At 38.3% G+C, this 57,425-nt stretch overlaps 2 protein-coding genes and 1 long non-coding RNA gene across 4 annotated transcripts; 2 read left to right on the forward strand and 1 right to left on the reverse strand.

Moving 5' to 3' along the window:
- The first annotated feature begins 4,791 nt into the window (after positions 1-4,791).
- Positions 4,792-8,518, forward strand: LOC131942054 (uncharacterized). The gene is made up of 4 exons (XR_009386702.1): positions 4,792-4,951; positions 5,127-5,263; positions 6,672-6,760; positions 7,765-8,518. It is a non-coding gene; the product is annotated as an uncharacterized LOC131942054 (long non-coding RNA).
- Positions 8,519-19,792: 11,274 nt separating this feature from the next.
- LOC131942059 (kinase D-interacting substrate of 220 kDa B) lies at positions 19,793-47,808 on the reverse strand. 2 transcript variants are annotated; one of them, XM_059301746.1, is made up of 27 exons: positions 47,752-47,808; positions 46,025-46,066; positions 36,831-37,036; positions 36,404-36,502; positions 36,186-36,284; positions 35,768-35,866; positions 35,285-35,383; positions 34,829-34,927; positions 34,391-34,489; positions 33,941-34,039; positions 33,465-33,563; positions 33,278-33,376; positions 32,189-32,287; positions 31,482-31,659; positions 30,738-30,899; positions 29,523-29,702; positions 29,004-29,172; positions 28,444-28,592; positions 27,733-28,040; positions 27,221-27,325; positions 26,756-26,852; positions 26,297-26,475; positions 25,440-25,665; positions 24,211-24,373; positions 23,762-23,949; positions 23,034-23,383; positions 19,793-22,640 (listed from the first exon to the last, which is right to left on the reverse strand). In XM_059301746.1, exons 3-27 carry the CDS (start codon positions 36,939-36,941, stop codon positions 20,817-20,819), a joined length of 5,379 nt encoding a protein of 1,792 aa, XP_059157729.1. In that variant the 5' UTR covers positions 36,942-37,036; positions 46,025-46,066; positions 47,752-47,808; the 3' UTR covers positions 19,793-20,816. The 2 variants fall into 2 exon arrangements, with proteins under 2 accessions (XP_059157729.1, XP_059157730.1); XM_059301747.1 differs by lacking the exons at positions 46,025-46,066; positions 47,752-47,808 and adding an exon at positions 37,564-37,646.
- Positions 47,809-48,817: 1,009 nt separating this feature from the next.
- LOC131942058 (proteolipid protein DM beta-like) lies at positions 48,818-53,795 on the forward strand. The gene is made up of 7 exons (XM_059301745.1): positions 48,818-48,957; positions 50,720-50,879; positions 51,040-51,199; positions 51,958-52,129; positions 52,629-52,699; positions 52,813-52,878; positions 53,213-53,795. Exons 1-7 carry the CDS (start codon positions 48,954-48,956, stop codon positions 53,363-53,365), a joined length of 786 nt encoding a protein of 261 aa, XP_059157728.1. The 5' UTR covers positions 48,818-48,953; the 3' UTR covers positions 53,366-53,795.
- The last annotated feature ends 3,630 nt before the right edge of the window (positions 53,796-57,425 follow it).

A 57,425-nucleotide genomic window follows, 5' to 3' on the forward strand; every position in this document is an offset into this window, starting at 1 on the left:
AACCCTTCCCAATCTACACCCCACCTAACCCCCACAATCTACAACCCCACCTAAACTCCACAATCTACACCCCACCTAACCCTTCCCACAATCTACACCCCACCTAACCCTTATCACAATCTACACCCCACCTAACCCCACAATCTACACCCCACCTAAACCCACAATCTACAACCCCACCTAACACTTCCCACAATCTACACCCCACCTAACCCTCCCCACAATCTACACCCCACCTAACCCCACAATCTACACCCCACCTAAACCCACAATCTACACCCCACCTAACCCACAATCTACACCGCTACCTAACCTTCCCACAATCTACACCCACCTAACCCTTCCACAATCTACAACCCCACCTAACACTTCCCACAATCTACACCCCACCTAACCCCCCCACAATTTACACCCTACCATAACCCTTCCCACAATCTACACCCTACCTAACCCTTTCCACAATCTACACCCACCTAACCCTTCCCACAATCTACACCCCACCTAACCCTTCCCACAATCTACACCCCACCTAACCACACAATCTACACCCCACCTAACCCTTCCCACAATCTACACCCCACCTAAACCTTCCACAATCTATCACCCACCTAACCCTTCCACAATCTACACCCCACCTAACCCCACAATCTACACCCCACCTAAAACCCACAATCTACACACCACCTAACCCTTCCCACAATCTACACCCAACCTAACCCTTATCACAATCTACACCCCACCTAACCCCACAATCTACACCCCACCTAAACCCTCAATCTACACCCCACCTAACACTTCCCACAATCTACACCCCACCTAACCCTCCCCACAATCTACACCCCACCTAACCCCACAATCTACACACCCACCTAAACCCACAATCTACACCCCACCTAACCCCACAATCTACACCGCACCTAACCCTTCCCACAATCTACACCCCACCTAACCCTTCCCACAATCTACACCCCACCTAACCATTCCCACAATCTACACCCCACCTAACCCTCCCCACATTTACACCCTACCTAACCCTTCCCACAATCTACACCCTACCTAACCCTTTCCACAATCTACACCCCACCTAACCCTTCCCACAATCTACACCCCACCTAACCCTTCCCACAATCTACACCCCACCTAACCACACAATCTACAACCCCACCTAACCCTTCCCACAATCTACACCCCACCTAACCCTTCCCACAATCTACACCCCACCTAACCCTTCCCACAATCTACACCCCCAACCTAATTCCACAATCTACACCCCACCTAAACCCCACAATCTACACCCCACCTAACCCTTCCCACAATCTACACCCCACCTAACCCTTATCACAATCTACACCCCACCTAACCCCACAATCTACACCCCACCTAAACCCACAATCTACACCCCACCTAACACTTCCCACAATCTACACCCCACCCTAACCCTCCCCACAATCTACACCCCACCTAACCCCACAATCTACACCCCACCTAAACCCACAATCTACACTCCACCTAACCCCACAATCTACACCGCACCTAAACCCTTCCCACAATCTACACCCCACCTAACCCTTCCCACAATCTACACCCCACCTAACCCTTCCCACAATCTACACCCCACCTAACCCTTCCCACAATCTACACCCCACCTAACACTTCCCCACAATCTACACCCCACCTAACCCTTCCCACAATCTACACCCCACCTAACCCTTCCCACAATCTACACCCCACCTAACCCTTCCACAATCTACACCCCACCTAACCCTTCCCTCAATCTACACCCCACCTAACACTTCCCACAATCTACACCCCACCTAACCCTTCCCACAATCTACACCCCCACCTAACCTTTCCCCACAATCTACACCCCACCTAACCCTTCCCACAATCTACACCCCACCTAACCCTTCCCACAATCTACACCCCACCTAACCCTTCCCACAATCTACACCCCACCTAACCCTTTCCCACAATCTACACCCCACCTAACCCTTCCCACAATCTACACCCCACCTAACACTTCCCACAATCTACAACCCCACCTAACCCCACAATCTACACCCCACCTAAACCCACAATCTACACCCCACCTAACCCTTCCCACCAATCTACACCCCACCTAACCCTTCCCCACAATCTACACCCCACCTAACCCCACAATCTACACCCCACCTAAACCCACAATCTACACCCACCTAACCCTTCCCACAATCTACACCCCACCTACCCTTACCCACAATCTACACCCCACCTAACCCCCACAATCTACACCCCACCTAAACCCACAATCCACACCCCACCTAACCCTCCCACAATCTACACCCCACCTAACCCTCCCACAATCAACACCCCACCAAACCCCACAATCACAACCCCACCTAAACCCACAACCAACACCCCACCAAACCCCACAATCTACACCCACCTAACCCTTCCCACAATCTACACCCCACCTAACCCTTCCCACAACAACACCCCACCAACCCCTTCCCACAATCCAACACCCCACCACAACCCTCCCACAACAACACCCCACCAACCCTACCACAACTACACCCCACCAACCCACAACAATCTACACCCCACCTAACCCATCCCACAACAACACCCCACCAACCCACCCCACAATCAACCACCCCAACCTAACCACCCACAACCTACACCCCACCAAACACTCCACACAAACCCCACCAACCACCCCACAACAACACCCCACCAACCCAACCCAACAACAACACCCCACCAACCCAACCCACAACCAACACCCCACCTAACCCAACCCACAATCACACCCCACCTAACCCAACCCACAAACACAACCCCACCTAACCACCCCAACTACACCCCAACCTAACCCCCCACAATCACAACCCCACCAACAACCCACACCAACACCCCACCAAACCCCACCAATCTACACCCCACCCAACACCCCACAACCCACAACCCCACCCAACCCACCCCAACCACACCCCCAAACCCACCCCACACAACACCCCAACCCAACCCCCAACAACAACCCCACCAACCAACCACACCCCACCAACCCAACAACACAACCCACAACCAACAACCCAACCCCACCACACCCCACCCAACCCTCCCAACAACCTCACAACCAACCCACCCCACAACACCCAACCCCCACAACCACAACCCCACCAACCCCCCAACCAACCCAACCAACCCCACAACAACCACACCCCAACCCAACCCACCACAACCCACCCCACAACCCACCAAACCAACCCCACCAACCAACACAATCACACCCCACCAACCCTCCCACAACACACACCCCACCCAACCCACAAACACACCCCACCAACCCTCCCACAACACACCCCACCAAACCCATATCACAATCTACACCCCACCTAACCCTCCTACAATCACACCCCAACTAACCCTCCACAACCACAACACCCCACCCTAACCACACAATTACACCCCACCAAACCCTCCCACAACTACACCCCCACCAAACCCTCCCACAATCTACACCCCACCTACACTCCCACAAACTACACCCCACCTAACCCCACAACTACAACCCCACCTAAACCCACAATCAACACCCCCAACCAAACCCCACAAACAACACCACACCTAACCCTCCCACAATCTACACCCACCAAACCCTCCCACAATCACACCCCACCTAACCCTTATCCCACAATCTACAACCCCACCTAACCCTTCCCACAACTACACCCCCAACCCTAACCACTCACACACACCCCAACCTCACAACACCCACCTAACCCCACACTCCCACCAAACCTCACACCCCCACCTAAACCCTTATCACAATCTACACCCCACATTCCCACAATCTACACCCCACCTAACACTTCCCACAATCTACACCTCACCTAACCCTTCCCACAATCTACACCTCACCTAACACTTCCCACAATCTACACCCCACCTAACCCTCCCCACAATCTACACCCCACCTAACCCCACAATCTACACCGCACCTAACCCTTCCCACAATCTACACCCCACCTAACCCTTCCCATAATCTATACCCCACCTAAACCCACAATCTACACCGCACCTAACCCTTCCCACAATCTACACCCCACCTAACCCTTCCCACAATCTACACCCCACCTAACCCTTCCCACAATCTACACCCCACCTAACCCTTCCCACAATCTACACCCCACCTAACCCTTCCCACAATCTACACCCCACCTAACCCTTCCCACAATCTACACCCCACCTAACCCTTCCCACAATCTACACCCCACCTAACCCCACAATCTACACCCCACCTAAACCCACAATCTACACCCCACCTAACCCTTCCCACAATCTACACCCCACCTAACCCTTCCCACAATCTACACCCCACCTAACCCCACAATCTACACCCCACCTAACCCCACAATCTACATCCCACCTAAACCCACAATCTACACCCCACCTAACCCTTCCCACAATCTACACCCCCACCTAACCCTTCCCACAATCTACACCCCACCTAACCCTTCCCACAATCTACACCCCACCTAACCCTTCCCACAATCTACACCCCACCTAACCCTTCCCACAATCTACACCCCACCTAAACCCACAATCTACACCCCACCTAACCACACAATCTACACCCCACCTAACCCCACAATTTTCACCCCACCTAACCCTTCCCACAATCTACACCCCACCTAACCCTTCCCACAATCTACACCCCACCTAACCCTTCCCACAATATACACCCCAGCCCACTCTCCGACCTCTATGTCCCTCGTATTGATGGCCAATGACGTCATTTTCAGCCAACGCTCCAGAACCGTCATGGCTGACCCAATATTTAACGGAGGTCTGCGAGGTCTTGGAGAGACCGTCGGTTGCTATCGCCGTCTTCATCATTGGGGTCGTCTTGATTGTTGTCGGCAGCAGAGAGGTCAAGTGGACCCTTGAACTTTTGGAAAGATTCGGGGTGAGTACAATGTGGTGATAGAAATTTTACACACACAAACACACACACTACACACACACACATGAATAGAAATAAAATGTGACCACGAGCTATATTTCGGAATTAGATGTTAAAAAAAATTGTTATCTGAAACAGCAAAAGGAGGTGGGGTTAGTTAAATTTTGTTTTCTTTCAGCTGGCCGAGAAGCCTCAAGACACCATGGTTGTTGGTAACTTCATGGCGGTGTTCGTGTTTTTCTTCATCTGGATCGATATTATTGTGCTCCTCTATCTCAAGCGCTTGTTTTTCGCGATAGGAGGCTATCTTGGCAGGTAATGGTCAGTGGGTTGGTAGTGGGTTGGTAGTGGGTTGGTTAATTGGTTGGCCGGTGGGTTGGTCAGTGGGCTGGTCAGTGGGATGGTAGTGGGTTGGTTAATTGGTTGGTCGGTGGGTTGGTAGTGGGTTTTTCAGTGGGCTATTCGATGGGTTGACCCATCGGTTGGTCAGTGGGTTGGTCATTCTGTTGGTCATTGGGTTGGTCAGTTGGCTGGTCAATGGGCTGGCTCGCCGAAAGGTAAGTGGGTTAGTTGATGGGTTGACCCGTCGGTTGGCTAGTGGGTTGGCCCGGGGGTTATTCGTTCGGTTGGTCAGTGAGTTGGTCAGTGCGAGGGTCAGTGTGTTGGGGTGGAAAGTGGGGAGGTTAGTGCGTTGGTTAGTGTATAGGTGAGTAGGTTGGTCAGTGAGTTGGTCAGTGCGAGGGTCAGTGTGTTGGGGTGGAAAGTGGGGAGGTTAGTGCGTTGGTTAGTGTATAGGTGAGTAGGTTGGTCAGTGAGTTGGTCAGTGCGAGGGTCAGTGTGTTGGGGTGGAAAGTGGGGAGGTTAGTGCGTTGGTTAGTGTATAGGTGAGTAGGTTGGTCAGTGGGTTGGTTAGTGTGTTGGTGAGTGGGTTGGTCAGTGGGTTGGTGGGTGGGTTGGTCAGTGGGTTGGTTAGTGGGTTGGTTAGTGTATAGGTGAGTGGGTTGGTCAGTGGGTTGGTTAGTGTGTTGGTGGGTGGGTTGGTCAGTGGGTTGGTTAGTGGGTTGGTGGGTGGGTTGGTCAGTGTGTTGGTGGGTGGGTTGGTCAGTGGGTTGGTCAGTGGGTTGGTTAGTGGGTTGGTGGGTGGGTTGGTCAGTGTGTTGGTGGGTGGGTTGGTCAGTGGGTTGGTTAGTGTGTTGGATCTGGTTTGGTCAGTGTGTTGGTGGGTGGGTTACACTGGGTTGGTCATGGACAGTGAAGTTTGAAACGGGCTGTACTTACTGCCCAGCAAAGTTTTCACCTGACCAACCAGTGCAACCCCAGCACGTGCAGCTGAAGTCTCAGATAAACAAAGAGATAACATCAAAACCCCACGACAAATTATCACACACTTAATATCTTAAATCCGTATATTCTCTTTGCCAATTTAGAAGGAACAGCCTCGTGATTTATTGATGTATTGTATTTTAAATGCATTTTTTCTTAGCTCTGGTAATAGTTTATTTTATTTTACGATAACTGGATAGCAAATTTTTAATTTGATTACGATAACTGGACAACAACGGTTCAGTTTGTTTACGATAACTGAACAGGAACTGTTTGTTTATGATAACTGGACGATAACTGGACAGCAACTGTTTGTTTACGATAACTAAACAGCAACTGTTTAATGTGTTTGCGATAACTAGACAGCAACTGTTTGTTTACGATAACTTCATGATCTCAGGTATTACGCCAAAGCTCAACATGCCTTGTTCTCGGCCCACCAGAGCGACCAGCAAGAAGATGATGATGACAAGAAAAAGAAGAAGCGAGGTAAGAGATTACGTCAAACAAAATTTTATTTGTCCAAAACAGAAACTATTGGCGCAGCTAGGCATTTTTTGTAGCTAGTGACACATAAACGGAGCGTAGCTGTAACCAAAAGATTACATCTAACCCTAACCTTAAAAGAAAAAAGAATTATATTTTCTGTAATGGACTAAAGATTAAATTACTTAAGTAAAATTATGCTTAAACCAGAGGGAGTGCTAGTATTAGAGGAGGCGCCACAAGCTGATCAGAAAAACGTAAGCCTTCAATATAAAAAATATTTTGAATAAGGACACCATTATTATTTTATACATTCGGTTAATCTCAGCATACTCAATATCAAACGAAGTTTTCGATGTACCAATAATTCCTGAGTTAGAGGCTTCATTTGGTTGCTGCAATTAAAAATGATTCCACCAACTGTTTCTTCATTGGATGTTCCGACCCACGGAATGGATACAAATATCCATGGTCGAACTATCCACGGGCAAAAAGTTTTCTTTGTGCTAAAACTTCGCCAGACATGGTGTGGTCTGTCTATTTAAAACATATCAGACAATTTAGCTGATATCTCTAGGTACTTGTGATCAGTGATTTTTCCGGGAATTTTAATCATAATTGGCAGATCTTCAAACACTCGTTAAAACTAAGAATTTGAAGTAATTTGAACACAGAGTATACTCGAATTGTCAATTATGTCAGAAATATGGACACTGAACGCAAGTAGCCGCAGAGGCGTAGCGACCCCTCCCGGTGCCCGGGGACAAACTTTCAATTTGGCGCCCCCCCCCTCCCCACCCCCCATATATTTTTATGTTTATAATTCAAAACTGCAGCTAAAATGAGTTTTTAATGGGGGTTTTTTTTCGGCGTCCGGGGACGTGTAACCCCCCCCCCCCCCCCCCCCCCCCCTCCCCCCTTCGCTACGTCTCTGAGCAGCCGAAATAATAGACATAGAATTTGCAAACAAAAGGTCAAACTATTTTATTCTTTGTACCAACTTCCAGCTTGAACTGATAGAAAACGAGAGATGTACATCACTAGAAGATTTGGTTTCAGATGGGTCAAAGGTCATTAGGAAAACAACTTCAACGGTCAGCTTTGGTTTGGTGCTTTTACTTTTACTAAAAACTGGCCACAATTTGATATTTAGACGACTAAATTGTATGTAACTAAGATTTTCATTCTCTGGCCACATTTTAAAAAAATCTGTTGACAATTAATTTCTAGGTAACTAAAACCCCCATCCCAGATTTTGGAAAAGTTAGGATATGCAATAGTGACTGTACGGGCAGTAGCTATAGGTTCTTGTTTGAATGTGTTATTTACACGTACGAAGTGCGCCTGTGCATGATTGGTCGACCGTGGTTGATTAATAATTTTTTTAACAACTAATTCATTACATGATGTCGTTGCTTCGAGTGGACGATTTGGCAAAGATTTAAATTTAAATATAATTCACAACAGCATTTTAAAAATTTAAGTAACTTTTTTTTAACAATATAGAATTATATATTTCTACATTTTTTGTAAACACATTTAAAGAGCATATGCTGATATGTTTTGTATAATGGCTGGAAATGTATACATTTTGTTTGAGATAGCTAAGAACAACTATATATACATATGTATATATATATTCGTTGAGTGTAAGTAAAATAATTCATGCATGTGTAATGTCGTTTGACTGTGAGTGATAAGCCATCCATCTGTATTTATCATTTATTAATAAAAGCTTGCTAGTAAAGAGCCAAAAAAGTCAATTTAATGAGTTTGTTTGCTTGAATGGGTGTATAAAACCTAACAATAAGATTAGTCATGAGTTTGTTTGCTTGGAAGGGTGTATAAAGCTAAAACCTAACAAAAAGATGAGTCGTAATTTTGCTAGCCTGTACGGGTGTATAAAACCTAACAAAATTTTTTGTTTGCTTTAGTCGCTGCATCAAATCTACACATTCACCCTACTGCATTTTTCTGATAGCTTAAACTGAACCTGTGCTATAGAAGCCAAATGTGGCTGCGGTGTGTGTGTGTGTGTGTGTGTGTGTGTGTGTGTGTGTGTGTGTGTGTATGTGTGTGTGTGTGACACATCCAGCTGAATCAAAGCAAATGAAACCGACTAAATAATGTATGCAGCAACATATAATTTGTTCATTAACATTTGCTACCAGAGCCTTGGACCCCATCCATAACCATCTACGTGGTTCTAAGTCAAATCCTATTGACTACTGTTTCTCAAGACCATAGTTAGGCTAGAGTAAAAACCCATCGACAATTCCTAGACCATAGTTAGGCTAGAGTAAAAACCCATCGACCATAGTTAAGCTAGAGTAAAAACCCATCGACCATAGTTAGGCTAGAGTAAAAACCCATCGACCACCCCTAGACCATAGTTAGGCTAGAGTAAAAACTCATGAACCACCCCTAGACCATAGTTAGGCTAGAGTAAAAACCCATCGACCATAGTTAGGCTAGAGTAAAAACCCATCGACCATAGTTAAGCTAGAGTAAAAACCCATCGACCATAGTTAGGCTAGAGTAAAAACCCATCGACCACCCCTAGACCATAGTTAGGCTAGAGTAAAAACTCATGAACCACCCCTAGACCATAGTTAGGCTAGAGTAAAAACCCATCGACCATAGTTAGGCTAGAGTAAAACCCATCGACCATAGTTAAGCTAGAGTAAAAACTCATGAACCACCCCTAGACCATAGTTAAGCTAGAGTAAAAACCCATCGACCATTCCTAGACCATAGTTAGGCTAAAGTAAAAGCCCATCGACCACCTTTAGACCGTTGCACAAGTGGAAACATCCCCCCCAAGTACTTGCTCATTTGACCCCCGCAAAAGCCACATTTGACACCCTCACCCCCCCCCCCACCTCACAAAGGTCACTGTGTTAAAGGTCGTGTTAACAATTACCACAAGTATTTAGCTGCCAGTGTTGTTAGCTCTCATTAGCTCCACAACTGTGTTGGTTCTCGGTTCTGTTGGTTCCAGTCTAAGCTGGTCTGTGGGTACCACCGTGTTGGTTCTCGGTTCTGTTGGTTCCAGTCTAAGCTGGTCTGTGGGTACCACTGTGTTGGTTCTCGGTTCTGTTGGTTCCAGTCTAAGCTGGTCTGTGGGTACCACCGTGTTGGTTCTCGGTTCTGTTGGTTCCAGTCTAAGCTGGTCTGTGGGTACCACCGTGTTGGTTCTCGGCTCTGTTGGTTCCAGTCTAAGCTGGTCTGTGGGTACCACTGTGTTGGTCTCGGTTCTGTTTGTTCCAGTCTAAGCTGGTCTGTGGGTACCACTGTGTAGGTTCTAGTTTCTGTTGGTTCCAGTCTAAGCTGGTCTGTGGGTACCACTGTGTTGGTTCTAGTTTCTGTTGGTTCCAGTCTAAGCTGGTCTGTGGGTACCACCGTGTTGGTCTCGGTTCTGTTGGTTCCAGTCTAAGCTGGTCTGTGGATACCACCGTGTTGGTTCTCGGTTCTGTTGGTTCCAGTCTAAGCTGGTCTGTGGGTACCACTGTGTTGGTTCTCGGTTCTGTTGGTTCCAGTCTAAGCTGGTCTGTGGGTACCACTGTGTTGGTTCTAGTTTCTGTTGGTTCCAGTCTAAGCTGGTCTGTTGGTACCACTGTGTTGGTTCTAGTTTCTGTTGGTTCCAGTCTAAGCTGGTCTGTGAGTACTTCAGCTACCGGGGGTTTCTGACCAAACAAGAGTACAGCTAGGATAGGCTGGGTCTGGGGTTGCTACAAACTGACCCCTGGGTCTGGGGTTGATACAAACTGACCCCTGGGTCTGGGGTTGATACAAACTGACCCCTGGGTCTGGGGTTGCTACAAACTGACCCCTGGGTCTGGGGTTGCTACAAACTGACCCCTGGGTCTGGGGTTGCTACAAACTGACCCCTGGGTCTGGGGTTGCTACAAACTGACCCCTGGGTCTGGGGTTGCTACAAACTGACCCCAGGGTCTGGGGTTGCTACAAACTGACCCCTGGGTCTGGGGTTGCTACAAACTGACCCCTGGGTCTGGGGTTGCTACAAACTGACCCCTGGGTCTGGGGTTGCTACAAACTGACCCCAGGGTCTGGGGTTGCTACAAACTGACCCCTGGGTCTGGGGTTGCTACAAACTGACCCCTGGGTCTGGGGTTGCTACAAACTGACCCCTGGGTCTGGGGTTGATACAAACTGAGCCCAGTATTTGACGACACAGCTTAAGGGTCATCCACGCAACTTTGGCGATTTCTACCTCAGTCGTCATAAAAAGTCAACCCACCAATTTAAAATGACATCACACTCCCCCGTGATCAGTGTCAACAGGTATTCCTTTTGTGGTATGGGCTGCTAACTACAGCTGTCGTGAGTTCCTGGCCCACCCCCACCCCGTCAAATAGCCATGATTCTTAAGTAAATAAATTTCTGTTATACTTCCTTTTCTTATATTATTCGAAATATACACTACGTCACATTTCTTACACCCCCCCCCTACTACGCGTAGCACATTGTCAGAGCTGTATCCCTACCCCAGGCGTGTACCATGATTTTGGACGCCCCCTAAACGCCCCCCCCCCCTCCCACCCACGTTAACAAATGTGAGTCTGAAGATACAAAACGATGCAAGTAAATCCAGCCATCCATGACCAGATAGAAGTGCAACCACGGGGCACCAAACTATTGATCACGTGATCAATAGGCTGGCTCACCATGGGCAACCTGAACACGAATGTCAACAATGGTGTGGTCACCTGTTCACAGGTACAGGGAGTTGTGATAGTCTCATCACATTCACAGGTGTCAGGTTTGTTTTGGTGGTGACACAGGTGTCAGGTTTGTTTTGGTGATGACACGTGGGTTAGGTTTATCTAACTGGTGACACGTAAGTAAGGTTTATCAAAGTGGTGACACGTAAGTCAGGTTTATCTAACTGGTGACACATAAGTCAGGCTAATCTAAGTTGTGACATAGGTGACATGTTTTTTTAACTGGTGACACATGTGTCAGGTTTGTCTAAGTGGTGGCACGTAAGTCAGGTTTGTCTAAGTGGTGACATAGGTGATAGGTTTGTCTAACGGTGACACGGGTATCAGGTTTGTTTGGTGGTAACACACGTGCCAGTTTATTTGCTGGTGACACGGGTGCTATGTTTGTGTAAGTGGTGACACACGGATGCAATGCGAATAAGTGGTGACACGGGTGCTATGTTTGTGTAAGTGGTGACACGGGTGCTATGTTTGTGTAAGTGGTGAAACACGAGGGCTATGTTTGTGTATGTGGTGACACACGGGTGGTATGTTTGTGTAAGTGGTGACACACGGATGCAATGTGAATAAGTGGTGACACTGGTGCTATGTTTGTGTAAGTGGTGACACACGGATGCAATGTGAATAAGTGGTGACACTGGTGCTATGTTTGTGTAAGTGGTGACACTGGTGCTATGTTTGTGTAAGTGGTGACACACGGATGCAATGTGAATAAGTGGTGACACGGGTGCTATGTTTGTGTAAGTGGTGACACGGGTGTCTGGCTTATTTCCTGGTGACTGACATATGGTGGCAGGCTTAAATTAACAGCCACACTTGTGTCTGGTGTATTTCCTAGTGAGACACACGTAGTTAATTCTCATCTGAAACAGGTGCACCAAGCCCATTGATGGGCGTTACATCCTAGTGAGTACTTCCCTACATTCTACTCACGCTGTGCGGGGTAAATTGTCACGTGACTGCTTTTAATGATGAGGTTTTAGATAATTGATTTTTTTGTTGTTTAGATGAATGGGCTCTGGCCCTCGGGTAAAGCCCCTAAAACGGTTGTCAGCTGGGGGTTAGCTGACAAGTTAGAGCGAGGCGACACGTTTGGCTTGATCTCGTGTTCACAGTCATGCTTCATGCTAATGATAACACAGGGGCCGCTTGCGTGTCAATGTAAACAACAGGGCCGCTGGTGTGTCAAGGTAAACAACAGGGCCAGACGTGTGTCAATGTAAACAACAGGGGCCGCTAGTGTGTCAATGTAAACAGGGTCGCTAGTGTGTCAATGTAAACAACAGGGCCGCTGGTGTGTCAATGTAAACAACAGGGGCCGCTAGTGTGTCAATGTAAACAACAGGGCCGCTAGTGTGTCAATGTAAACAACAGAAGCCTCTAGTGTGTCAATGTAAACAACAGGGCCGCTGGTGTTTCAATGTAAACAACCAACCGGCCCGCTAGTTTTTCAATGTAAACAACTGGGCCGCTAGTGTCGCAATGTAAACAACCAACCGGCCCGCTAGTGTGTCAATGTAAACAACTGGGCCGCTAGTGTCGCAATGTAAACAACCAACCGGCCCGCTAGTGTGTCAATGTAAACAACAGGGCCGCTAGTGTCAAGGTAAACAACAGGGCTGCTAGTGTGTCAATGTGAACAACAGGGGCGCTAGTGTCAATGTAAACAACAGGGGCGCTAGTGTGTCAAGGTAAACAACAGGGCCGCTAGTGTGTCAATGTAAACAACAGGGCCGCTAGTGTGTCAAGACAAACGTAACACTGACCGCTAGTGTGTCAAGACAAACGTAACACTGACCGCTAGTGTGTCAATGTAAACAACCGGGCCGCTAGTGTGTCAATGTAAACAACTGGGCCGCTAGTGTCGCAATGTAAACAACCAACCGGCCCGCTAGTGTGTCAATGTAAACAACAGGGCCGCTAGTGTCAAGGTAAACAACAGGGCTGCTAGTGTGTCAATGTGAACAACAGGGGCGCTAGTGTCAATGTAAACAACAGGGGCGCTAGTGTGTCAATTTAAACAACAGGGGCGCTAGTGTGTCAATGTAAACAACAGGGCCGCTAGTGTGTCAATGTAAACAACAGGGCCGCTAGTGTGTCAATGTAAACAACAGGGCCGCTAGTGTGTCAAGACAAACGTAACACTGACCGCTAGTGTGTCAAGACAAACGTAACACTGACCGCTAGTGTGTCAAGACAAACGTACACTGACCGCTAGTGTGTCAATGTAAACAACCGGGCCGCTAGTGTGTCAAGACAAACGTAACACTGATCGCTCATGTAACAAATTAAATCGTGGGTCAAGGTGAGGTAATTAGTTTGAATGAAAGTGAAATTGTATAATACAGCGATAAATTCTTGCAGTTAAACCCGGTAGCACTAAATAAACATCAGACAAAGAAAATATAAAAACAGAAGAAACGCGGTTACAGGCAACTGGGATCATGAATTTGGGAGTGTAAAATGTGAAATGTTTGTAAAGAATCAACATAATATACGGGATAAAATGAGGTTAGTGAAATAAAAACTAAACGAAATTAGAACAAAAAAATAAATAAAGATTCAATAATGAGGTGAAATGTGAAGGAAAATATGAGATAAAATTTGAGATGAAATATGAGATATGTACTCACCCACTCAGTGGATCTGGTGTGTGTGTGTGTGAGCTCCGTTTAATCCTCACATCAAAGCCTCACACCGAACGAAAGAAAACAACCCACCAACACAACCGTTGAGCTGGCGGATAAGTCAACACAGCAGTTAGCGCTGACACCTAACCCTAACCTAAGCCCGTGTCCTGCTGTCAACGATTACCTACCCTGGGTGAGCGGTTGTGTAGGCTAATTATGCTGTACCCCATCCCCCCACATGAGGTATGATGGGGAGGGAGGGAGGGGGTGAGCGGTGGTGTAGACTAATTATGCTGTGCACCCCCCCCCCCCATCACATGATGTATGGTGGGGAGGGAGGGAGGGGTTGCAGTAAGATTAGTATTGTTTTATGGTGTTATCAGCTGTGTCGTATGGCTTACGGCAGGGGTTCTCAAACTTTAGTTCGGTGGGTCTGTTATTCACCTACCACGAGATGGCGGCTTAATTTTTGATATGCGGTGAGGTAGAAAATTGAAACACTAAAAATTTCAGTTGGTTTAAATAAAACGTTGACATGATGGCCTCAAACTAAAAATTTCAGTTGGTAAAATAAAACGTTGACATGATGTCCATTGGCCTCAAACTAAAAATGTCAGTTGGTAAAATGAAACATTGACAGGGCGGACTAAAATTAGAAATGTCAGTTGGTAACATGAAACATTGACAGGGCGGACTAAAATTAGAAATGTCAGTTGGTAAAATGAAACAGGTGTTCGTATCAATGTTGTATTGATGTTTTTGTTGTACTCATTGCTGCACCAGAATGCACATGTCACGACTGTTGCAGCACAATGGTTTGTTTTATTTCAACCGTCCCGCCCACACATGAATTATTTAAAACTAGCACACGATTGTGTAACCATGAGACCAGGCCTGACTCGACATTTTGCTGGTGTGAGCAAAATAGTCTGATAACGGTAGTATTGGATGGAAGAATAACTAAATATTCAGATGGGAAAAAGATGGGTCCCAAATATTTTGATGGCCAAAATTGACCCTTTATATAGAATGCATGACGTAAGAAAAGAACAGTTTAAAATATTTGGGGCTGTAATATTGATGTACTATTTAAACAATTAGAAACGAGCTTATAGTTTTAACACGGGTGAGTATGTGGGAGGGGGGGGGGGGGGGGGAATGAAAGAAAAGGCCCGTTACTTTTGAGTCTTATTCACACAACAAACTGCTAACAGGAAATAAATCACTCGACACAAGAGATTCCGAATTTTTTATTGACTGAATGAACTGACAAACAGCACACTCACAAAAATCTGGCACAAGTTAGTGACCAAATATCTGCTGCTACCAGCCTGAACCTGCCATTTGACTAGTGACCAACTATTAACACTTTAAGTACCCAGTGTAACACTGAGAAGTATTAACACTTTAAGTACCCAGTGTAACACTGAGAAGTATTAACACTTTAAGTACCCAGTGTAACACTGAGAAGTATTAACACTTTAAGTACCCAGTGTAACACTGAGAAGTATTAACACTTTAAGTACCCAGTGTAACACTGAGAACTATTAACACTTTAAGTACCCAGTGTAACACTGAGAACTATTAACACTTTAAGTACCCAGTGGAACACTGAGAACTGTTAACACTTTAAGTACCCAGTGTAACACTGAGAACTATTAACACTTTAAGTACCCAGTGTAAGACTGAGAACTAGTAACACTTTAAGTACCCAGTGTAACACCGAAAGTAAAACCTACATGATAATTGCATTAAATAAATGTGAACTCTACACCAAAGGCAACTATAAATAGTGATTTAAAATGTGGAAGAAAAAAAAAGACTTTTCAAATAATGTTTCATGAGTTTTTCTATTTTGTGATACAGAATCTAAAGATTTAGACAACCTGTAGGCTACTAGAGGTCAATGATTTACACCAGAAACAAACTATTTTTTAATGCAAACAAAAGCATAAAAGCTTTTCTATAGTGTGTAGTGTGTTCAGGATGAAACAGTCTACTGTTGCCAGTTAGGACAGGCTTTTGTTCTCTGAATCAATACAAATTATACAGCAATAAAAGGGTTAATATGCCATTAAGGTTATTTCATCCAGCTGTGGCAGACTTCAAACTTTAGAACACAGGACACAATCTACTGAAGTCTTCCACAGGACTTCATCAATCTTACTGCTGTGGTAGACTTCAAACTTTAGAACACAGGACACAATCTACTAAAGTCTTCCACAAGACTTCATCTATCTTACTGCTGTGCTTACTGGCATGAAATACTCAAACATTTTGACAACATTACTATTAGAGAAATACATTGACTGTCTCTTGTTTTCTAGTATGTCAACAATGATGAAATCAATTTATGAAATGATGAAAGATCTAGAAGATGAAAACTATTTGGTATGTTACCAATAATAAAAACAATGTATTTCAAAATGACTGTAGATACAAAGGACTAATTTTTCTATATCAGAAAAAAAAACATTGCCATTTAGCCCTATAGTATTTTTAAATACTACACAAATCATTGTATATTTTAAGACATAAGAAATATGCTACACAATATTTTTGTTTACATCTTTAAGGCTGTAGGTATTTTTTGTTAACATAGTAGGAAGGCTGTAGATATAAATAGAAAACTTGTATCACTTCTAGTATTGGTGGGAAGTCTTCAGAAAACTTGTTGGTAACCAATGGCAACGTTTAGAGGCTTGACAAAAAATGGTAAAGGGTCATGCTAGGAAGGGGGTATACAGGAAGGTGTAGTCAAATAGTGCAGCTGTCTTTAGCTATACAGCCACCAACACCACTAGGAAGGTGTAGTTAAATAATGCAGCTGTCTTTAGCTATACAGCCACCAACACCACTAGGAAGGTGTAGTTAAATAGTGCAGCTGTCTTTAGCTATACAGCCACCAACACCACTAGGAAGGTGTAGTTAAATAATGCAGCTGTCTTTAGCTATACAGCCACCAACACCACTAGGAAGGTGTAGTTAAATAATGCAGCTGTCTTTAGCTATACAGCCACCAACACCGCTAGGAAGGTGTAGTTAAATAGTGCAGCTGTCTTTAGCTATACAGCCACCAACACCGCTAGGAAGGTGTAGTTAAATAGTGCAGCTGTCTTTAACTATACCACAGTCAAATAATTTCCTGTACTCATCAGATTTCTGACACAATCTTAACCACTAATCGCTGCTAATTTGGGATATTACTAATGGAATGATAATTTTGCAAAAAATAATTGAAGGAAAGATAATCTACAACACACAACCAATATGTCCCCCCCTCCCCTTTCCTGAAAGAAATATCTCAGAATCTCCTGTTACAAAAAAAATGTGTGTGACTATTTACAAATGATGTGGAATGTTTGAACAGACCAACCATAACAGTTCCATAACTAGGCTGATAAAACTTTGACTAAGTCATCATTGGCAGAATGTGTGGAGACCATTACAGAGGCAGTACACAAAATTTCATCCCAAGGCTATTCTACACTGAAGAGCACTTTTTCAAAAGGGTCAAAGTCCTGTTTAGTGGGTTGTAGTATGAAAAATAAAAGCCAATTCTTTGAAGAAAATATACATCAACTTGGGGATATTAACTTTTAAATTTTTGTCTAGTTGCACTTGTTGACTCATTTACACTGAAGATCAAATAGTGACTTGCTTTTTGGTAAATAAAAATGCTCTTCAATGAACCATATAAAAAGTATGTTTGTCTTTTAAAGCCAGGCTTTATCAAAGAGTAATAAATTAACACAAATCTAAAACATAATACTTTAAGTACATAGTTAACACACTGTTAGTCCTATCATAATTAATGAACAATCTTTTATGGTACATATTTTGACCATTCTTGTAACACAAGGAATAAAAATACATTTGGTTTCCAAGACTTGCCTTGGAATTGTAACATTACTTTGAGTGGGTAATTTTTTGGGGCATAAAAAGAAACCAGGCAATAAATAGTTTCAACAATTTGCATTATCCTTCTAGCAAACTAGGGCTCCTTTATAAAACTTTAGATTATGTACATCACACGTAGTATATAACAATACGGCCTTACAGTTTCATGTATAAAACATGCCCTAATGTAGGACACAATCAGACCACAGTAATAATTTAATAATTTAATATGGACACATTTAAAACCACATAAAAAAAATTAAAGCCCAACTGGCAAGTGAATTACTTTTTTCAATGTCCTTAATTAAGCTGCCTGTGTTTTTTTTTAAAAAGGCCATGAATGTACACAGACAGAATGTTTTAACACACATTCTTTTAAAAGTAATGTTTACACAATATAAAAATTATTGCTTGTGTTGATAATTACAATGTGTGTACAACTGTTGTTTTGGTTTCCAAATTGACTTGAAAAGTTAGAAATTTATCTGGCCAACATCCAAATCAGCTCTTTCTTTCCCCTGAAGGTTATATTAAAAAATATAACCTGGTGTGATATTTTTAAACAAAGTATCTGATGTCTCAGGGAGTCATGCAAGGGACTATCAGAAAAAAATGCTTACAATGAAAACCCAACAAGTGGGGAAACTATATCTTCAAACCAATAACACAGTTAAGCAGTTCATTGGGTTCCTTCTATATGTAACACAGCCTGATTTTTAACAACAATGGCTAAATTCCTTGATTACATGGCAAGAGGATCACCAAAGTTTAAATTTAAAAAAAAAAAATAAAAAAAAAAATAGGACAAACAGTTTGCTTATCATTAACACTGTAAATATGCCATTTCATAAAAATCTCCTCACACATTAAATCTTTAAGAAATTATTTAATTTATTGTTAAAATAAACTTAGAATACATGTAATTAAATTGATTGATGAACTCCATTTGCCTTAAAAATGGAATTCAAAACTAACAGATAAAATAATTTACTTACAGAATAAATCACAAATGAGTTTCTTTGTATAGTTCTAGAGAAGAATTACAAAGCACCAACTAGATCATTTTTACCTTACTAGAAGATTTAAGGAGACAACAACTATAGTGGCCCATGATGAAAATGTTTACACAAAGAAAATCTCTTGAATAAATAATATGTAGGCTACAGGGTTCATGGCAGACTTAAATAAACAAACTTTATAGACAGCTTTGTAAAAAAAGGTTGCCAAATTTTTTTAACACAAAATACAAAAAACTTGTTAGCATCAAGTCTTAAACACATAAAAACAACAACCTTGTCTTAGATAATTTTTTAACAGAACCTTAAGCTTAGAAAACAAATTGTGTATAACAACTTTAAGATTTTGCCATTACCAGGCCTTTAAGTAAAATATTTTAAAAATAATTTTTATTAGCTGACTGAACAAACAAATGTTTTACAAATTTAAGCACATCAGTTCAGCCCTTCAGTTTAAGTAAAACAAAAATTGATCATTATAGTATACCAAGATATGATGGTGAAACTAAATAAGTTTATTTGTCTCCCTTTGTAAGGAAGAATCAAAAGCTGTTGAATGGAATGCTAGTGATGGACTTTATAAGATACTTGACAGAAAATTAATTAACCAATCACAGTACAAATAGATAATTTATGAAAGATGTAAGTTACTGAAACCTAGAGGCACCTACAATACAAGCAATACAAAACTCGACTGCCACACAAAGTTTTTCAGGAATAATTGACTTCATGCATGTACAAGAACAAGAATAAAAAAATAAATGATATAAAAAACATGGCAGGATTCAGTACTGTTGTACCAAAACAAATGTAAACTGGCAAAGAGACATCAAAGACTAGACAAAGCAATCCCTGTTAGAGTTCTCTAACCGTAATTGTGCAAACAATTGTGCAAACAATTTTTAATGCCAGCATTGACAGATAAGAAAAAAAACAACACAGCTCTTAGCTATTTTATAACATTCTAGACTATTTTTATGGAATTAAATATTACTGAATGTTAAAACTGTATTCAATATCTCTCCATGTTTTTACTTAATGAAACATAAAAAGATTACAACCTGATACAGTCCTGTGTATTGTGTTACCATATATATATATATTCCTGCTTACTTATCCTATTAATACAATTCAATAACAGTGATGGCTCTTATGAAAATGTTTTCTAAAACCAAATGTAAGAACTAAATAAAAAGGAAGGTTAGAACCAAAATCAACCAAAACTATTAAAATGACAGCAAAACCTTTTTATCTGTAAATTTAATTGTTTTAATTATGTAAAGATTTCAAAATGTCAATCCATTTTCTGAACACCATACACGCAGAAAAAGTATGATAGATGTTAGATGTAAAAAAAAAAACAAATGGGAATAAAAATTGACTTGTAAATTTGCATTTTTACTTTTTTGTAAAAAAAAATTACAATGATGTTCAAAAAAGAATATTTCTGTGTATATAAAATACAAGTTAAATGATGATAATAAATGTGTATACACAATAAAAAAGTAAATTGTCCATAGTAAGAGAAAAAAGATCCTGAACTAATTTTTCTTAATGATCTACAGGGTCATGTTATAGCAAAGTTCATGTTATCTTCAATACAATCTGACCAGCTTTTTAATACAGATTTAATAAGGTCTATTAATTTAAATAGATATCCAGCATATATTTAACAAGATCTTTACTAAAAAATAAACAAAGATGACACAATCTTTGAATGCAGAGCAAACATGACATCTAAGGTCTGAGCTCTAGCTCAAGGCCAACATCAAACGTGGGTCTCTACATCTGGTGAGTTACTGTCGCTGTCCGGCAGCTGGTCAACGTTAGCAAATCTGACCCCTAGCCGGTGGTGGAAATCTGACTCCTCAGCCGCCATTGCTGCAGCATTCATCTCAATGATTGTGCTGAACGAATGCTGGACCAGGTCCTCGTGACCGGCATTACTCCTCAGGGAGCTCCTGTGAGCAGAATCTAGAGAGTAGTCATCATCATATGAAAGTATGGATCCTCTCCGTGCATTGTCTACAGACAGGGTACTGCTTACAATTGAGCTGCGTCTACCGTCATTACTTGCAACAGAGCCCCTCCTGCCTTCATCACTGTAGCTGTGGAAATAGCTCCTGTGGTGGGTTTTGGGTGATTTAGCCAGACACTCGTTGCTTGTGGAGAGAGTGGCGTGGTGCGCTGGGGAGAACTCTGCCTCCGAGGTTGAGTCCGAGTCTGACTTGTCGATGGCTAAAGCTCTGGCTAAGTTGCCGATATGGTCATGGTGGTGGGGGGTGGCACTTGTGGGGAGGGGAGTGGTACCTGTGGGGTGCTGGGTAACCAGGCAGTGGTCTGGGGCGAAGGCAACACGCTGTGGAGGGCTTTGTTGTTTCACACTACTGATAGGCAGCTGGGCTGGTTCTGAGGCCAAAGGCAGGGCCATGTCTAATAGACTTTCCTTGGACTGGGACATGAAATTAGAGCCTGGTACAAATTCTGATGAGCCGGTGGGTGTTGGGTGGACTTGAACACTGCCCAGGAGTGGAACAAACTCCCCTGAGCCTTGCGGAGTGATAGGGCTCTTTGGCTTGTCTAGGACTTTAATGTACGAAGCAATATCAGAGAACGTGATGCGTTCATCAACATCTTTTGACCACGTCAGAGTCTTGCTCGACGATGGAAAATCTTCCGAGACTATTAAATCCATGTCACTTTTACCCGATCTACTGCAGGAGGAGCTAGACATGGTCTGAGAAACACTGCCTAAAATATCGTCCTCATTTAAATTGTGCAAAGTCCCATTGGAACCTTTGGATATGGTGAAGGTGTGATCAACACGCGGACTTGATGACACTGTCTGTTTACCTGGGCTGCCACTGGGACTGTCCCCACCCAGCTGAAATGTTGGTCTGGTCTCCTTCCCCTCCTGTATTGTCTCCAGAGGCTCTGGTGCTTTGTTCAGTTCTACGGCAACTTGTGTAACATCTACTTCCTCTTCCTCTTCATCGTCATCATCCTCCACCTCATCCTCATCTTCCTCTTCAGACTCCTCCACAAACCCTGACACAGCTGATTTCAGAATGGCTGTCTCGTACGTCAACTGCTGTACAATGCTGTCATTCCTGCGCATCTTCCTCTCCCTGATCTTCTGCAGTTCTGTCTTGTGCCCGAACCTGTTAGCACTGCTTGGCTCCTGCAGACTTAAACTCCTGTTGGACAAAGCCTTGCTTGTGTTGAGGGAGGAGCTGTGCTCACTGTAGCTGGCCCCGGAGCTCGAGTGAGTGATTGGTCCGACTTGCTGCATTGTTTGTGACACATCGGAGGTGTCGGCCTTACTGTCGTCGTCACTGCCGCCCTGCGTCTCAGCAGCTATTAAAGACTGGACGGCGCTCCTGAAGAGCTGCCAGTCCCCAAACCTCATGCTGATGACCGGCTGGAGCTCAGACAAGTCACACATGGCCAGGACCAGCCCTGACACGTTGTTCTCTCTGATGCTGTTCTGGTACTCCCCAACACACTTGGGGCTCAGTCCCTTCAGGCGAGACAAGAGGTCACAGACGTCGTCAACAGAACACTTAGATAGCACAACCGGCTTAAAATAATTCTGAAAAATTAGAACAAAAAAATATTAATTGTTTTCAATTTTAGACATACAAATTACTATAAGCACTGATAATTCATTTGTTTCTGTGACCTTGGCGTTTGAAGGGATAATGTGGTCAGAAACAAGTGAACCGTAGACTGTCAGGTCTGAGAGAGAACTTTACCTTTTTTTACTCTGATAATTGCTTGAACGACATATAAACTGTTAGTTAACTAATCTCTATGTATTGTCAGACTTTATTTATTTTAGCCAATTTACTTTTATCAGAATATTTTATCAGAATAATTGATAGTAAAAAAATCATAGCAGCATTTACATATTTACCATATTATAAGATAAAAGAGGCTAAATAACAATAAGTCTAATAAGTAAATACGGTAAAAGAAAACTCACAGTAAAAAAGTCTTTAGGAGTCTTAACATTGTTGCCTTTGTTGGTCTGTTTGTTTAACTCCTGCTGGGTGCTCTGTGTCAACATCATCTGCTGGGCCTGGAGGTAGGACGGCAACAGGTGGGGGTTGTGCATGGCGGCCAGGGGAACAGTGGGCTGGGGGCCGTACATCCCGTACATCAGGGGTGGGTGCTGCAGGCTGGAGGTGAAGCGGGCGGGGGAGGAGAGTAAAGACGGCCGCTCGTGGTTCAGATCTCTGAGGAGGTTAGTGGACATTGAGGGGGGTGGAGGGGGGAAGACACCCCCTAAAGTGGCCAACTCTGCCTGGTGCCTCTCTATGTTATGTTGGGTTTCTGGAATTGTAAATAGATGGGAGATTGATAAGAAATGTACAGATAAGAAATGTAAAGATATGAAATGCTTTGGTAAAATTTATGTCAATAAAATAAAAATAATATTTATTCACATAATAGTATTATAATATATATATTTTTTATAATAATATTTATTCACATAATATTATTATAATATATATATTATTATAATGTTGTTTCACAGAAAATTAAAAATTATTCTAACTTATAAAAAGCAATTTTAATTATTAAACAATATAATAAATATAAACTTCAATAAGTATTTATTATTATCTTATGAATTTTTTCAATGAAGCATATCAGATAAAGTGGTAAAGTATAACAGATTGAATACAAGGAAAATAAAAAAAATAAAACCTCGAATAAGTTTCCTGAGATAAGGATCCAAGTTGATTGTACAAGGGAGGAATTTCTTCAGATCAGCCACATTTAAAAGTGGAAAGTTGCCAGATTTTGAGGTCAAACTGGCCTCCAGTTTTCTCACATTTCTGTCAATCTCTAACAGAGGGTCCTGCTCTTTGGAGGATGGAATGCTAGGGGCAATGCTTAAATGGGAACAGAAAGTAAAAGAAATAACAGTAATAAATATTACTGCATTTAAAATTTAGTTTAAACAGTACCTATAACAAAAATTGATTTTTTTTAAAATATTAGAGATTTTAAAGTAAAAGAAAACAACAAATTTTTAAAATTTAATAATTTCTAATTAAAAACAGTCCATACAATTTAAAAAAATCATTACAATAGAATACAGAATTTTAAACTGCTAAAAATATTGTCATATGGGATGACAAGTTATTACTTACCGTTTATATAGTGAATACAAAGATGAAGAGTTTTCAACCACGTCAGCTTCCTCGAAGTAATAAATAATCCAAGACAGACGGTAGGGCCATTGTTCTATAAGATTGATCCAGGCGGCCAGTCTGTGCCACTTAAAGTCTATGTTGTAAGCCCTCAGTAAACGCGCTGTTGAAGTGATAGAAACTAGATTAGTACAATAACAAATACACCACACCACTTAAAATCTATGTTGTAATTCCTCAGTAAACGTGCTGTTGAAGCGGTAGAAACTAGATCAGTACAATAACAAATACACCACTCACTCAGCCATCACTTAGTAACCAAGTTATACAGAAATCATCCTTCAACATAACAGGTGCTTGTACTGTTTAGCTACAATTTACTTTAAAACTTAAATAACAATGTTCTGGTATATAACAGGTACCAGTCCTGTTTTGTCACAATCTTCTTTTAAAGCACATATAAAATTTTCTTGTTTATATAAATACACTTTTAAATAAAATTCATACAAAGAAGTATATTTTACTGAAAATTATGACCATCCCTCAATGTAAGGAGAAAGTTGAGCAAAATTATTATATCCACCTGAGCTAGATTTATGTAACTTATCTAGAGTGCTTATAAAAACATTTAGTTCACAAATTAATGATTTATGTCTGAGTCATGTATTAGAGGCCTAAAGAGAAACTCATACTAACAAAACAAATATAAAATTAACTGTCCATCTCTCTCATGGGAAATAACATCCAGCCCAATTTAAGGTTAGGCATCACTTCTTTAATATGTTTCAGACAGAAACAAAGGAACCATTTTGTTATTTTGTTAGGATCTAAAACTGGATGAATTCAATGTAATACTTTAACTATCAGTGAAAGCCGAGCTGTTCATTAAACTGATGCGTTTGAGTTAGGGTTGGGTGTACTTCGTTCTAAACCAGATGGAAATTTTAAAATTTATTTGCATGGGACAAACCCCATCTTCAACTTTCCATGCTAAAAGGTTAGGTTTAGGTACACTTGTGTTGTATACCACACAGGAATAAAAAAATGTTTTACCAATGACAACCACTATCATCAACCTTGTCATGTGGTAGAGTTAGATGCACTTAGCTCTAAACTAGCCACAATAAAAAATATTTTAACAATGACAACCACTATCATCAATCTTATCATGTGGTGGAGTTAGATGAGTACTAATTTCTAAACTAGCCACAATTAAAATAATATTTTACCAGTGACAGCCACAATGTTCATCAATCTTCTCATGCTGCGCGGGTTGATGTCACTGAAGTAATCGTTCTTGGCCAGCGTGGTGGTCAAGTCAAATGAACTGGCGTAGATCATGCCAGGGATGGACCCAGACAGGCTGCCACCCACCATGTGACTTGACCCCATGGCACGCGACGCCTTGCGGCCTGACTTGGTGTCACTGCTGACACTTGTGAGGACAGAGTCTTGCTGAGAAACAGAGGATTTAGTTGGGTGATTACAAGACAGCTTCAGGCAAAGGTAGTGTAACATATTAATTCAAAACTGGACTCAAAAAATATCCCAAGTCTATTGTTTTGATGAGCATCACTAAAGTGTCTTGCTGACAAACACTTTCAGTTTCATTAACAATCCATTTCAGATGAAATAGATAACATAAATGTTTCAATTTAAATTCTAATAACACAAATATAAAAGTTTTATAATGACAAGCTTTTAAATGCCCTAAACATAAGAAAATATACATAAATGCTCTAAAGTAATAGAGTAAATAAAGTTGTTTTTTTTTGCTACTGTAACAAAAGGGGACAGCGTGGCCTACTGGTAGAGCACTAGACTGCTAATCTGAAATTCTCAAGATCAAATCAGGCATTAGAACCTCTATGTGTCCACCCAGTTCTGATGTGTACCCAATTCACGTTAAGGAAAATAAAGTTACTGACCAAGAAAGAGATGTAAAATAAACCAAGAACCCAAGCTACTGACAGGGAAAATAAAGTTACTGACCAAGATAGAGATGTAAAATAAACCAACCAAGAATACAAGCTACTGACAAAGATAGAAATGTAAAGTAAAACAAGCAAGAAGAGAAGCTACTGACCCTGGTTGTCCTAGATGGGGATGTTTCTCCACCTTCAAACAGACTGGGGGCTGGCTCCACCTGTTGTATCCTCATGCCCTGGGACTGAAGGTAAAATGGCAGGTGCACCACGTTCCTCAGGTAATCAAAACCATTGACATTGGTGTCTTGAAAGGAGGTGCGCAGATTCTGTTCAATACCTGCACCAAACAAAATTTGCCATTTAACTTGCAGACAAAGTATCACTGTACAGGTTAAGGTATGGATAATGCTTGTAGGTAAAGGTATGGTCTGGAATGTGAGTGTAAGATGGCTGAGTCGGAGTCAAAAGGTCATGTGGCTTATAAAATGTTGATATATAATGCTTTATTGTTTTGAAGGAAATTGACTTCTATATTAGAATTAAGTAGAAGATAATGCTTACATTACAACAAGATAGATTGAAGTGGTGAGGTGAGGAGTTTGAAAAAAAATGTCAACCTTTTATAATGATGTGTGGATCCACAGCCAGGATGGTAATGAAAGGCGAGCCATCATCAGAGAACAGAGATTTGACAGTGTCCAAGACTTGGAGTACCTAGCAAACATTGGACTACATCAGCATGGATGGTGCATTTGTTTAAGTCATTATACAGAAACATTTTACAATTTATGGCAAGAGAGTGCAATTTCCACCCCCAAAGACTTGCATTCAGTACAAGCGATCAAGTCTGCATTTTGATTTCAGGAGTATTGGGTTTACAAAAACTTTAAATACTACACAGATCTTAACAAGTCAAGATCAGTTTTGTCTAAGGTAGATCATGTACAAATATAGAGATTCTATCAATGCATTTGAAACCATAAAATGGGGTCCTGTGACCACCGTCTAAGTAGAAGCAGGGTCTATGGAACAGAGCTGTTTGAGAACCCTTTGATCCAAGCCACTGTGTAATGTTGACCTACCTTGTCCTGCTCACAGCTGTCCAGACCATCAACAATAACCACCATCCTGGTCTGGTCTTCTGTAAAGCTGTCCATGCAGTTGACCATTTTGCTCATTAGATCAACCTGTCATACATACACATTATTCTCTTATCAAATATCTTAAGTTATTCAAGTTCATATAATATTTATGTAATCTATTTGAAACTGTTATTTAGGTTATCACTTCAACATCTGTTTCACTAAACTGTGCATACAGGGGGATAGTGTGCGCAGCACTATGTCAAACCATCTTTGTTTTCCTAATTGTAGTCAGGTACCCATCAGAGCTGGGTGGACTCAAGGATGTCCTACAGACTAAATCTAAACTATTTACATTTAAACTATTATTTTTTTAAATTGTTATAAAATATCTAAATTTAGAGTAAAACAATATCTTTGAAAGCTCAACAAAAACCCAGCTATTCAAGTGGGGTAGTTTCCTTAACTTCCTTTCAATATCTCTATGGATCAAAATGTAAAGTTGGGCCCACCTCTCGCTTCAAGTGCTGCATGAAGCCATCCATCTTCAGCTCATTGATATGTTCAGCTGCTCGAATGGCCAGCTTCTTCTGAGAGAACACCAAGGCCATCAGAGCCTGGCCCCAAGTGTACATGTTGGCCACGATGGCCAATCCAACAATGCTGGCCAAACCGATGAGGAAACCATTCAGCACTGCACTTTTTTCTATGCCATAGGCCACAGCTAGCCCTATTCCAACTTGCACACATATCAATAAAAAGATGACTATGATAAAGTAAGGTATACAGCAGATGGACTTGAAATTACTGGTCCTGGATTCTGAAACAAAATTATTTAAGTTTATTTTAATATTGTAAAAAAAAAAAAACTTTGTAATTCATAATAATGCATATTCATTTGTTTAGCTATTCAAAATGATTAAAAAATATGATAATGATTAAAGACTATTATATTATATTTGTTTTAATATGCTAATTTATTAAGAATTCATGAAGATAGAAAATATATTTATAACTATGTCCTATTTTTATTATTATGCCATGTTAGGGTAATGCTAAGTTTCATTGTTTTAATGTTAATGCTTGGTTTTTTTAATAAAAAAAGAAGAATAGTAACAGGACTATTGTTACCAGAAGGCTCATACAAAAGGAGACTGGAGAAATGCATACCTAACACAAACATTTACATTTAACTGTATTTTAATATGAGTATTAGGACTCACTGTGAATGTGTGGTTTAAAAACTCTGAAAAGTCTGGCAATGAAGATCCCATATTCCTTCTCCACAGCCTCACAGAGGGTGCCTATCATGGCCGCCAGAGACTTCTCACCCCCTACACTTGTCAGTCTAGTGCAGTCAGAGAACAGGAACCTGAAGGCAAAACATATGGACCATAAAATATTGTACTACATGTTAATAAACAAGTTATTTTAATTCAGCACAAATCACAGCACAGGAATCATGTGACAAAAATATGTGTATTACAAACATTTGCACCAAACTGTTTTAACCATGTATACATACGAGAGGGTCAGATTCCTTCTCATAAGGTGCATGAGTGGAGTAAAGTTATTCTGTTTCTATTAAGGACATTGGTATTCAGTATTTGGATAAAATAAATGCATTAAAAAATTTGGCAGAAATTCTGATGTAATAATAACTTAATTGAATGACTTAGTTCTTGCATACTAAAGCCCACCTTAATATACCGTAATAAAGATAAAGCACTGCTAATATACTATCCATAAAAAGAGAACAAGAATACACAACCAAATGACTCACCTCACAGAAAACAGTCCACCAGACTGCCTATCTGCTAGTTTCTTCTGCTTGGGTATACAGAAAAGCATGCGTAGAAAGAGCAGCAGTAGCTTTTGTTTTCTTCCGAGAGCAACACTGATGCGATTGACAGCAGCCAAATCATACTTTTTCATTAAAAATATGATCATCCCTGATGTCAGAAATAAGTGGCTTAAATACATGCTATAAGCAACAGAAAGGGAGGGTTATTTATTAATAATAGTAAATTTTTTAAAAATTTTAATACATTTAATAGCTATTACTAGTGAAGACCATAGTTTACTACTTAAACTTTTATCTGAATTTTCCATGTAGATTAAAGAAGTTCTAGAAACCAGTAGGTTTCTGAAGGCATGGTATATGCAGCTAAAGTATCGCTAGTACTATCCACAGGCTTCTACACTTTCCCTGATGTACTGTGATATGTGTAGTTGTATGCTTGAACACATTACACCACTAACCTGTACATAATTCACATACAGAAAATGAGTCTGTGCTAACCTATAAATCCAAATTCAAATGGCACCAGTCCTAGACCCACTGCTAGACCCAGCTGCCAGCCAAAAGCTAATCCAAAAGTTTCTCCCAGGATGGAGTTGATGACCAGCAGGAGGAAGGCCATCAGCCAAGACCAGGAGAGCTCAGCTTGACTGTTTTGTTGGGTGAATGACGTCATCTCCACTGTATGAGACATCAAGTTTATAGTGAAAATGTTAAGTAAGTGAATGATGTCATCTCCACTATATAAGACATCAAGTTTATAGTGAAAATATTGAGTGAATGACATCTCCACTATATATGACATCAAGTTTTTTGGGAAAATGTTAAGTAAGTAAATGATGTCATCTCCACTATATAATACATCAAGGTTTAGGTGAATATGTTAAGTAAGTGAATTATGTCCTCTCCACTATTTGACATCAAATTTTAGGGAAAATGTTCACGATTTGACAGTAAGAATTAAAAATATTGCAGCATAAAAATAAGTTTCATGTAGATTCTAACAACCATCAACTTTTTTATTAAGGGATTATTTGAGAAAACGGTTATGATATTACTAATATACATAGGTGTGTCATTCAGCACTTCTAATAAAATATTGATTTTGGTGGCTGTCATCTTTTTCTTTTGTATAGATAATTGTAATAACATAGCTCACATACAGAATAATTTCCAGGGCATACAGATGATCCTAAAACAGGCTTAACACAAACGTATTCTAATGGCTATCCATCTTTAGCAAGGTAGATTAAAAAAGTAAAGTTCCCTTTTCAAACCTGATGGTCTATAGGGCAAGTGAAGTAGAGTTCACTTGTTTCTGTGACCTCGGCATATGAAGAGATAGTGTGGTCAGCACTATGCCCAGCCGCCTTTACTTTCCCTAACTTGAGTTAGGTTCCCATCAGAGTTGGGTTGACTCAGGGACGGTCTACTGAATTGAACCCGGATTCGAACTCGAGACTTACAGGTTAGCAGTCCAGCTCTCTACCATTAGACCACTCCGTCCCATAGCAAGATTGGCTTTGCTATAATTCATTCAGACCCCACCACCTTTGACATGAACAACCAAAGGAAACTTCACTATATGAAAAACCTTCTATAGTTGTGTTTTCTTATAGTGTACTGCTTCAAAATGTTTATCTTCATTGCACAACAGTCTCAACAGTAAAGAAAAAAAAATCACAAGTCTCAGCAGTAAAAAAAATAGAACCTAACCTCTAAGTTTATCCAAGAGGAAAGACTTGCCACTCCCCCATTTGGCATAGAGCCCCAGGGTTATAGGGGTGATGAGGCAGGGCTCACTCAAGATATCAGCCAGGGCTGAGCTGTAGATCTCATACCCTAACAAGTTCTCCGCGTCGGTGGCGTTCAGGTTACCTGGTCGTGGAAAATATGGAGGGGTGTTTTTAGGTAGTCTAGGACAAAAATATAGGTGGGTTTAAAGTTACCTATGCACACAACAAAAATAGTTTTTTCAGGTTACCATAAATAATTTTCATCAATTTGACAAAAGTATGTCTTTTATATAATCTAGCGTAAGAAAAATATAATTTTCAAACAAAATTGATTTTAAATCAAGTTACAGATTATAAGAAGTAGCTGTTCAGGAGCTAACTTTAAAATTTTAATTTACTTGAGTCAGATCTAGATTTTATTAATCAAAAATTAATTAAGTGTTAATTATTTGGCCAATTACATTTCCCACTTACAGCACAGATATAAAGGAACAACACTTAACATTCTAATTATTAACACACAAAACTGTGTATACTTAAAAACTAACTAGCAACAACATTTTATCTGGCCATAGCAATGACCATATTTGGACAGTACAGAACCAAAGTTTAACAGCTAAAATCATACTATGCTAAAGATGATAAACACTGGAACATCTGGCTGCTGGTGTTAAACAAGGAGTTGTGTCCACTAAGTTATCCCCGACAGAGCCCCACAACGTACCATGACCATATATCTGTGGCAGAATCCCCCGCTGGTGGTAGGTATCCATGCTGTAGGGGGACTCCCCTGCCTTGTTCATCTTGTACAGCAGGCGGCTGTGTCTGGGGTTCCTCAACAACAGCTCAGTGATTCTCTTGGTGCGTGCTCTGATGGCGATGTGGAGGGCTGTGTCGCCACGCTAGAGTGGGGGAAGTCAAGAGAAACAGGACTTGACTGATGTAAGATATAGGACCAGGACTTTGTGCAGAGAGTAAAGACACACAGGACTTGACAGATACAAGGCATAGGACCAGGACTGTGCAGAGAGTAAAGGGGCACAGGACTTGACAGATACAAGGCATAGGACCAGGACTTTGTGCAGAGAGTAAAGGGGCACAGGACTTGACAGATACAAGGCATAGGACCAGGACTTTGTGCAGAGAGTAAAGGGGCACAGGACTTGAGTTGACAGATAAAAGGCATAGGATCAGGACTTTGTGCAGAGAGTAAAGGGGCACAGTACTTGATAGACACAAGGCATAGGATCAGGACTTTGTGGGAGACAGTCAAGAAAACCTGAGTCTTACTTTACAGGTGTAGCATAAACAGGACAAGAGCCTAATAGGGTTTACAATATAAATAACAAAGTTTAAATGGAAACATTTTCCATAAACAACTATAATACCTATAACAACTAGATTAATTTGTAAAAATAAATCAAAACTAACTTTGTCCGTAGCTGAAACCCTGGCACCTTTTTCCAGCAGCATACGCACAGCTTCCTCATTCCTCATGCGAACTGCTCTCAGCAGAGGCGTGTCATCATCCTAAAATCAATTCATTTTAATTGACAAAAGTTAAAAAATATGAAAGGAATAAATCAGTGAATCAATTTTTCCTTAGTGGTATAAAGATACTGAGTCCACTTCACTTAACAGTTTGATCAAACTTGATATAACAAGTTTTTAAAACTGTTGCCAGGAATTTAAAAAATATGAACAAGATGACTTGCCTGGACTGGAACTATCTCCACCAAAGTGAGTTCCTATCATTATTTAGACTGACCACATGTGATTGCTGCATTTTTCCAAATAATGATCAGCTATCTGCTAGACATAAACGGCTCTGCTAGATGCTACATATAAGCCCACCCATTTGCTACATAAAAGCCCATGTTGATGGTACATTAAAGCCCATTTTGATGGTACATGAATGCCCACTTATATGCTATATAAAAACCAACTCATATGCTACAGAAGAGCCCTTTGTGGTGGTAGATAAAAGCCCATTAATATGCTTCATAAAACCCCACTCATATGCTTCAAAGAAGCCCAGATGGTACACAAAAGATCACTCATATGATACATAAAAACCAACTCATGCTACCATAAAGCCTACACTTTGGTACACTTTGATCATAGATAAAAGCCCAAATTGTTGCACATAAAAGCCCACCCCCATTGTAACTTTATATATGCAACTGGCTTATGATGATAATAACAAAACACCTGCTACATTAAAAGCCAAGCCTGATACTAACTTAAAAGCCCATCTACACAAACCCACTGTGTTGCTATTTTAAAAGCCAAATGAGAAAAGCCCACCCTGATATACCCTATCTATATGCCACATCATTAAAAGCCTACCTAAGTGGAACACTATAATCCCACAGAGAAGCTACATTACAAGCTAAGTGAGAAAAGACTGATATAGCATGTCTAAAAGCCCCATTACAAGCCTACCTACGTGTCACACTATAATCCCTCATAGATGCTACCTTACAAGCCCATCCTGCTACCACTACATTAACAACTCACCCTAGTGCTCAGCTCAGTGTCAGGGTTGCTCTGCAGCAACAACTTGATCATGTCTGTGTATCCTTTCTCTACTGCGCAGTACAGAGCTGTTTTACCATCCTGAAACATGCAGGTAACATGTTCACAGGTTTGAAGGATCAACAGCATCAAGCAGGTGGAAGATTTACAACTAAACTATATGTATTACCTGCCCAGGTACATCAACGTCCACATATTTCTTCAGCAAGGACCTCACGATGTCAATGTGTCCACCTTTGACAGCATGAATTAAGATGGAATCTCCATTCTAGGTAAAATAACAGAACCATGCATTGTCAATCTATCAAGTTAATAATGAATTTTTTAATATATTTTTTTTTATTAAAGACAAGTAATAAATTTAAATCATTCTGTTACGTTAATAATGTAAGTAATGAAAAATAATTAAATTAAATCATTAGAATAAATTTACATGAAAACATATGGAATTTAAAATAGTTCTAGAGATGAATAAAACAAAAATATGTTATTAAAATAAGCGTAACTATAGACTCGGATATTTCACTGGCTCAACCTAGCATCAAATTTTTTTAAATTGAAAATAAATTTTTGCTCACAAAATTGAAACCTTGAATGCATTCATTTTTTTAATTACAAAAAAAAAATAATATAAAAACAACCTACCCTATCTGCCAGATTAACATAGGCACCTTTAGCAAGTAGATCATTCACAATCTCAAAGTGTCCCTCTCTTGCTGCTATAGCCAAAGATGTCAGGCCATCCTAAAGTGGTTGGAAAAATAACATTAAACTTGTGGATGTAATGTAAAATCAACCTTTCCGTCTGTCTGTAATATAACTTCATTATGAATTTTTTAAAATATATACTTAGACCACTGTAGTTCATCTCAAATTTTGAAAATATTCATCAGCATTAAAACATATGTTTTTAAAAACCACAAGCCCAAAGATTTGCTTACTAATGTGATCATCACATCTTCAAGTTCTGCACTTCTTTATTATTTAAAAACTAGATAAAATTTGTTGATAGATAAGTTATTAACTTAGAGCTAACTATGACAATGTTGTATTCTTCTAATATCCACTGACCTAAAGACCAATACCAAGACTTACCTTGTCTGTAGCATTAACATTAGGGTCCTGTTGGAGAATGGAGCGGACAACATCAAAGTAACCTCCCTTTGTGGCCACAAGTAGTGGGGTCCAGGAGTTCTAGGGAACAAAGAATGGAATCATACATACATACATACATCAAGCATACGTAATTACACATACATATATAAATGATTCATAAATATGAACATACATTATACATACATAAACTATACATCAATACATCATACTTAAATAAATCATACATACTTTGTATATTAATCAACGCATAGTTTAATTATGCATACATTAATCATACATACATTCATCATATAAATACTTAAATCACACGTACATAGAAAATATCATAACCATATATAAATCAATAATTTTTTTCAAACATCTTCCTTAAAATTCTAAAAAGCAAGAAATAAACTCTCTAAAAGTTGGTGCACCTACCATTCCTGAAGCCTCAACATTGGCACCTTCAGCAATGAGCACGTCTACAATATCCACATGTCCCTTCCTAGCTGCCCAGATGAGGGGAGTTGTACCATACTACAACAACACCAACAACAAAAGTTTGAGTTCATAGCTACTATTTTATGATACAGAATCAACAATGTATAGTTTTAATTTAAATTAGTGTAAATTCATTAAATATAATTATGACGCTTATTTTAAATTTAATTAAATATAGTGCAAGAGTAGAATACAATTATGAGAAATCTAAGAGGTAAAACTAGAAATCAACAAACTATGTTATGCGGAATTTACATTTTTGAAAATCTATTTAAACTTTAAAAATTGTATTTAGCACTATACTATTTTGACATGAAACAAAGAATAATTGCATTAATTAAAAAAAACAGCAATCAGGCATGTTAGCTTTAGAATGGCTTGTAAAGTGTTTACCTTATCTGGCATGTTGACCTTTGCCCCCTTGTTTATCAACAGTTTAGCTATATCACAATGACCTCTGCCAGCAGCCCAAGCAAGGCAAGTCATGTTATGCTGTCAAAAGAAATATGTGCTTTACAGAACATTCAATCTAAATATGACATTAAAACATTTTACTAGCCATGTTAGAATCAATAAGCATAATCATAATAATGTATAAAAAATTTCTGAATTTATTATATGATTGAATTTCTTTGGTAAGAACATTGTGTGATAAAAATGTTCTTGGTAATTATTATGAATATTATACATGTAGGCCTACTTTGGAATATACATCATCATGTATAACATGAGAACATCCTTTGGTATAAAGATCCTTTGAAATGAAAATCCTTGTGGTAAGAACACCTTTGGTAAGGACACCTTTGGTAAGAAGTATAGTTAGAAGACCAGCAAGATACATGTGAGGAGTTCAGTCCAGTCCTGGCTAGTACTTACATCAGCTTTCATGTTAGGATTAGCCCCACGGTCCAGCAGCTCGCTGACCACATAGGTGTTGCCTTTGTAACACGCCCACATCAGTGCTGTCCAGCCACACTAAGAACAATCATCATTTCATTAAATAGATTTTTTAGATAGGGTCTCCAAACATAACTTCACAAAGAAATTCCATTTTATATTTAAATATAGTGTCTAAATCAAAAGTTTTCTGAATAAACATAAATAATAATTCTGTTCTAATCAATTTTCTAAATAATGTAATTAATAATTTAATATAGTCCTTTAAAAAATACACAGAATAATTCTCTGAAAAATGTAATGAATTTACACAAAAAGTTCAACTAATAATTAGGAATGATGTGGAGATCTAATTTTTTAAAAATCTAATTATTTTATCAGTTTAAAAAAAGGTCACCATGTCAGCATGCTCAATGTCGACATTTCTCTCCAACAGTTCTATCACTATTTCAAGATGTCCCTCCTTGCTGGCACACAACAGAGCATTCCAGTTTTCCTGCAGCAACAAACACATGGGAATTACAAGACTTATACACCACAGTGGAAACTAACTCACAGTTACACAAAAATTTAATAAAACTAATTGTTAAAGTTAAACTAAAATGTTCTACTCACATTATCCACAGCATTTGGATCAACACCAGCTTGTAAGAGCTCTCTTACAATGGTAACTGCCCCTTGTTCACTGGCCACCATTAGAAATGTACCACCATTCTATCAAAGAAGAAATTACAAAGTTATCTTTTGTTACATAGTGATGTAAAGCACCCTTTCATTCAGCACAATTTAATTCCCAGTATCTAGTCTCTAGGACATTCATGATTCTACCCAGCTTTGATGGGTACCTGACTCACATTAGGGAAAATAAAGGCAGCAGGGTATGGAACTAACAAAAATATCCCTGTATATGTGAAAGTCACAACAGTAAAGTCTACTTCATCTACCATATTGACCATCAGTTCCGAAAGGGTAACATTACTTTTACTTTCTATAAAAAATAAATACAATTGATAAAAACATATGAAGGTTGTAGTGAACTGACCTCATCCCTCTCCTCTAAGTTAACATGCCCATTCTCCAGCATGCTATGTACGGCCGTCAAATCCCGACGGGATATGTTATCCCACAAAAGCTGAGCTTTAAAACTGGTCATTTTGCAGGCTTGGTTGGCGCCTCAACACACCAAGGTAAACAAAATCAAGACAAGCCAATAAATAGGTTTTTAATGTTGTCCTCTCATGGTTCTACCTGGAACAAAACAAAAGAATATTTGAACAGTCTGTCGTGGGTATAATGCAATATAACAGAACTGGGCTAGAAAATATCTAGAATGATATTTTACTTCACAACATAGCACACAGCAAAGAAAAATATATATTGAAATGTTTTGAGAAACAATAAAATAATTAAGTTATCAGAAATAGTATTAAGTGTAACTTCAAAAAAGTCCATTATATATATAATTACTACAACACTGCAACTTCTAATAGGCTACACAGATTTTCTTGGAAAATCAATATCTCTTTAATCTATAAGTTTCTATTGAAAATTCACAGCAAAACTATTTAAAACCCATTTTACCATATACTATTTAATCTAAAATAACCACTAAAACAATAAACTAATGATCACTATGCTAATGAGAAATACTATACAACTACTAAAATATAATATCTGTTTTATTTAATTACAGCAGTTTACATTTTAAAACTTAGTAAATGTATATTTCCTAATATTATCATCTGTTAAAACTAAATATAGCATACAATATATACCAACAAAATAATAGATCAGTTTCTCAAGTCAGTAGAACTAAATAAACAAATTAGTAGAACTTTGACAACAGGGAAGTTTGTAGGTACATTTCTCTGTCACACATCTTATTTATTTATACACCAGCCCCAGCTGATCAGCAGGACCAAAATTTGTGTTGTGTTTATGCTAAGAGTGGAAACTTCCTGTGTAAATTAAAACGCAAGGACATCCCTTCCACTGGCCTGTGTATCAAAACAAGAGAATTGCTCCGGCTTAACCTTTGAGATCGCTCCCACTTCAAGATTTATAGCCCCTAGATAAAGTTCTATGTCCTACTTGGCCAAAGCCCATGTTCAATTATTTTCAGATTTGGAACTTGTAAATAAATTATTCTCTCTATAGTAGCTTCTAACAAATTTATATTATAGAACTAGAATCAGTACCAAAAAAAAAAAAATAATAATTGTAAACTAAAAGTGTGAAGTGAAGAAAAAAATGGGAATTCAAAAATGTGAAATAAACAATTATGTAAAAATAAAACAAAATGTGAATATATTCAGATCTAGATCTATATATAAAACATATTAAGATATAAAATGCAAAAAATACAAAGTTAAAAAGTAAACATATAATGGGAATATTGTTAAACAAAGTGTGAAAATACAGTAAAAATCAATGAAATTGTGAAATAATACTATCATAGCATACATAGTGAGAAACCCAAACATTCCCCTCACAGAAACCCAGCCTGTTATAAATCTGTTTATACAATGCGACCTGTATTTCCTGTACAAGGGCCCAATGTATAATAAAGCAATAAAGCACAGAGACCACCAGAACAACAACACTTCTAGCATGTGCAGGGAACTGTAAACAGATGCAGTAGTTAATCCTAGGACACAACAGCTCGAGATTTTTATAGCCAGTAAATATTTCAAATATTTGTGAACATTTTTTTAATTACAAAAAACTTGACGTAGTGTTTCTAACACTAACCTAATTTCAGATGTGCCTACGCAATCGAAAGGGGATAATAACCTCCTAACAAAGGGGAGTGCACTGCAACAAGGAATATTTGATACTTGTATGACGAGTTAGCTAACTTTATTTATAGCTTGGGATTCTTTCAGCCTAATTGAATAGATGTTAATTTTTATCAAGTCAGCTTGATGAATAACCCTCGTGTACATGGCGAGAGAGAAAGGTTGTCATCACGTGATAATCGAACCCATGTCTGTCCCGTCACATTTGGCCTGCTGTGTTGGCTATTGTCCAGTGAACGATCTAGACGGCACGAATACATTTCTCCCCTTAGGCACGCAAGGGGAACTAACTAAGGATAAGTAACAAGTATAATTAGTTCAATACAGTACAGTATGGATCTGCCGGAGGTGAGAAGGGGGGGGGGGGCAGAGTTTCTTCCAGGCATCTCTTGGGGGGGGGGGGGGGCGAAGCAACAGCTTGAGGTTTTGTTACATATTTTTAAAAACATTTTTTTTAACTTCCCCACACATTAAGCAGGAACACGTGAAGCGACATTTACACCCCCCCCCTCACCAATATTAGTCAGGCACACGTTGGCACACAAACCAGCCTACCACTGCTCATGTTTTAATTAATTATGCACGGGAAAGTTCATTAGCAAGAAAACCTAACTTTCAGAAAACACTTCCGCAGATACAGATGTGAGCCTCATCAAGGCCTAGTTACTTCCGATATGGAAAGAATGCAGTTATAATTTAAAACCTAAAAACCCATCACCGCTGATACCAATTATTTAGACAAATGACTGAAAGAACATGACATAATCCAAAAAATGATTTCTAACCATATGAATTCGCGAAAACAAATATAGGAACAATAAAGTGTAAACCTAAATATACACTGACTGTAGCCATATCAATGTCTTAGGTAGACGCAATAACAAGATGGGATAAGAATTCTTTTGTAGATCAGTCAACACATGTACATAAAACGTGCTATTGCTAAACTGAAAGCACTATTAGAATTCATAGGTACGGTGCATCGCCTTACTGTTGTTGTGAGTTAGGAGCCGGGATAACATCGTTTTACTGCTGATGTGAGGCAGGTGCCGGGATACATCTTTTTACTGATGTTGTCAGAAGCCGGGATACATAGATTAGTCTTACTGCTGTTGTGAGTCAGGAGCCGATATACATCGTTTTACAGCAGTTGTCAAAAGCCGGGATACATCGTTTTACTGCTGATGTGAGTCAGGAGCCGGGATACATCGTTTTACAGCAGTTGTCAGAAGCCGGGATACGTCTTACTGCTATGAGTCAGAAGCCGGGATACATCGTTTTACAGCAGTTGTCAGAAGCCGGGATACATCGTTTTACTGCTGATGTGAGTCAGGAGCCGGGATACATCGTTTTACAGCAGTTGTCAGAAGCCGGGATACGTCTTACTGCTATGAGTCAGAAGCCGGGATACATCGTTTTACAGCAGTTGTCAGAAGCCGGGATACATCGTTTAACTGCTGTTGTCAGAAGCCGGGATACATCGTTTAACTGCTGTTGTCAGAAGCCGGGATACATCGTTTAACTGCTGTTGTCAGAAGCCGGGATACATCGTTTTACTGCTGTTGTCAGAAGCCGGGATACATCGTTTTACTGCTGTTGTCAGAAGCCGGGATACATCGTTTTACTGCTGTTGTCAGAAGCCGGGATACAACGTCTTACTGCTGATGTGAGCAGGATAACATCGCCTTACTGCTGATGTGTCTTACTGCTGATGTGAGCGGGATACCACGCCTTACTGCTGATGTGAGCTAACGTTTTTTAGTCGCTTCCTGTTCTCTGACAGGCAGGAAAGATCTGACCGACAAACCGACTGCCGGGGTAACATTTGGCTTTGAACCCGTAACTTGCCAGCGGAATCTATTTTTACACCTGATTGTTTCCCCGCTCCTCTGCTTTTATCCAGGAAAACAAACACACTGGTATTTTTAACATGTGGGGTGACAACAAGGGTACATTTGGAAGTGAGCGGCTATGGTAAAAAAAACTGGGTGGGTCTACGTGGTGTATCTATATTAGCAGAAAATTAAAATGCTGGGCAGTATCTAGACTTGCAGATCACTAGAAAAAGAAACCCTGAGTAATCCTAAATATCGAATATACTAGCCTACACGTAGACACCGTTTTACATCTCTCATAGTACCAGTAGACACCCTATTATAGAATGGGTAGGCCAACGTTTTCCTAGATTAGCCTGACGCCTCAAAATACGTCAATAAAAAAGTGGAAATTGTCCTCATTAACTATAAGATTCATCAACAATCGCTAATGACGTACACTGACAAGTGCAGGCCAAAACAACAACAAAATTAATTAGCTCGTGTCGACACGCCTTAGGAAAAATAACCGATTGGGAATGTTATACGGCCATCCAATGTTAAATAATAACCAGCCGTCCAATACTGGCCGTCTAATTGTGAAAAATAACCGCCAGTCTGATTGGGAATGTTATACGGCCATCCAATGTTAAATAATAACCGGCCATCCAATGTTAAATAATAACCGCCAATCCGATTGGGAATGTTATACGGCCATCCAATGTTAAATAATAACCGGCCATCCAATGTTAAATAATAACCGCCAGTCCTATTGGGAATGTTAAACGGCCATCCAATGTTATATAATAACCGGCCATCCAATGTTAAATAATAACCGCCAGTCCGATTGGGAATGTTATACGGCCATCCAATGTTAAATAATAACCGGCCATCCAATGTTAAATAATAACCGCCAGTCTGATTGTGAATGTACGGCCATCCAATGTTAAATAATAACCGGCCATCCAATGTTAAATAATAACCGCCAGTCCGATTGGGAATGTTATACGGCCATCCAATGTTAAATAATAATCAGCCGTCTAATTCTGAAAAATAAACATCAGTTTAATTTACTTTTTTAAGATTACTGGCCGTCTAATTGTGAAAAATTACCGCCAGTCCAGTGCTGAATATTAAACGTGTGAATGTTAGACTGACAATGTTTACTGGCTTACCTTGATGCCCCCCACCAGAACGAATACAAGATATCGACCGTATGTACAGTGCACACCTACTGACATACATCCACATACACAGTAAACAAAGACATATCATATTACCACGGCAAGCATTTGAATAACCAGTACAATAAAAATAGCTCATTAGACTCACCATGCTTTACACAAGTAACTCCGTGATTACTAAGCTGCTTTACAAAAAAAAAAAAAAAAAAAAAAAAAAAAAAAAAACACGTAAGCTTGAATAATATAATCTACCCATAAACTTTGAGATTATACAGCTATAACCGTTACAAGTTCCAAGTTGTTGACAAGACTACTAGCCCATGTACACGTTACGGGTTCGAATCCAGGCAGCTAGCCGTGATTTGCATAGAACACTCCCACCCCTCCCAAAACCTATCCACATACGGTACACTGGTTTCACCCCGGATACACAAAACTCCAAAGCTGACCTCAATTTAGAAGCGAGGCCACAAATGAGCTCATTTAAAACTTTAAAACAGAGGGAACGTGCTGTTTGTTTACACTAGGTAACCTGGTTGTGAGGAGGGGGGATCGGTAATGTAAGCGGGGTCTAACGGTAACGACGTCTCTTATTTAGCAGCGATATGTACACGTTTACAACTAGAAATGTAACGATCGAGTAAAATACTTACCTCGAGCACAAAGTTGACTACCGCACAAAACTTACACAAGACTGACTGGAATAACTCAGGCTAGAGTTGCTTCCCCCCATCGCCTATTGATCAAAGTTTGCCCGTCAGGGGAGGTAATGAAGCAGAAGGACAGAAAAAATAGTCGCCACTAATAAGGTTGATCTATGGCCGTACCCTTATGACACGGCTTAGATGGTTTGTTGGTCATGTGACGTAACGTGTCTGTCGGTGATGTGACGTAACGTGTCTGTCGGTGCTGTGACGTAACGTGTCTGTCCTAAGACACACATAGGGCCTACACTTCGTCAATATGCCAGTGCTCCTAATACGGTAACGTAATTGCATTATAAATGTTGCTCAATGCCGGTGACCTTGTGACGTAGCTACGCACACAGTACGTTCTATGACGGTGATGATGTGACGTAAATAAACACATTGCCCATTCTATGACGGCGACCCTATGACGCAACTGAACCCACGGCTCCAAACGACGGTGCTCCTGGCGATAATTATAACGCAGTTCTGCCCCTGTTTGCTATACAGCCGTGGTCTGGCATGTTCTTTTATTTAAATCATCAAAACAATGGCCGGGAGAAAGTCGTCGAGATAACTCGTTATTTGACCTTGACCTTGTATATGCTGATGCACGTTTGGCATTCAGCTTAAGCCAGAGGTGCCCCAGATGGAGCCAGATATCAGCTGTAGCCACAACTGGAGCCAGATATCAGCTGTAGCCACAACTGGTACCATCCACAAGCTGGGCTACAGTAAGACTTTCCCGATAGCCACACTAGAGTACAGCGCTAACTGGCATGGTCAGGACCCAAACGACAGCTACACGAGAGATGTCAGTCGTGTCACAGCAGGGACCAAACGCAAGCTGGATCAGTTACAGAGTAGGAGCTAGAGTACATTCTGCTGGACACAACGATGAGCCTCCTCCCCTTAAGGCACGTCAAATTAGTATAACTCTTTACCCCCTCTCTTTAAGACACGTCAAATTAGTATAACTCTTTACCCCCTCCCCTAAGGCACGTCAACTTAGTATAACTCTTTACCCCCTGCCCTAAGGCACGTCAAATTAGTATAACTCTTTACCCCCACCTTAAGGCACGTCAAATTAGTATAACTCTTTACCCCCTGCCCTAAGACACGTCAAATTAGTATAACTCTTTACCCCCTCCCTAAGACACGTCAAGCTGGTATAACTCTTTACCCCCACCTTAAGTCATGTCAAATTAGTATAACTCTTTACCACCTCCCCTAAGACACGTCAAATGAGTGTAAGAACAGATCAGTAGCCTACAAATAACAGGCACGTAAACTCGGTGAGATTACATAACCTTCTCCTAGCCCTCCGTTATCAGAACACTACAGCTATCGCAGGGACAAGTAAATGGTGGAGTGGCCAGGTACGAGGCTAAAACTGTAGGCCTTTTTGTTTTGTATTTCTGTGTCCAGATTCAAACAAAAGGTGGGGGCTGGGGTGTGAATAGAGCTAGTGACGTTACAAAGGTGGGGGCTGGGGTGTGAATAGAGCTAGTGACGTTACAAAGGTGGGGGCTGGGGTGTGAATAGAGCTAGTGACGTTACAAAGGTGGGGGCTGGGGTGTGAATAGAGCTAGTGACGTTACAAAGGTGGGGGCTGGGGTGTGAATAGAGCTAGTGACGTTACAAAGGTGGGGGCTGGGGTGTGAATAGAGCTAGTGACGTTACAAAGGTGGGGGCTGGGGTGTGAATAGAGCTAGTGACGTTACAAAGGTGGGGGCTGGGGTGTGAATAGAGCTAGTGACGTTACATAGGTGGGGGCTGGGGGTGTGAATAGAGCTAGTGACGTTACAGGCAATGTGTCTGGCACGTGAGCATTAGCTACCAGAACAACAGAGATAAGGTCTGTATGTCAGAGACCCAGAACACAAAAACACTGTTGGCTAACAGAGCTATATTATCAGAGGAGACCATCTCAGCTATATAACTCAATCCCCCTACCCACCCCACGAACCAATCAGGGCTTGTTAAAACATTCAATATTTTTACATCATATATTATATACCGCACCGCTGAATAATGTGGGAGGAGAGGTCATGTGACAATACCAATAACCGGATGTATTTAATATTTATGCAAATCAAATAGGCACAAGAGAGTTCTTGCCAACATCCATCAATCACTAGGAACTTGTAGAATACTGAACAAGCTCAACAGTTTGGGGTCTATAATTCATAACTATAGGTTCCATGTTTACAAAGTAAACACTAATGTCATAAAACATTTGAAAATGAGGCTGAAACTGATTCAAATCTTGCATTAATTCTGGAGAGAAAAATGTTAGAATTATGGCCCTTTATTTGCTTCAAAGTTTTAAGCAATTTGATCAAATGCATTGTGTTGGTTTTTAAAAATAAAACTTTTTTTTTACCAGCTTGTTGTGATAGAAAAGAAACAGATCAGACGTTTTATATTTTCTTATGTAATTTTCTAAAATAACAGGAACGTAAGGCAGATCTGGCTTATGTAGATATGTTAAACTATATTGAGTAAAAAGTCTAATGATGCTTGTTTATCTTTCTTTAAACTGTTTTAAGTTATATTTAACAATACATTGATTCTACACTTAGATAGTCTCACAGTCTATCATACCAAATCCTGTGGCAGATTTTCAAATTAAGAAATGAAGTCATGAACACAATTTTTTGTTTTCTATTACAACTCAATTTAAGTTATCAGGATATTTTTAACTGAGATGTTTTATACAAGTGATAGCGGGGTTCACGGAAGTCACATATTTGGGTCAGTTGATAAAATGGCTGATAACCAGTTACATCTAGAGTACTGTTTTATAAAAGGTATACATCACCAGTGTGATGGAGTGGCCTAGCGGTAGAGAGTTGGACTGGTAACAAGAAAGTCTCAAGTTCAAACCCAGGTTCATGTCAGTGGAACATCCCAGCTGTGAGTGGTATCTAAATCACATTTGGGAAAGCAAAGGCTGCTGGGCATAGGGCTGACCACATTTCTTTTCATTTGCGGAGGTCACAGAAACAGGTGAACTCAACTTCACTTGTACTGTCAAGTTTGAAAAGGGAACTTTGCTTATACAACACCAGTATAGTTAACAAAGTAGTTAACTTAAGCAACACAACCCACATGTTTGAAAGTAAAGTTTGGTACCGGTAACCTAAAGTGAATGGACCCACTTTGTAGTGGTGAGACTAGTCTACAAACGCTGGATGAATGTAGGTCTTGATAAAGAAAGTAGCATAGTTTAACAGAAGATTTGGGGCCCTTTGTTGAATATGGCACCCTGGTTGCAGCCTAAAACCCCTCCCAAAAGTATAACTACTTTTTTTTCATGAGCATGAATTGATATGCTAAAACTAGATCTAGGTCAAATAGGGCCCCTGTAGATTGAACTACAATTTTAGTAGTAACAATGTAAAGTAATAAAACAATGATGGAACTTCATGCTTACAATGTAGGAGCGATTTGCATAAATACACATTTCAAAATATTTTACTATTTGTATTTTTGCTAGGAATAGAACTCAGTCAAATATTATATGTGTACAAAAATGTACAACCTTGTCAGAAGGGGTGTAAAACCTTGTCAGAAGGGGTATACATCATTTCAGAGTAAGATTTTAGCATTATTTAGATAACAAAAAGGTTAGGCATTAAAAAATTAGAATCTAATAATTGAAAATCTCAAATGACAACACTGCATTATCTAAAAGTATCATGTTAAGACAAATACATATATTTAAAACAACTGAACAGTATATATTTACCAGTATTTTGCTTACTTCCCTTGATGCCTGATGTTATCACAACTGAAACAGAGAGTTCACAAAACCTTACATTAGTGCTATAAAAACATTGAGCAAAACAAACTAATGAAAGATTTTTATCTTATGTTATCAGCAATTAATTAGAAAATAACATACAAAGTAATTAGATCTGAAATAATTAGGCTGAGTTTTTTTTTTCTGAAAACCTAATATAAAAGTGCATTTGAACTACTAGAAAAAAAACCACCTCATCTATTCAGTCTCAAAACAAAAGTGACTGCACTATAAAATTTAAACATCATAACACCATTCAATCCATGTGGGTAATCTAAGTAATTGCCTTATTGCCTAAACTAGAAGGACCATCAAAGCCTTTTGATATACATTTTTTAATTATGAACTCAGAGAAAATAGCCTATATATATACATATATATATACATATATATATATATATATATATATATATATATATATATATATATATATATATATATATATATATATATATATATATATTTGTAAATATTTAAGTATGTAAAACTATAAGGTGGTATATTCACACAACTATCAAAAATAAAAAATGTTTTGTGTTAATAGAATCATAATCTTCTAATAATGTGTATTGTATAATACCACCAATTTTAAGAAAGCTAATAACTAACCCACAGAATTTTAAAGAGAGTCCTAAATAAATTGATTAACTGAACATAGATAAACTGTCCAAAATTGAAAACAGTAGGGGCCTACTTACTTAAGGAAAGTAGGGCATAATAATGAAATAAAATAAGCTTAATATTCCAAAAAATAATCATAAGTTATATGATAGGCCTAAAATTGCTTATCTGTGTTACTACTACTACTTCAAAAGTACAGACTACTAGATCTAACAATAACACACTACTTAAAATGTAGTAACCAGTTGTTTTAACTAGTTACTAGCCCCATCTTTTGTATTTTGACATCTGTCTATTAGAAATTAGAAGCTTCAATTAGCCTATATTTTCTCTTTCATTTTAATATTAAGTGATGGTTAGACACAAGTTGAAATAAAAGATAGGCCCTGGGGCCTTTAGGTTTTAATTAATTAAATACGTCTAAACTCTAAACACAGACACATCAGTCACACAAACTAAATGAAAAAGGCCCTAAATCAATAGATTAGGCCTATTTATTTTTTATAGGCCTATACACTATACACTATTATAGTAATATAGATCTATTTGAGAGCTCTAGACTCTAATTTTAAATATAAGGCCAACCTGCAGTAAAAAGAATAATGAATAGGTCGCATAGGGCAAAGGGCCTAATGAAATGAATTACTCCACCCTTTGAGTCATCTGGAATCTGGTAATCTGGTAATTTTTCCACAAATAGGTGCAAACAAATATTAGGCCTATTAATAAATTATTATAAACGTAAAGCAAAAGGCAAGTCCTCATCATCGTTCTAGATCTATATTCTATTCTAAGAAAGATGTAGATTCTAGATCTGCAAGATTTAGTTAAATCTAGAAGAGGCTAGGCCTCACTCAAGTAAAGTTTAGTAAACTAATCTAAAAAGTAAAAGTTTAGGGGGAAAATATTAACTCGGCTTCTAAACTAGATTATAATATTAGGCCTTTCTATATTAATTACATTTAAAGGTATAGGGTCGTCTAATGCCTTGTATTTACTAATATAGGTAATAACTCAGGCATGACTACATTTACTTTACTCAATCACCTTACCTTTGGTAAATTTCTGATCGACACCATTTTCTTTCAGCTGATGTTATGTGTCGAGAGTTATTCTTCTTGTATAAAAACAGGTGATTGTTTTTCGGTAAAGCTATTAGGATCAGTGTAAATATTTTGCATTTATTAAAAGGGGACATGCACATTTCCAGGAGTGATAATAATGCAGATTCAAAACAGTTTTAATGTATTAATATTTAGGAATAATTGCGTATTACAATAATATGTGCATCGAGAAAGTTTAAATTTTATCGATCAGGCTATTTGAACCAGAGATAGTATTTTGACCTGGCAATTAATTATCGATACTTGTTTGGTATCGAGCAAATCGCTGAGTAACTTCAGATTGGCTTCTGAGCAGTGTCTCTAACTCGCGTAGGACCAAAACAGACTCTATTTTGAATAAAGTTTCTGAGCCATAAATTAACATTTGAAAATTCATAAACAAAAATGTCTTATAAATGACGTCATACTCGAGAGGAGTGAAGGCGTCGTACTTTTTACAACGACGGAGTCACGCTTGCATTTATCTCATAATCAACTATTGTTACCTTTTCCATCTTCATATTTTGCTTAATTCTGATTTACTGTCACAAATGATTTAAGCTATCTATTTGCATCAAACACATGCCATCACTATAGAGATTTAAATAATGTTTATTTAATAAAGAAAATTATCGTGCACTAGACTTTCAGTTCTCCATTATAATACATGTTTTGAAACCGTACTTACCGTATGTTCTCAATAGTTTCAAAACTATTTATTTTTTAAAATTCTATTTATAGTTTCATTAGTGATCATTTTAATTTTTTTGTGTAAAGAAATAATTATAAAAATTATGCATAATATACTGGCGTGGGAGTGATAGTTGTAGAGAGGTTCAGACATGGCACAGCACAGGTTATAGGAAATGGAACAGTTTTAGAAAATTTTGAAACACGTTATCTCAACTTAAATGTAATAAATGGTCTCTCCCCCGCCCCCCCCCCCTTTTAGAGCCCTTCCCATTTTTAAAATTCAATAAAAAAGAACAAGTATCGATACTTTCTTAGAAACATACAAAACTAGTACGACTATTTAAGTATGGCTGCCAACTCAAGGAAGTGGTAGAATTAGAATAGGTTTATAATACCATTTTCTTTGTTACCTTTTCGTAATTGAACAAACTTGATCATCTATAAAGTCTAATCTAAAAATGGGTAAGATTAATCTTTATTTATTATTTGTATGTTATTTTTATTATTGCTCTGAATAAAAATAAAAATTAAGCCTAGGCCTAACAAAAATAATTTTTAAATCGGCTAGCTAGTGCCAGTAGTGGCTAGATCTAGACATCTAGAGTTTTAGACTCTAGACTAGTTGCTAACTATAAATAACTCACTGACTTAACTGTCAATAACGCTAGATTCTAAAAATCTAGAATCAGTACAAAAGTACAAGTGAGGTAGGCCTTAAAATGTAGAATCTTGATCTTACTATTCTTACTCTTACGTCCTCCTAGTCATCAAGAATCTAGATCTAGTCAATGGACACGAGCGAGAAAACTCTCAAAGGTATTTGAGAGGTGTATAAATTAGTTTAAAAATCAGGCACGGCGTAGTTACAATTAATATGGTTATAAAATCCTGTCTGTCTGGTTTATTTCGGACTTTACTAAAGATTGGGTCTATTTGATGTTTTAAAAAATTTCGGTAACTAATTGAAAATTAAAAAAAAAGCAAAAACAATTTGGTTTACACGTGTAATGGCGACATAAACAATGGCATCCTGCTATTGGATAGGCTGACATAAATTTTATTGTACACATTGTAAGCTAAAAATAGAAAACTAGTTCATGGGGTTTTAAATTTGCATTGTTATTTAAAAACTTGATCTGCAAAGTTTTGTAAACAAATAGTTATCGATCACTAAGTTACTGTACAGCCAATCAATATTTGTCTTACGAAAGTGAAACATCCGGTTATAACTTAGGCTTGATGAAAATAAATAGAAATGTAGCCTTAAACTCAACAAATTATTTTCAAGTTCTCTGGATTTGCAACTTTTATAGCATTTATTCTAAAAATATAAAATTTCTAAATTAATTTTAGGCTTAAGTTTTTATTTTTATTTTTTTTTACGGTCTAAATCTAAAGAGCACGATTTTATTCCATGTCAACAATACTATGGAAGGAATCTCGTCAACTCGCTTGTCTCCATTTTCAGTCATTAGACTTAGAATCTTAAATCTACTTACTTAGTACTTGCTAAGATCTAGAATGTAGGACTTAATTTTTAATTTGAAGTGACTACTCGGAAAAAGATTTTTCACCCCAACGTCTCCATCTAGTCGGCAAAAGATAGTTCTGCGCATGCGCAGTAAACTATGGCCACTGCTAGAATAAGGGATAGGGTAGGAGTTAGGGCTAGGGTTCTGCTGTAAACACACACATGCACAGTATCATCGAAAACATCGCAGCGAAAGCAAGTCGTAGTTTATCTCCATTGCGCATGCGTATCTTTTTCTGGCTAGCATCGGCCTTTTTAATTTAACTTGCCTTATTAAAAGAGCAGACAGATAGGCCTAATTGATTAGGCCTAGGTCTAAATAAAATGAAGACCAGACCTTGCCTCATATGTTCCTATTGACCTATTAACTTATAAGGTTAATTATTATTTATTACTATTAGCCTAACCCTAGAGCATGTTTTAAAATGTATAAAGTTCATACATAATTTAAGTTAAATTATTTATAATAGGCTATTAAAAACTATTAAGACCCAGTTAACTCATGCAATGTTAAAGACATTAAATTATTTAGCCTAGTCCTAGACATATATATAGAATGTAGGCTAGGCCCTAGCCCTAAGCCCTTTTGAAATGATCAAATGGTAAGTAAGAGAGATTAATAAAACACCCACATTTTAGCAGATTGATTATTGATACAAAAAAGCCATACTCAGTTATTCTGATTTTTTTCAGCTGGATTTTTTGAATGCATAGGACGGACACCATTTGCATCTTTACTAGCAGCCTTAATGGTCATCATAGGAACTAGTGTTTTTTGTGGGACTTCATTCAAAGCCTTGCAAATTATGCTTATTGGTGTTTTTCAAAATTTGTTTGGATTCTCTATAAACTGGTAAATATGTACCATTAGAAGTTAACTTTAAAAATAGATTCCAATATACCATTATTTTTCTTCTGTTCTATTATTGGTTTGATTTGACTTTATTAAAATGATTGCATAACAACTTACTTTAATGTAATGTATAATTTCTTTTAAAAAAATTATATTTCAGGTTGGAAATACTACAAGTAATGTTTGTTGTCATAGGTGTAGTGATGGGCATTTTTGCTATAATTCTACTTATCTTTGGCTTTTTGGCTACTGGAGCTACTAGAAGCAATATCTACTCTGGTGCCAAATGCATTATGGGAGGAAGAATAGCTGGTGGATTTGTAAGTTTGTACTTTGAAATGTCATATGAAAACCTTAGTTATAAGTTTGAATAAATGTAAAGTTCTAAAATAAGTCTATCTATATATATAATTCTCTTCTTGGATACCCTAGAAAACACCAAGCTGTAAGCGCACCTAGCAGCCCCCTCTTTTCCTCTCTAAGCATATCCCTACCACCCCCACATGGTCTGGTGAGCTGTGGTTCAGGCTAAATGTTTACAATCGTAGAGCCGGGTTTAGTGACAGCTATTAGGGGGAGATAATTTAGTTTGAAACGATTTTAAACTTAGGGGAGGTAACTAAGAGGCGGCTGCTTTCACGGGGGGGGGGGGGGTAGGGTGAGGGTCGGCTCGTATCATTAATTTATTTTATTAAAAGAATAGTAAATAAAGATGAGTTAATTATAGGTCATTACATTTCTAATAATAATAAATTTAATACTTTAAAATTATATTTTACATTTGCCAATTTTTACATACATCTTTGTTTGTTTTATTTAGTTATTTGATAAGGAAATCACCAATAGAAAAGTTTTTCATCTTTTCTTTAGTTACCTATTATCCCACTTTAGCTACTGTTTTCATTCCAAAGATAATTTTATGCACCCCAACCACAGCCTGTTTAACACTTGTTTTTCTAGTTTCTTGATTTTTTAAAAAAAGATGTGTATGCAGTATTACATTTTTAAAACACAATCTGTAACGTGAATTGTTTTACCTAGAATAATGTAAGTTATTTTTAACATTTGACATTTTCAGTTTATGATAATCTCCTACATCTTGACACTTGGATGGCTTGCTGTTTTGTCAGTAGGCATGGTAACACTTGTTGTTTACGCTGCCATGAACTCAATTTGTAATCGGGAGATCTACAGTAAGACAGCTGATGAACTGACTCAATCCAAATATTGCTTCAACTTGACCAGATTTGGTTAGTGAACTTTTTTGTAATATTTAGGCACTAGATTATATCAAAGTTCTTAAAATTTAAAATTGTGCTGTAATCTTTCTTGATATTTTTATCTTAATATCACTTATATTTAGAGTAAGCCATATTCAAAATATAAAAAAAAGTTCCTCTTTTGATACTTTGTTACATAAGCTTAAAACATCACTTAAAACATTACTAATTTGTAAAGCTATTGCAAAATGCACTTTGTTACTTTTTAACCATGTACCTGAAATTGATTTATTTTCTCCCTAAAGTAAAACTGAATTTTGAAAGTTGTGAACTCTGTAATATTTTTTGTTACTTCATTCTTGTAAAATAAACCAACTTTAAGAAATGTTTTCTTTTACAAACTGCATTTGAAATCACAGGACACATTTTAGTTTGATGTAATTAAAGTTATTGAAGTCTCTCATGAACAGTCCACTTTTAACAGATCTCTTTATTAAATAAATACACATTTTTTGTCTGTCTTTTCTAGGAGTTTACAGGGAAGAGAAGAACACTGACCACATTTGTGAACATGCAAATCTGAGAGCTTTATGTAACAAGGTGAGAACTAGTCTTATGTTTTTGGTCATTGATATATTTGGTTTGATGACTTGGCCATAACTTGTCTATGTGAAGACTAGCATTGATTCAGTTTTACATACATTTGTTTACAGGTGGAAGAGGCAGGTCCATTGTTCTGTGTGGCATTTGGAGCAATAGTTCTGGTTGTGGTTGGAATGGTAGGACAGATTTTCTTGTTCTCATTTTTAAATATTTAGGCTGAGGGATTTATTTATATAAATTGTAGTAGGAGATTTTGGGTAATATTAAAGACATAAGAAACATTTTTTAGGCAAACATTTTACCAGCTATTTAGCTTTATTAAAGTTTATTATAAATGTTATCATTGAACTCTACACCTGTCAAGTAAACTTTGTTATTCTTATTAATTTTGGAAACTTCATTTATTTTACATGGTCGTCAATACAAATAACTCAGTTTACCCACCCCTTATTTATCAATATGTCAGTGTTGTTCAATAACTGCATTCAAGGGTACTATTTCATATTTCAGATTCACTTTTTGATAACTTTAGCAGCCAATTACACACGAATAAAAATCTCAAAAGAGCTGACAGAATACAGAGATGCCGTAGAAATGGAAGAACTGGAACTTCATTCTACAGACAAAAAAACTCCACCTTTTAGGGATGGCACTGATATATAACACAGATCCATTTTTATAAATTACTCCCTTGTATTATACATTCCCCTTTGTATGAATGAAATTTGATGGCAATCTTTGTTTATAGGTTGTCTGGGTTTGCCTTGAAATGTGTCTAATTTAAATTCAGTTCCTTGATCACATATCCAATAATAAGAAAAAGGAAAGTAGTGTCTGGTACAATTATGGCTAATTGTTTACAGCACTTGTTGATTTTAAAGTAGCAATCTTACTGTAGAGTGATTTTACTATGATTTTAAAGTAAACAATACATTTTTTTTACCTTAACATAAATAGTTAACCCTTTTCAGTCCTATGTGGCGCCTGCTTTGCCAGAGAATCTTTTAGTGTGGTAGTCCAGTGCACCTATGGTCGCCCAAATCATATGTAGTACATTTATTTACATTTAGTAACCAAAGTTTAGTTGGTATGAGATTTTGAAGAGACAGGCAGAGTCACGAAATATCACTAGCTGTTTATTTTCTACAATTCTGAAGAATTTTAGTGTATAATGCTTGTAATTATTACAAGCTTTTATTTAACTCACTTCCTCTGTCTGTCGTCAGTCTGTCTAGACGGAAACGCAGGAGTGAAAATTCGGACAGTTCTACTTGACCGATACGATTCACAGTTGGCACGTGGGTCAAGACATGAAGACAATGCAATCTGAAACTAAATTTGACTTAATTGGATGCCTAATTAATTTTTTATGAATTAATAAAAATTTGGACCGAATTAGTAGGCATGTCTAGCCAACCACACCACACGCGTCATCACCTTCAATAGCTGCGCCATCACGTAATGGCTGCGTTCAAAAACCATTGCGCGCCTACTGAACGTGATGTTCAGTAGGCGCGCAATGGTTTTTAGTCATGTAACTCTATTGTAAATAAAACATGTAAAGTACTGAAAAAAAAATTCATAAAAAACGTTTTAATAACAAGCTTTTATGTAATGATGCACTAAAAAGTAGAAAATAAATTATAGACTACTATTTAAATAACTATAAAGAAAAGCGTGGGTGTCTTCCTTAACATTAGTAAAGGTATCCAATAGATACTAAAGTGACCCACGCTTTTCTTTATAGTTATTTAAATAGTAGTCTATAATTTATTTTCTACTTTTTAGTGCATCATTACATAAAAGCTTGTTATTAAAACGTTTTTTATGAATTTTTTATATAATTTTTTTTTAAAAAGTGCAGTGGTTGAAAAATGTACCTTTTTGTCTGGCCTTATGGTAGGTAAAACAGATTTGATGCCTTGGACTGTGAAGGGTTAATACTTATGTTTATTAGCTAGGCTTTCTTTTTTTTTTTTTTTTTTGTAGACTAATAACTTTTACCTTAATTTCACATACAAATACCATGTTTAGAAAAATGTAATTACCTTGCCAGTGTTTGATTTACCCAAAAGAAATCTCAGTTGTATTTTTACTTTGCAAGTTTATCACCCATTGTATACTTAAAAAATGTTGTGCTATGTTTGTTTGTTGCAAGTTTCAGCTAGGTATAAGTTTGTATCTGCTCAGGCTCTCTTAACTTGAAGTTCAGTAACCCTAAGGTGCTGATAGTTAGAACTTAAAAGAGTAATATATAATTACTACATACTGGTTGTGTTTTTCAACTATATTTTTGTTAGACAGTGTTGTTTAACTTTTCACCATATTTTTTAAAGAATATTTTTTATATCTATCCTAATAACAATTTTGCTCCCTCTAATACCAATGCATGGATTTTGTGCAATAATTATAATTACAAAATCAATAGAATTTCACCTTTCATCAACATTACAAAGGTATAATGTTACTTTATGCTAAATGTAAATAATGCTACATAAATTTTTACTACAGTAAAGGAGTTTTACTTTCAAAGCCTTTATCTTATATCTATATATATAATTCTCTTCTTCGAGCCGTTAGAAAACAAGCTGCAAACGCTCTCCCTACCTCCCCACCCCTACATGGTTTTAGTGAGCTGTGTTCACTCTAAATGTTTACAAGCAGAGCCAACGATTTTAAACGTAGGGGGGGGGGGGGGGGGAAGGAAGGGGGGGGGGGTTATGGTCCTTAACGAGCTACTTATAGTGTTTTAAAGAAATATTTTCAGTATCAGCGTTGGTACTGTCGAATTCACAAATTATGAATTATTGAAAATTAGAAACAACTAAATAGCGGCGTATGTTATGCCGCGGGCCGGCTCGTTGTTATAGAAAGCCTTAAGTATCTTAAAGATTTTTACATCAGTTTAATGCTTTTGATAGGTTTGCTATTATTAGCCTGTACATATCTGTTTATTTTAATCTCAAAGTATGTACATCATCATTTAAGAATAACTCTTTAGTGATAAAAGTGATAATGTTTGCTACATTCATCTAAACATTCCATTATGTGCCTAAATTAAGAAATTACAATTAATTCTTTCTAAAACTATAAAAAAAATTGAGTTTGTTTCTAGTTAATGGTTGTGCAGCAATATTTTGCATCAAGATTTTAAGAGTTCAGATATAAGTACTATTTATTCAAAACTTCTTTTGGCAAAACATCCCTCAAAATATAATTGTCTTTTAAAAGTTAACAGATGCATCTGCCAAACTTAACCAGCCTTTTTATTTTTATTGTGTGTATTGTGTATCTTTGGTTAAATGCACAAGCTGATTAAGAATTGTGCATACTTCGTGACAATGTTGTTGTTTTTTTATTGTGGGATTTTTTCCTGAATTAACATTCCAATGTAAAGAAATTTAGTTTAAAGTCAATTGAACCAAAACATTCCATATCTAACCTAATGCAAAGAATGCTTTTCCCCCCATAATTAAAAGGAGGCTTTTTCCATTTTCTATATTTGTAGATAAACGGAAAACAAAAAATTATGGACATGTACAGTTCCTTACAAATCATATAGTACCTTTTATAGTATAGTACACACAAATGTAAACAAAAATTGACTTTCCTGTGGTTGTGAATATTTACTTGTAAAATGTGTAATTTTTATGGAAAGATTCCTTTATTGTTTTATCTTTTTGTCTTTACTTTTACAACTTGTCTTAATATTACATTCCAATAATTAAATAAACATAATCAGTTATTTACACACATTCCTTTAAGCTTTTGCACTTTTCCACAAATCTTATTTCTCTAATTACCTGTATATAGTCTATTTCATATATTGGCATAAACATTTTTCGTCTTATGAAATACATGTGAAGTTTTTTTTAAACTTATTTTATGTCACTCAATTTAATAACAAATTGTGCTTAAGTAAATCAACACAAAAATTCAGTTAAATCTTAAAAGTATTCATTCTAAAGTTAATTTTATATTATAATATTTGACCTCTACATTATTTTAGACTTCAGTAGATATACAATATTTTATACAGCAGTTACTGGTCAATACATAATAATAATTACTGAATGACCATCCCAATACATTTATATGATTTGTACTAGCACTTAATAAATTTTAGATGTATTTTATGTATTCAATTTTGTGTGTCAGTCAACCAGCCTATGTAATTCTACATTTTAAATGTGAATTTGTATTCAGTTTTTGTTAAACCTTTATGAAAGATGACATTAAGTGAAACCACTTAATTCTTTACTATTCATCTTTCATTTTGCTCAAACGTGTCCATTCCATTGTCTAGCTTGCTATTTATTTACACTTTCAATAAAGGCAAGTTCATCTTTTTTTTCATAAGGACCTTTTACTTTCATTTTTACATTAAATGTTATTGTATTAATAACTGTATGTATATAATGTGACTGATTTTTATAGCAAGTTTTTACCCATCAAGGGGAAATAAAACTTTTATAAGCAATTTGTCTTAGTTGGTTTAAAATTTTTTTTTTAATGATTAACTGCATTTACATACACAAACCAGAACATTCTCATTAGAGGTCATCCATTTATGACGTCCACGGGGGGGGGGGGTGTCTTAAATCCCAAATTTAAATGCTGTTAATAAATTGTTGTTTGAATTTGTTTATTTTAAAACGGCCAAAATGAAAAAAGGCCTCCATGCCTACTATTGTTACCATAATTGAATAAATTGAATTGAATT

Source organism: Physella acuta, unplaced genomic scaffold (genome assembly GCF_028476545.2).
Source record: "Physella acuta isolate Inbredline_101_S28 unplaced genomic scaffold, ASM2847654v3 ptg000386l, whole genome shotgun sequence".
In the NCBI taxonomy this organism is placed as follows: domain Eukaryota; kingdom Metazoa; phylum Mollusca; class Gastropoda; family Physidae; genus Physella; species Physella acuta.

What these genes read in the sequence shown, in the direction of transcription:
- LOC131942059 (XM_059301746.1), bottom strand. Translation starts at nt 36,941, where the DNA reads ATGACCAGTTTTAAAGCTCAGCTTTTGTGGGATAACATATCCCGTCGG. An exon ending in ATGTTAATCTGGCAGATAGG is followed by an intron (nt 33,564 to 33,940) that starts GTAGGTTGTTTT and finishes TATTTTACCTAG; the next exon opens with AATGGAGATTCCATCTTAAT. An exon ending in CTCCTAAAGACTTTTTTACT is followed by an intron (nt 22,641 to 23,033) that starts GTGAGTTTTCTT and finishes CTAATTTTTCAG; the next exon opens with AATTATTTTAAGCCGGTTGT.
- LOC131942058 (XM_059301745.1), top strand. An exon ending in GAAGAATAGCTGGTGGATTT is followed by an intron (nt 51,200 to 51,957) that starts GTAAGTTTGTAC and finishes TGACATTTTCAG; the next exon opens with TTTATGATAATCTCCTACAT. An exon ending in TGAGAGCTTTATGTAACAAG is followed by an intron (nt 52,700 to 52,812) that starts GTGAGAACTAGT and finishes ATTTGTTTACAG; the next exon opens with GTGGAAGAGGCAGGTCCATT.